Source organism: Callospermophilus lateralis, chromosome 10 (genome assembly GCF_048772815.1).
Source record: "Callospermophilus lateralis isolate mCalLat2 chromosome 10, mCalLat2.hap1, whole genome shotgun sequence".
Classification (NCBI taxonomy): Eukaryota; Metazoa; Chordata; class Mammalia; order Rodentia; family Sciuridae; genus Callospermophilus; species Callospermophilus lateralis.
In genome coordinates this window covers 105,049,708-105,121,796 of record NC_135314.1, presented here as the reverse complement: position 1 = coordinate 105,121,796, position 72,089 = coordinate 105,049,708, and the positions used below count along the sequence as shown (strand labels likewise).

Sequence of the window (72,089 nt, the reverse complement as noted above, 5' to 3'; positions counted from 1 at the left end):
CAGTTATAGTAACAACTGAACATCAACAGTAACAAAACCAGAAAATACCTGAAAATAAATTTAACAGGGACTATAGAGTTTTTATAAGAAGAAAAGTCTAAAATTCTTCTGAGGATCATTAAAAAAACCTTGACTAAGATGGAAGATGTATGCTGATATCTTACGAGAAGACTTAATATTATATAATTGTCTCTTTTCCCTGAATTATTTTATACACCAAATGAAAACTCAATTAAAATCCCAAGATATTTTTGGGAACTTTACAAGATGAATTGAAAGTTTTTCTAAAGGAAAAAAAAAAAAAAAGCAAAGCAACAAGAGAAAGGGGTTCAGGACAATTTTGAAAAAGAAGACAAGTGGGAAGAGAATTCTATTAGCATATGTCAACTATGTTTAAGAAAATGGTAGTTACAATAATGTGATACTGAATCAGGAGTTTTTTGTAGATCAATGGGAAAAACAGGTAGTTTAGAAAAAATTAGAGTTTCAAATTAGAAAGGAAAATTCCATACATGGTTTGGGGACAATTGGACGACTTTTTAAGGGGATTCCATAATTCATCAAAGTTTCAAGTACAAAAAATGCCCTAAAAGTGCTATGAGAAAGTATGGAAGTAATTATTTTTGCAATTTTGAATTGGAGAAGTTGTATTTTTAAATTAACATGAAACCCAGATGCCACAAAGTAAGCTGCACAAAAATTTTAAACATAAATTTTAACATATAAAGGACAAACCAAAAGACAACAAAAACCTAGAAAATGTTTTATGCTGCAAGTATCAAATAATAACATGGCAAAATTGTTATCAATAAAAGGGGAAAATTTTAAGAAAAGGCTGGAAGAAAATGAAGAATATTTAAATATAGGAAACCAGTAATAGTGTCCAAACATTAAAAAAAATCCAATCTCACTAATAATTAAAATACAATTGTGAACTAATACTTTGTGAATTAAAATAGTAATGTTAAAATCATTTTCTCTCCTTTCACATTCATGAAGAGATCTGTAATAGCCATGATTGGTGATGAAGTGAGGAAATGGAAACTTCTTTCAGATGAATGCACGGGTTAATTTGTCAGATCTTCCAGGGTACAAATGGTCTATATATTTGTAAATTTCTAAATATGCATACACTTTGATCCAAAAATTCTACTTCTGGGTATTTGCAGAAGGAAAAAAAAAAAAAGAAGTCCAAGAAATAATTTTTCAGTCAAGAAAGGCGTATTGCATAATAATATATTTGATATAATAAATTTCTAAAAATACAAAAGAACAATACTTACAAACAAATACATGAAGAGCTTAATAAGATTATGCACCAAACTGTTTAGCAGTGGATATAGCTGCTAATAGGGTCATGGGAGATATCCACTTCTTAAGTTCTATTTTCTGCACTGTTAATTTTTATAAGAATAATCATACTTTTTATTTTATAATTAAAAAAACAAAGCACAGTGAAGTTTATTTTTGAAAAGCCCCAAATCTCTAGACCCTGGAGCACCAGAGAATTTCTCACTGTGTTCCTTCTCTTGAATTCAAAATAGCAGGACAGCATGGAGGGAGGGTGACTCAGTGGCTTCCTAAGTGTGTTTCGAAATTTATTTCCCTTAGAAATGAGGCCATAAATCATGTTGAGGTCTCAAAGCTGACCCAGCTCTACTGGGGGTGACGTGGGGCCTTCTAAACCCTGTCATGTAAACCCGGCTACCAACTTTAATATTGGTGATCACAGGACGCACGTGTCCTGATGTCCAGATGGCTGGCTTTTGGGAAGCACTTCACGATCAGCAGGGAACTGCCTTGCAGAGTAAATCAGACGAGCAAGTCTTGAGTGTGAAGAGGGCAGTTTGATGTTTTTTATTCTCTTTCGCTGTATAAAGTGGTATGATTTCTCCTTGGCTTTTGGTGTGGACGACAACGGCAATTATGTATTTGTTTCAGGGTTGTGAGAGACAATCATGAAAACAGAATGTTTAACTCTTTCAACCTATAGTGTTTTCTTCATTTTGAACAGATAGATTTTTCAGGATCTGAAGGAAATGTGTAGTGCATTCTGGATTAGAGTATTTTTCATATGGAGTATTTTTCATATCATGGAGTGAATATTTATGGGCTATTAGAATCCCCTGAAAATGGAAATTGTCCTGTTCTTGTATAAGTGCAATACTTATTATGTGTGGCAGGAAACACTAAATTTAAACCAACCTTTAAAAACGAGTTGAGAGGAGCTTAGTTTAGTACTAATTCATAATAAGTACTCTGAGGGAATATTTGGATCCCTGTTATTTACTGAGATTGTAGAAAATGTGTATGATGACCATGCTGATTCTATCTCTGCGTTACTTTTTGTGGCTAAAAACTGAACTGCCTCTGAAGCTCTTGAAATGCCTCAAGTGGAAGCATCCAGGCTCTATGTCAGCTTGGCTGTGAGGTGGATGTAGTGTGTGTGTCTGTGCTCACGTAACCAATCCTTAAAATTACTTGGAATATTAGCAAATGATCTTCTTCACATTCCATGTTGGATGTAGTCATGGTGTAGTCATGCTGGACGGGGACAGGGTGGCTGTGAGACCCTCCAAGCAACTTGCCAGACAGTGGTTGCCTCCAGATACCAGTGTTGGAGGCCCTATCAGCCAGCCCACATTCAGACAGTGAGCTAGTGACAGGCTCTGGAGAGAACAGAGCACGTCTCTGTCCACAGAATTCCAGGCGCTGGGATGAACACATATGCCCTGTATACTGAGCATTTTTATATGACTCGGTATAAATGTATACATTCAGAGCATCATGAGTGCATGTCTGTAGAGGGTCTGAATAGCTTCATGCATTTTTCTCACTACAAGTGAGTTCCCTAGAACGTTTACTAAATCCTCTACTATTCCTGGATAGGAAGTACTAAATTTCTGAGGTTTTAACAAATATCATGTTTCTCTTAATAGCGTGGAAGCTGCCTCAGCCTTTGTACATGAATAGTTTTACGTTTTTGATTTAACATCTATTATTTTTAAATAACATGTGTAATACATATTTATAATGGAAACATACAAAATACAGGTAAATAAAAAGAATATCATACCTAATCTTACTACCTGGAGATGCAGCAGCCATGATAAACCCAAGGTACCTCCCTTAGACTGAGCTGGGGGTAGAAAGAGGGGTGGATTATAGCCCAGAGACAGGAACCCAGGGGTTGAGTGAGAGGCTGGGTATCTCCACACTGCCACTGAGAATTCTAAGTTCAATTCTATAGTCCAAATGATTTTGGAGCTACATTTTTAAGGTAAAAAGAACATATTTTATTTGATAACTTTCTTTGATCATTTAAAATTATTTTAGCATCTTGTTGAGAGCCACAGCCGAGTTGGAATGGCGCCTGGCATATTACCAGAAGGAGTGGTTGAGAGGTGACCAGGGAGCCATTAAGATGATGATAATTAAGTTAAGCTGTGTATAATTGCTGTGACTGAATGATGCTAGATTGAAACAGGCTGTCTATTCAGTTGTATATAGACCCCTGCTGTCGGGCAATAGGGCGGCTCCTGCTGCCTCTGGCGCCGGCCTGTTGAGTTCCTGTTGAGTTCTTGCAGTTCCAGTTGGTTGGTGAAGTTCCAGGAGAGGGAGTTCTGGTTGGTGTGTGGTGTTCCTGGAAGGGCCGTGTGGGTGGCGTTCACGGGGGGGGGGGGGGGGGGGGGGGGGGGGGGGGGGGGGAGTTCTGGCAATAAAGGAGTTCCTGTTTGAACCTACAAGTGCCTCCTGGCGGCTCAGTTATTTTGTGCCCACCCAGACTGCAGCAGCATCTGATAGGTGTGTATTTATTTATTTTATTTTTGTGTGTGGTGCTGAGGTTTGAACCCAGGGCCCTGTGCATGCCAGGCAAGTGCTCTACCACCAAACCATATCCCCAGCCTTGTTTCCCCACATGCACTCCAGGTGGGTCCCCAAAATTTCAAGAGCAGTTATGAATATCCACATTAAATGCCTTTCTGTGTGGCTGCAAAGAAGCAATGCATATGAGCATTCATGGCTGACTGGCCGAGAGTCAGAGAATACTGATTGAAGCTGTGCCATACTCCACATTGCCCTGGGTACAGGACAGGCAAAACAGCCCACAGGGTAATTAAGATGTGCATCAGGACAAGAATAGGGTGCAGAGGCTCCGAGGACCGGGACTGAACAATCCGCAGGTCAGGATCATGGGATCAATTAATTTAACTGGTCAACTACAACCTTACAGAAATCTTTAAAACTCTCTTCAGCTCATCCGTTTGGAAATGAATTGTCAGAAACCCTCTAAATAGTGGAACATCTGTACGTTTTGGATGAGTTTAGTATTTATTTGACAAATTGACCCTTCAGGACTTCACTTTCAGCAGCTGGCTTTTATCTGGCCGGTTTCCCCAAGGGCTGGTCTCACAGACATTCACAGAAACTGAGTCGGGACTTAAAAATGCTTAGGGGCTTGAGTGGGAGGGGCAGGGGGACGTGGTGAGGTGAGGAAGGGAGATGACAGCTGGAGATGTGAGGGGCACTCTGAGGACAGCAGGGGGCTACACCGCTGGGGAGAATAACATGAGGGGCAAGCGGGTGGAGACCAATCGAGAAGGAGGCCCTGGACCCCTGTGGGAATGGAATCCACTCAAGGATGGGAAGCAGGGAAGTGAGGACACTGGGTTGACATTTTGGACAGATCACTCCAGCCAAGGCCCGAGGACAGACCGAGGGAGTGGTGTAGAGGGCGGGGTCCATGCCGAGAGCAGGATCTACAGGGTTAGGAGGAGGGACAAGCTCTGGACGCAGGGTGCTGGGATCCAACAGGGATTTAGCAGCTGTGTGCCTGGGCAAGTCCCCTCGCCTGACCTGGTTTCCTCAGCTGTAAATGCAGATAATAATAGCTGTGAGAATGAGAACAAATAGCGCACATAAAATGTTCAAGCCTGAGCGAGCCCCGGGGACAGCTCTCCGTCGTGCTAGCTGCGATGGCTGTGGTATTCCAGAAGGCCAAGAGAAGTTGAGGACGGTCCAAACTCAGGTGGCCCAAGTGGCAGACACTGTGCAGAGGGCCTGGGGATGGGAAAGAGAGAAGGGATCTGACAGTGTCTTAGGGGATTAGATTCAGGAGCGAGGAAGATTTCTAGCTTGGATGATTAAGTGGGTATTGTTGGTTCCAGAAAAGTCTGGGAAATCAGAAGCAGGACGGGTTAACTGACGGAAGAGAATGGATTCTGTCTGGGACATGATGAGCTTCAGTTACTTGGAGATGGTCAGCAGGCAGATCAGCACACAGGCCTGCAGCTCAGGAAAGAGAGGTGAAGGCCACACATGCTGAATGCCAGGGCGAGACACTGACCAGAAATAACTGCTGTACCTGTATTGACATGGGAAAGTCACCTCATCCATGTGGCCCTGATGAACACCTTCCATCAGTGTTCTGCAGGAGGGGACCTTAATGGTTGGCTGAGGTGCCATCTCCACCATCAAACTTCCACTCATCAACCCAACCAAGCGGGGTCTCTGGGCCCTGAGGCCCTTTGTTATGGGTCGAGTGATGTTTGTCTCTCCTCTGAATTCACGTGGTGAGGACTAAGCCAGCTGGGGCCTTGGGAGGGTGATTAGGGTTAAGTGAGGTCTGGAGGGTAGGGCTCTGGTCTGGTGGGATCACTGCCCTTGTAAGAAGAGACACTGCCCTCTATACAGGTACATACAAGAAAGGCCACCTGAGCACACAGGGAGAAGGTGGGCGGCCACAAGCCAGCAAGAGAGCCTTTACTAGAAACTGACCCTGCAGGAGCTGGATCCTCAGGACTGTGAGAAAACTGATTTCTGTTGACAAGCCATCTGGTCTGCAGTATTTTGTTACAGCAGCCTGAGCTGACTAATACACATCCATATAAAGGATTCTGTTTCTCCTGGGGTGGGGCTCCCTCTTTCACTCTCTGTGTTAGGGTGTGTTTCCTACCATCCCCTCCAAACACAGGCCCTGGCACTCAGTTGGCACCTCCTGCAGCGCCCTGCACTGAGCTCCACCCAAGGAGCCTAACAAACACCAGAGGCACTGAGGCCAGCTGGGAGTGACTCAATATCCTGCAGCAACTTGTGGAGAAGTCATCGATAGTGAACTTAGAGCAGGGCACCAGGCAGGACCCATGGACAAGCTCATGGCTGTGGTTCTGGTGGAAACAAATGGGTTGTTTTCAATGTGACATTTGGAGAGCAGCAAGAAAGACTGAGGTTCTCAATGATCAGTAGGAAGAGTGAAGCCAACTCATCTCTAGTAGAAAGGATTCTTTCCTGAGCGTTCGTACCCTGCGGCTATCACAGAAGGCTGCGGGTGGCCTGGCTCTTGCAAATTGACTTTAAACCTTGGGGGTTTTGAATTAGGATCTATCTAAAGTGAAAGTTGTGTGAAGTTAAAATCAACAATGGTTCTTGTCCCTAATAATTTGAGGCAATTGTCAGCATGTGCCCATGCACATAAACACACGTAACCAACCAATAAACAAAGAAAAAATCACACAAACAACAATTAGCAACAGCAAAGCCACGAAAACACAACCAACCAACAAGAAAACAATAAAAAAAAACACATAAAAACTCAACAATGGCAGTTGTGCCCTCAAAACAAACTGAAACAGAACAACAAACACTATTCTGCTACAAATAGCAAGGACTTCCTAGTCATCCCCTCTTTGGCCCCACAGCATGGAGGATGGCAATATTGTACACTTGACTCTGCCTGCCTGTCTTCCCAAGAGCAGGCAGAGACACTTAGATTGATGGGCGGTACTTGCGGCTTTCCAATGAGTGCTTGAGATTTGGCTGATCCAAGTGGAAATGTTCACTGGATTTCAAAGAGCTTAAACTGTAAAATATTCACACTAGCTTATTAATTAGCCAAGGTAACTTTTTTTTGAATATATTAGGATAATTCAACTGTTATTAAGATTAAATCTATATGTTCTCTTACTTCTATTTTAAATATCTTCTTTTAGTAGATGGACATGATACCTCTGTTTTTATTTCTTTATTTTTATGTGGTGTGGGGAGGATCCAACCCAGTGCTTCACATGTGCCAGGCGAGTGCTCTACCACTGAGCCCCAGCCCCAGCCCAGTTCTCTTACCCTTTGAACCTGGCAACTTAAAAGTTTAAAATTCCAGACGTGGGTTGAATTATATTTCTGTGGGAGCAGTCTAAGATTGCTACATCAGAAGGTAGATGCACTTCCTAGTCTTGGCAGGATGCACAGTTTACAGGAATCTGTCCCTTCCCACGTGACTCATGCCCAGCTGTGTACAAATCAGTTTTATTGTTTGTGTAATAGCACTCTTGCACATTCAGAGAGTCTTTCATTAGAACACCTCAAACATTCATTAATCCTCACTGGCTAGCTGAGGAAGACTGGTGTTCTCAGCTCTGTTTTGCAGGTGAGAAAGCTGTGGCATGGGAGATTTCAGCTTTGGCCTAGGGCTATCCGGAGCAGGATGACGAGGCTCAGAATAGAAACTGAGTCACCACAGTCAATCACACACCTAGCGGCAGATAAAACATATATCTTCTGATCAGACAAACCCTTTCCAGGTAGGAACCATGCTACTTCCAGCCAGTAAAATGTTGAGTGTGCAGAGACCAGGACAAAACAGTGATGGTCATTGTTCTCAGATCTAATCCCTTCTGGTGTTGACTCTTAGGTAAAGTGCAAAAATGGCAAGTGGTCTTTTTAATTGTACACAATTTTCAAATGGCTTCTGGGAGAGCAATAGCTGTCTCTTAGTTTGGAGCAGATAAGCACAATCCACTTTTGATGAGTTCACTTGCTTTTAAAATTCAGTTTCTCAGTTTTGAAGCGAAGATACTGCACGCCAAGCCAGAGTGTGTTGGTCTAGACTGGATTCCAGTCTGGCACAAGAGCAAGGCCGCTTTGGAGCTCTGTGGTGGCCCTGCGGACATTCTTCTGCCTTCTCTGACTCGGATAGCGATCACCTTTCATAAGCACAAACACCAGAGCTTTGGTGAGTGAGTGTTCCCAAAACGAGTCCAACTTCATCCACCTTACAAGGGAGGGAAGGTCATCAGCACAGACATCAGACTCTGGGCAAAAGCTACTCAAAGCAGGTTTGTTTTTTTCCTTCCTGTTTTTTAATTATTTTTTTTCTTGCACCGAGTTAATAAAAAAATAAAAAGGCAGAATAGAATCTATTACAGCCTTGAGATGACATTCCCTTTGACACTGATGGTCAATGCTACTCTAAAATATGGGGCCAACTGGTGCACAAGAGTGGGGAACAGAGGTTATGGAGATCATTTATTCATTCATTGGCTCGGCAGGCAGTGAGAATACGCTGTACTATACATAGCCACTGAGAGTCCGAGAGCCCATGGTCTCTACATTTCCCTAGCTCCCTTTCTTTTAAATACAATGTGAGTGATTGTGATATCTCCCAGGGATGGTTGCAGGGTGCTTGTTTCCACCTGTATATGTCCCACAGGTGGGCAGTGCTCACACGGCACCCTCTGCTCTCCCCCATAGGGCTCCCCACCAGTTCTCATTGTGTGCTCTGGTCCGGTGGCAGGAAGTGTGGTGAGTGTTGTCGGAAGGTTCTTCACTGAGCCCTGGATGCCTCAGAGCGTGAGAGCCTGCTTGTGGGCACACGTCTTGGAGTAGCGGCCCCGCCTGCCTTCTGTGTGTCAGACACATTCCTTCGCTTCCTTCACCTTTTGCTTGAACCAGAAAAGTGGCTCAGAGACATTCATGCGTGGTTCCCAGTCATCCCCACCCAGCAACGTGAGGCTGGAGGGGTGGGCCTGAGCAGAACCCCAGCACCCGGGGTGCCTTTGACACTCCAGGCTCAGAATGGAAGGGAGGCCAGGCAAGCATGAGAGTGAGGGTCACAGGCTAGAAAATCCTCCGAGAGGATCCTTATTCCTTCAAAACTGGTGAGCTCTGCTCTGTGGGGGGCAAGAGCAGGTACTGAGAGGGGAGGAAGGCTGAGGTAGGGGAGGTGCTGTGGGCCTGTTGAGACCTTTGGAAACTCTTGTGTCTGCAGCTCTCGTTGGTGGCCACTTCCTGCTGCTGTTTGCTCATGTGCCTTCATTTCGTTCAACGTTGCAGTGCCGTGGTTGGTTTCGTGGGCCTTTGTAGCAGTCTCTGAAGTTCACATCATTTACACAAGCAAATCTGGTTGTTCCAAATTTATGGCATTGAAAAGCATGGAGAGACGGGCTTCCCACGCCTGGGTGGATGCCTGGGAGCCTCGGCGTCAAAGCAGGTCTATAAGAACACATCCTCAGTCTCTCAGCAGCGGGGGCCACATCTAGAGCAGCAAGATCTCCAGGGAGTATTTTCTGAATGGCAATTGAACAGACAGTGGGGATAATCACTTCCAACTTAGATCTTTACTTAAGAGTGACTTAGACAAAGCATAAATTTTTAGGTGATGAAAAATTGAAGTAATGAGAATATAATCATACTTGCACAGAATTAATGAATTGAAGCCACTTGACAGCAGGAGAAGCAGGGGAGGTAGGGGAGAAATAATACACTAATGGAATTTGAGAGTGTTAAGAATTTAGAAAACAAATATTTTCCCCTTCTGATGGACCCTCTCAGGCCCATTCTTGGAATGGGGCCCACAAGTTCTGCACAACCACAGGCCTCTCCACTCCTCAGCAGCAGCAAGGCCTCGCCAGGGCAGGAGCTTGGCGCCTTCTGCCCAGGCTCCAATTCATGCCTGCAGAATAGCAATCTGCTCTCAGTGCACCAAGCACAATGCAGGCCCTCTGAGCTGCCACTCACTCGGGGCCTGTGAACACTCCGGGCCCTTGTTTCTGATTCTTGGCATTGTTTGGGGCAGGAGTGCGGGGAGAGTCACACACTTCCATGCTGGGAAAGGCAGGGCCCCTGGAGGCCCATCAAGTCATCAGATGGCCGGGCTGCGGCAGCAGCCAGGCGAGTAGCAGGCAGCTTACACCTTTGGCAAGGTTGCCAGACATTTAGGAGTGTTTGGGGACCGCGGTTCTAAAAAGTCCAATTTCTTTCCCCTTCATCTCCCGACTCCAACCACCATGACAATGATAAGAAACCATCTCTCTTCCTTAGACAGGAGAGACTACTGAAAGCCTGATTGTACTGCTGATGTCTTTTTAACATACTGCCAAATGTCAGGGCTAACAAGTCCCCAGAAGCACTGGGGCAGTCACCAAGGTATGTAAGCCTGAGCTGGATGGACAAACAGTGCTGCCATGAGGGGTGAGGGCAGAAGATAGCACAGGCAGGCGGGGGACCTGGAGTCCTGGGCATTGCAAGCTCATTGCTGATCTTGACACTTAGGAAAAAGCAGTAACACATCAAGAATGACGACTCTGTCAGGTATTCATCACAGGAGGGAACACAGCAGCCTGAAGCTCACGGCGTAGCTGTCCATCGGAGGCGAGGCCTGAAGCTGGCTTCCCATAGAGACTGGTACTGATTCTTTGCCAGCTTGAAGGGTGGAGGGGCCCCTGATACTACCTTATAATAAAAATAATAGTGGCTTCTTTTTGAGTCCTGTGTTCCAGGGGTCTTTAAAAAAATTCGCGTAATCTTCTCCTTTGATATAATTTTTAAAATTTAAATTTATTTTAATTGATACACAAAAACGTAGAAGTATGTACACTTTGTGTGATGTTTAAATCAGGCTAAACATGTCTATCTCCCGAAACAGCTATCATTTCTTGATGATAACAACATTCAAAATCTGTTCTTGTAGCTTTCTGAAACACACAGTACAGAATGGCTCCCCGGAGTCACCCTCCCAGTGCGATTGCACACTGGCCCGTCGCCCTCCTGTCTAACTGTCATTGAATGTTTATGGGTGCTCCTCTCAATCCCTCCTTCCACCAGGGAGTTTGAGTATATTTTTTAATTTACACCTAACAGGAGCCTTCAGTTCCCTGGGTATGTACAACTGTGGATTCCGGAGTTCAGAGCGGCAGAAGGTTCTGCCCTGACCCTGCGCCAGGCTCTTAGCTTAGCTGAACTGAACTGCCTCTCTGCAGATGGACGTGAAATCAATGGATTGTTTTCCCCTAAAGAGTGACCACTTTCCTTGATCTTGGATAGCACTTTATCTTAAAGAGATAACCATGATTGCTCTTTGAAGACAAGATACGAAATTTAACCCTGAGAAACAGTGAGCATTTCCATTTCTTGTGAATGAATTGAAACTGGACCAATGGAGTTTAGCCAGTGTGACGATTCTTTGTCTCCACCTTGACCAAGAATGCCTGGACACAGTGAGTCAGAAAGTCAGTGCCCTCTTGACCTGGCACACAACCTGACACACCTCATTGGAAGAATTTGAAACCAGAATTGGACAGAGCTGCTACTCTCTTTATTTTGTTTATTGTTTATGTGTTTAGTAGTACTGAGGATTGAACCCAGAGGTTTGCTGGTCCCAGCCCTTTCTTACTTTGAGACGGCGTCTCCCTAAGTTGCCCAGCTGCCTCAGCTTCCTGACTGGGGACCACAGGTGTGTGCTACCACACCAGAAGCCCCTGCTCTTGAGTCAGTATAGCTAAAGGGGTTTGGGCTTCAACTCTTGTGCTTCTGAATATGGCTCTTCCACCTGCTCATTTAAATACAAAATGGTGGGTAAAAGTTCAATTAGTAAAAATTACCAAACAGTGAAGCCCAACTTAGTCTCTTCAGTCCCTTAGCTTCACTGATAGCCCTTTCTTGGGGGATCCTTCTAGAACTATTCTAGGCATACATGCCCCTTTCCTTTGGTCTTCACAAATGTTCTGTGAATCTCTGCAATAGTCTGGGCATTGGTTTATATGAGGTTAGGACCAACTCTCTGCCCCCGAGGAGGTGAGAGACATAGGGACGTATGACTGATAATGCCCTCATGGAGTTACTTGTAGGAGTGGTGTTGGTCTGAGTGGATCAGTGTGACTGCCGACTGTTACTAATAACTGATACTAATAGTAAAGAACTGGTGTTTGCAAATCATTTTTTAAAATAAGACTAAATCTTTTCCTGTAATAATTTGCATCCTAACTTGCTTTGGCGGAGAAAAAAAAGTGTGGCAGTCAAGTGATCCTGTGTACACCCTGATGTGCCCTCTGGTGATTTTGACCTGGTGGACATTATGGGGAGATGAAAATTTCAGACATTTCAGGGTACAAGGGGGCACAATTCCTTATTTGGGCTGGACCCATTGGAAAGCTTTCCCTAAGATCTAGATGCTTCCCACTCAGTTGGGATGTTGGTCTCCTGGTTACCCCATTGCAAAATCCACACTTATAACGGAAGCCGAGTGGGAAAGTGGTAGAGCCACCCATCTGGATTGAATACAGCTTGGGACAGTAGTTTGTGCATGGTCAGGTAGATAATGCTTTCCAGATTTCAGAGACAGCTGAATCTGTGCACTGGATGCAAGCTACTGGTAGAAGGCTTGCGGCAAATCCTCTCAATGCTGGTCGGATTTGTGGGATCTTCTCCGGAGCCTGCAGGCTTTGAAGAGTGGTATTCTGCTGTGATTTGGTTCACAAAGAGTTTATGCTTATTTCGGTTCACCTGGATTCTCACCCCAGATTGAGTTCTAGTTCCAGTATACTTGAAAACCAACTCCTGACTTGGATGCAATTTCTGTTCCACATCTGATTGGGAGTTAACAAGAGAAAAAAAAAAAAACAGCATAAATAAGTTTCACATGATTTTCAATCCAAGGTATGAGCTGGCCTGGCTCCCTCCATCAGCCAGGGGCAGAGAAAGTTCTGCAAACTCCAATGACCCTTGCAGGAAGCCTGGTCTACATCCTGTCTTCAGGAGAAAACCCAGAATGAGTTCGATGTGCCCTGTTTCCGTTTCTGTGGCAGCTTGCCTTGCAGCCGCCCTGGGAGAGAATGTGGCTCAAGTACATTCTCAGCTTAATCTTCCCAATGTGCCCTCCGAGGGCAAGGTCTGCTGGTTATTATGACACACAAGGCAAACATGCATGTGGGAAGGAGGCGCAGCTGGGTTGCGAGCGCCGTGCTGTAAAGCACAGTCTGTCCAAGGAGCTCCTTCCTCGGCCTCCAACGGCGGCCCGGCCTGACAGCAGGGGCTCTCTGCTGACCTGTTTTTATATCATGTCAGAAAAATATGGGTATCATTCTCTCACTAAATGAGCCTCGATCCAGATTTGTACAGGTAAATTTCAAATTTCAGTTGGAAAAAATACTGAAATATGTACTACCATTTAGAGAATCAACTGTAAATGGTCTGATACAGGAAACGGAGTTTGGAGAGCCTTTCTGCTTTTCTTAAGAGGAAAGTAATATGAAGCAGAACTAGATCTGAGGGAGACAGTGCTTTTTCACCTAGTCCCCCCACAGCCCCAGCTGAGTTAAATAAAGCACAGAGTGTGTTTCCAAGCACCTAACAGGATCCCATTCATTGGTTTCTTCCTTTTGCTTTGAAAATGACTCCCAAAGAGATAAAATTACTTGCATCAATTCCTACAGAAAAGCAGCCAAGGTTTTATTAAAAACATTGTCCTCCGAACTCTTACATATTTTCTCCCTGCCTCCAGTGGGGAGGATCTCAAGTGTAAAATCAGAGGAACACGCACTGCTGCCCTTTCAGCTTTGCTCCATTTCTAGAATCTTCCAATCTTCCAATCTAGAAGATTTTTTTAATTTTAATTTTAATTTTATTTTTATTTTTCTTCATTACCCTCTGAAGCCAGGAAAATGGAAGAGTGCATTTGAACTTCCAGGGGCTGTAGGAACTGCACTATCTCTGATTCTCATGAGCCCATTTTGCCTTGTATTGGGCATGCAAGACATTCTTACCTCCGGGAACAGACTCGAACTCCTGGTTTCCTATAAAGTTCAGAATGCTAGAAGTTCACATTCCTTGATGTGACTAGATTCTTTAATATTTAAGAAAAAAAGATGAAAGTGTCATTGACATCTGGTTGAAAAGCAGCTTGAGAAAAGTCTGGAATTTCCTCTCAAATGCATACAGTATATTCTGGAGTTACAGCAATACTTTCAAGTGATATGAAAAATAACTTGATGATAAAAAATAATTTAATAAAAAATGTGTGTTGACCTGAATTTCTTTTCTCTTTGAAGTAATTCTCCTCCTAATGCTGCTCACTGAAACCTGTCCTGCCCAAACACAACAGCTCTCTGAAAATTGCATTTCTAAACCAGACTTTGAAGCAAAACAGTGACAAAATGCTTGTTAGAAGTTCAACGAAAAAAATTCAAAAAAAATTTTTTTGTTGCAGTTGGACACAATACCTTTATTTTTATTTATTTATTTTTATGTGGTGCTGAGGATCAAACCCAGCACCTCGCACATGTGAGGCGAGCACTCTACCGCTGAGCCACAACCCCAACCCCCCCAAATTTTTTGTTTTTAGAAAGAGACTAAAAGGAAGCATGCCAAAGGAATAGCCTGGAATTATTTGTTATATTTTCTTTTTTCATTCTTCCTATAATTTGGGAGAATTTTTTTTCAAACAACAATAACAAAAAGACAAACTGTAGTTTTGTATTTTTAATGGGTTTGATTTATCCTGGATCACCCTGTGCTTGGAGATACAGACCTCTGACTTGTAAAAAAAATATGTGCTTTAAACTCGCAATAGCTTATCAGAAACTATCATTGCTTCTGATAATATCTTTGCCCTAAAAGAAAAATCTTGGAGCAGCACAGTACGTGCTGAGATAGACATCCTGAGAGCAGTGAACAGCGAGATCATTAATTAAATGATGAGCACACCTGAATTTTTGGTAAGTATGACCCACAGCATATGGTGAAATCCTGCGTCCCTAGAGAGTGTCTCATCCTTACTAAACTTACTGGAATGAGCATTTAGTCCATATAAAGCAAGGTGCCATCAATCAGGGGAAAGCTGCCAATCCCGTCAGGCCTGCCTGCATTCCTTTTCCTCCAAGATTCCTTAGTTGAAGAGGGTTCATCCTTGGGGAATGTTTTAACACCCTTTGGAATCAGTGCCAAAAGCCAAGGCTTTGACAGCTTGATAAAACCTTATTTTATCCTGAGATGTAGAAAAATCTGCCTCTGAGAGGGGCTCAGTTATCAAAGGCAATGCTACGTAGCAGCCATAAGTTAACTGGCAGGTCTTGGGGATGAGAGCCCCGTTGAACTTGCTGGGAAGTTTAAGAGCAAGAGTGCAGATTTCTGGGGGAGGCCTGTACCTTCTGAAGCAGGTAGCTTCCCAGCTGGACCAAGGGCAGGAGACAGGAATTCACACTTAGTTTTTGCCTGGGAAGGGAGAAAATGCGAGATGTTGATGAGATAGTGCAACAGATGCTGCAAATGAGAAGCTGGGCAGGTTACTTTTCTGGTCTGTGTCACAGACCAGAATTCGGCACATCAGTGTGGAGAGGGGAGGAACTGGAACGAGCAGCCAGGGAGTCTGGGGATGTACTGAGGCCACCGCCATTCTCTTCCTGGGGACTCTCTCTGAAGTCAGGGGATGCTGGGAGCATGTGTGTTAGGAGTGATGGCTGGGATAGGACTCAGGGTGAGCTGGCCCTGTGATGGTGCCATTTCCCCAGACATCCATGGCTCCTCTCCCCGCTCAGTCAGCAGGTGCTCCATGACCTCTCTCTGCCTGGTGGTCTGCTGGCCACAGGACAACGCCACTCTCAGACTACAGAGGTAAAGTCAAATATTGATTGACTTCCATTCCTATTGTTAGTAGGACGATCAGCTCTGAAGAAGTAATGCATGGTCTCATGTTTCTGTAATCTTTGTCTGTAATGTAAAGACATTTCTCATTTCACACAGTTTTACCCTTTTTAATAAAGGCAATTCATTAAGTGTCTAAAAGTGCATTGAATTCTGATGTTATTTATAAGTTTTTTTTTTAACCTGAATTCATTCATTAGGAAAGAAAATTCCAGGTGGAAAGACCTTCTGTTTTGACTGATGTTTTTAAAAAAATACGGTTTCTATATCACTTGCATGACCCTTCTTTTCCATGGGCTGGAATCCATGGATAGTATTAGAAAGCTATTTGACCTGTTGAGAGAGATGGAGGATTTTTACTTTGATCAACTAGACATCTAGTTAGTACAAAGAAAACAACCACAAAAATGTTTTGTTTATTTTTGCCTATAAAGGCATCACTGGCGGTTGTTGAACCAAATTATAAGTGTTTTAAAAAATAAAATCTCTGTTTTACTACTTAATCCTCTCTGAAGGAAGGGGGGAAAATCTATTAGTTTCCCAAGACATGAAAACCAATTAACCAATTAAAAACTCACGTTATCTACTGGGGAATGATATTGGCCAAATTACATTCTTATAGCATGTGCATATACAAGTATGTGACAATGAATCCCATCGTCATGTCTAATTATAATGCACAACAGAAACTTCGGAAAAAGTCACTCTCCACTTATAATCTGTAATAGGTTCAGTTTCACAAAAGCCACTTCTGATCAAAAAGAATATGAAAGAGGATTCAAATATCTATTTCCTCCAAAGATGAAAACTCTTTTGAGTAATAATCACACATTTCTTGCTTTATGGAAAAATTTGTTCTCATGAGCCCATGGGGACTGGACACGATTTTTAGGGGCCTCCAATGAATGAGCCCTACCCCTGGATATTTTATGCCTGTACCATTGGGACAGCCACACCATCTCAGGATGAGTCCAAGTGACCAAAGTGCAGGGCAGACGTGGTGGTGTCTTTTCTAGGCTGGATCATGAAAGGCATTGAAGCTTTCTCCCTCCCTCCTGCCCCCTCATACACACACACACACACACAGGCTTCTTCCCTCCTGGGAAGCCAGCTGCTGAGCTGGGAGGACACTCAGGGATGCATGGAGAGGCCCCATGGCCAGGTTCCGAGGGCCCTGCCCACAGCATTGTGAATGCCCCTTAAAGCACCTCTTCAGCCCACACCAGCCATCAGATGATGAGCCCAGGGCTCAACCCCTAACCTGAGTCCCTCAGCTAAGGCCCGCCAGCCAGCCTCCCAGCCCACAGAAATTGTGTGAAGTAATAACGGTATGTTGTGTGAAGCTTCTCAGTTTCGGGGTGACTTGTGATGTGACAATAGACAACTAATAGAAGGGACTTTCAAAACTCGGACTCATGGATTCTGTCATCACGTGTAATGTTCTTTCTGGAGGCTTGGGAAGCTGAAATCTCCCTAGGTCCTCGCACAGGGCATGCGTTCATTGATGTGAGTCTCATGTATACCAATAGACACAAAATTAGTGAGTACTTTCCTAAATGCTTTTGGAATTTCAGTTTCCATTTTAAAGGCCACAAATATGTAATTAAGGGAAGATTCAAAAACACCTATGATTCTACAACCCGAAGTACTTCCCTTTATTTCTTTCAGGGTGTTTGTCAAGTGGCTGTGACCACGCACTGTCCACCTTGTGTTCATCCAACCAAATCCAGCTTTTAAAAAATAACAAAGCCACTAACGTACCCTGCTTGTCCTGGCCACTGGGCTCTGCCCAGAGTGACAGTCCTCAGAGAAGTCAGAGGCAACTGTGTCCTGAGTCTGCAGAGGTCTGAGGAGTACCTGGGGTTGAAGCCAAGCCCTGGCAGGGAGTGACCAGTACCTGGGGAGCCAGACACATGAACAGTGATTTATTCCAACCAGCAGTTGCCTTCTGTGCATCTTCTTTTCATCTTCCATTCCAGCGTGTGGTGAAGGGCCCTCCCTCACCCCTTCAACAACTCAGGTTTCTATCTACAATTCCTGACCATGCATGTATTCCTTTTCTTAACAGTGCCTAAAAAATTATGTAAGTTTCAGGATCTAAAACCTGGAGATACTTCCTGGTCTCCAAATTGTAAAAAATTGCAACTTCCTCAGCTCTATACAATGAACATTATTTGTTATTTGCTAGTCTCATTCATCAAGTTAGTGGGAATTTCAGAGCCTTAAAAGTACAGAATTAGAGGATTCGAAGTTGCTCAGTGTGTTCCAGCTGGTTGTATGTAACTATCTGGGCTGCTTCATCAGGATCCAGAGGAGAGACCACCTCTTGTGCTCCCAGAACCTCGTCCATACACTGTAGGACACTTTTAGAAGAAAATGGCTGTTCCTCCAGTTGTCCTCTGCAATTCCTCAATTAAGAAAGACCCAAATAAATTTAACTTAATGAACTTAAAACCTCTGAACAAAAAAGGAATGAAAAATACCTACGGTACGAAGCAGGGGGTAACCAGCCGACTCTGAAAGATGGCGCTGCACTCTGAAGGTGTGCTCATTTCACCCGTCAATCAGAGGAGTCTGTTCTTTTTAAATGCTTTTTGAAATCTTGGGTGACATCACTTCCTGCTCAGCTGTTGGGATGCACTGTGTGGATGTCCCTTGGAGTGCCCCTCTGTGGGTGTGCTGCAGAGTGACAGTCCCAGCTGGGCATGTGCTCTGGACCCTCATGCTGTCCATGCTGAGCCTTGTGCCTCCAGGGTGCTCCGGGCCAGCGACTGAACACCAGGAGGAGGCCAGGCCCAGCCCGCCAGGCTGGACGCCCTGCTGGGCAGCCTCCCTGGGGACACTCCCTCTGGTCACACAGCCTTTGCAGGGCTGCTCTGGGTTCTGAGGGTCTTCCTAGTGGCACTTTCCTGTCCTCCCTCTGGACACAGGTGGAAGAGCTGACCCACAAGACCCCTGCCCTCCAGGCTCCGGCTTCCTCCGTCTTCACTTTTCCCGGGCTTGGCCCCAGCAGTGCCTGGCCTCGTAGTTCCCCTGTCAGCAGCTGCTTCTCTGGGCATCTGAGTGGACCTGCGCCCACTGCTCACAGTGAACCTCCAAGAAGCTTTGTTAAGAAGCCCCCGTCCCAGCCCCGCCTGGATGCCCCCTCTCCAGTTCTCTCATGGACATCCACGTCCCCAAAACCATGTGTTGATGCCCGTTGTTTATATTTTTATTATTCAAATTGTTAGTTGTCATTATCCTTCATCACATGCATTCATATGTAAGTACAAGAAACATCTTGGTCATTTGCTGCCACATGTTTATGTCATATCTTTCCTCTTTAGCCATGGAGAGACAACTGACATAGAATAGACTGCAAACAGCATGACGAGCTCTGACATTATATGCCCTGTGAAACTGTCACCATAATCACGATGGCATACCCACCCCCTTGTTTCCTCACACCCCTTTATCATGCCCCTTCCCACCTCCACACGCTCCCTGATCTGTTTTCTGTCACCACAGATTAGCTTTCACTTCCCTAGGCTTTCACATAAGTCTACTAATATAGATGTTACTATGTAACAACAAACATGCTAATACCCCAGTAACCCATCAGGATATACTAGTAACACACATAATACTTGTGATACGTATCTTATCAATATGTTAGTTGGATAAGTATATGTATAAAGTGCCTACTATTTTTCTGACTTCTTTCACTTGGGGTAGTTGGTTTGCGATTCGTCCACAGTTTTGTGGCTCTATAGAGCCCTTTCTCTTTTGCTGCTAGGTCGTGCATTCCACTGCAGAAGAGTTAGCACAATTTGCTGATCAATTCGCCTTTTCCTGTCTGATTTTCAGGTCTTATTTGGCTTTCCTTGTGATTCTAGCACCAGGCAGCACCCTGGAGCAGGGGTGGTTGTGAATGCCCCGAGCCACTCACCTTTTGATGGACATTAGGGCTATTTCCAGCAGGGACTATTACAAATGAAATCGCCGTGGATGTTTGGATAAAAGTGTTTCTGTGGATCTGTATTTCTTTCTCTTCCCTCTCCCAGTGATTATCGTCCTCTACTGCCCATGTGCAGAGTCGTGGGTGCTTTTGTTTCGTATCTACCTGGGGTTTCAGCTGTGTCAGGCAGGCTGGTAAATCCCACCCGACCCTGTTTGATGGAGTATGGAAGTGCTGCAGGCCCCTTGAACTTACCACACTTTCCTGCCACTCCGTGTGGAGTGTGAGACTCTCCAGCACACCTCCGTTTTTCCCCTGCCTTTGCTTTTACCTGATTTAAATCCCTCAGTACATTATTTTCTTATTTCTCTATTTAATAATTTTAGACATTATCTGCTGATTTCTCAGATGTTGGATATGGATTTAGCTCACTTATTTTCATCTTCCAACCCTGGTCTTCCTTTCCTCCATGTCCCCATAACATTTTGGGACTATTTCCAGATCCCTTCTGTAACTTACATTGTAAGTCTATACAACACACTCATATCCTTATGCACAATTCCCCCAATCCTGGCAGTGCCTCTTGATCCTCCTGTTTGTGAGAGAAAGTATGAATGTCCTAACCCCTTTCTCTATTTTCCTTATCCTTATCAAATGATTAATTTTAACATATGTTGTCAAGAAAGAACACCTTGTTCTGCCACCAGACCCACGTTTTTACTTTCGCCTGGTCTGATGGTGGTGCCAAGACCTGAAAGGTGACCTGCTGTTGGGTAAAGATGGTCACATTGTGAAGATGTGATTACAGTCTCTTTTTCACAGTCTTGTTTTTTTCTTAGAATTTTTGATTGTCTCCCCATCTCCATCCCACTTCTTTTATTGGTGCTTTTTTTTTTTTTTTTTGCATCTTGCTAATCCAACTTCTTAATATCAAATGTGTAGACTCTTTTTTATGCATGTTTGTTCTCTTCCCAGACACCTGTCTTTGAAGCTTTTATTCTACTGACTCCAGACTGAACTGTGTTCTTTAGACCTGGTGAGAAGTTATCTGAATAGGTCATTATTCCATGGTTTCTCCTGATGAGCTTAATTTTTTTTTCTTGAACTCCACATGTTTCTCTTTTTTGTTTTACTCTCCTGTTGTGCTGAAACACATCCTTGAATCACTTCATACAGAGCATATAAGTGGGAAATTTACTGAGTATTTCCCTGATTATGAGTAATTATTGTACTCTTTAATTTCATCGATAATTTGAGTGTTGAATTTTTCATTTAAACTTTCTCCCTAGGAAATTTGAAGCTAGTGTTCCATTGTCTTCTAGCACAAACTATGCATGAAGAGAATTTGGGTACCAATATGATTTTTTAAAGATAATTTTTTTTTCTCCATTTGAACCCTTTCTGGATTTAAAGAAAACCTTTGATATTCTGAAATTTCACCATTTCGTGATGTACTTTATGGTGACTCATAAATAATCTTCATATTTAAAAAAGATTCCCTCTGAGAATGCTGATGTTAAAATGTCATTTTCTAGTTAGCATTTTAAAAATGTGTAAGTTTTTGTTTATTTTTCATAGAGAACAACTGTGGACATGTCCATGGACATATATTTCTCAAGTGCTGGTAGTTTTAAAATCTACAAGAGACATTCTTTTTCTTCTTGGTAGAGTGCAACTATTTTCTATATGAGCTGAGTTTTCAAAATATGGAGTCCATGTGTGCAAAATATGCAGTTCTTCACTGATCAGCTGCCGCACTGAATTAGCTCTAGTGAAAATTTTTTTCCTCTCCTTTCAAAAATTTGGTAGGGCCTTTCTTTTATTGCATATTTATGTTCTGTGAGTTAGTTGATAATCTGAGGCCAAATGACCTGTACTAAGATAATGTGTGACTAGAGCCCAAATGGGCCCACTGAGCAGGCAGGTCAGAAGCCCTGCAAGTGTTTAGAAACCGTTAGGCTCTCAGAGAGAGCCTGGCTGTGGGCTGTGGGCGGTGGGTGGGGAGGAAGAAGAGCCCCACTAACTGGTGGCCTGCTCTCAGCATCTGCATTTCTCCAGATGACTAGTTATGCCGACTGGGAACCTGCACCGAGATGCTACCCGTGCTTGTTTCTGGCTTCTGGATATGAAGTGTTCTCTTTCCTTTTATTAAAAAGTACCTATCTTGGGGCTGGGGTTATAGCTCAGTGGCAGAGTGCTTGCCTCGCATGTGTGAGGCACTGGGTTCTTCAATCCTCAGCACAACATAAAAGTAAATAAATAAAATAAAGATATTTTAAGAAACACATATCTTCATTTCTAAACATTTTTATAGTGAACATGATTACTTACGCAGTAATGATTTATTGTTAAAGGGTATCTATAAAGCTTTTTTTCTGAATCTTCATTTACTATATTGAAAGTAGCAAAAATCACAAGTAAAATAACTTAAAACAAGAATTTCAAATAGAGAGCACCAAATACATCACTTAAGAGGAACAGAGACCACCCTGAGGTTTAGAGCACCAGGTGAGCGATGGGAAGGGAGGGGGTGGGCGGGAGGAGGCAGGGAGGCCAGGAGTGGGACGGGCCTCTGCCCCCTTCTCCTGCCTTCTCAGCTCGGCAGCCATGCGGGGCTCTGGAGGGCATCGGGGTCACATGCCCTCATGGCCCGCGTTACTCAGAGCCGGTCACAGGTGGGGGTCACGGGCCTCCCCCATGGCCAGCAGTCCTCAGGCCCCCTGAGGGCCTCTGCTGGGAGCAGCCTTTGGGAGGAGCCGCCTCCCCTCGAGAGCACACACCATCTGCAGGCCTGCACGTGCAGGACCCTCCGAAATCTTCATTCAGAGGTCAGAGGTCAGAGGTCAAGCTCTGCTGGACGAAAGCAGCGCACAGAGCACAGCAGCCAGCCTCCTGCAGGACCCGCGAGGGACTTGGACTCCCGAACGTGCAACGCGAAGGCTGGACTTGTAGCGCCCAAGGGGCAGACCTCGGTGAGGTCCCGGTTACAGTCGGGTGTGGAGTGGCCTTTTGTCCCCAATGCAGCCACGTTCAGAGGCAGGACCTAGGGGTGCTTGGATCACCAGGGCTCTGGCCTCACCAGCGGAATAATCCATGCGGGTCGGGGGTCCTCACCTGAATGGGGAGGGGGAGGCCAGGGACAAAAGGAGGCGCACCAGCAGAGGAAGTAGGCCAGTGGGAGGGTTCCCTGGAAGGGTGTGTCTTGTCCCCAGTCCCTCCACCTCCTGGTGCAGGAGAGCAGAGGCTCTGCTCCACCCTTACTCCCATGGCCGGATGCCCACCTCACCAAAGGCCCAAAGCCATGAGGCCAAGTGGCTCCGGACTGAAACCCGGAAACCATGAGCAGAACAAACCTTTCCTTCCTTAAGTTGGTTTTTTGTCACAGCAATGAAGAATTAGCACACCCATGATTCAGGGATTTGCATCCATGGGCGTTTTTGGGAAACAGGTATCCTTATAAATATCCAGTGGCTTATTGGGCTTTATTTTAGACCGTTTGAGTCACACAATGATCAACTGGCCTTAGAAACTTATTTTAACTTTTTAAGTCTGGAGTACAAAAGAAGACTTTAAAACTAATCCCTAACTTTAAGAGAGGTAAAGAATCTGAGAATTGCAAAGTTCAAACCACAATCTTTTATTGTACATTTTATTTAGTGATTGTTGCTAAAAATGAATTAATAACACCTAGTCACAAATCAAAGGACAAATGCTAACTCCAGTGTGCCTCTCAATATATGACATACCACTCAAACAGAGTCATTTTTAAGCTTGAGATTGGTACGGTGCTTTGCCACCACTTATCCCACCTTCTTTTATATTATTGGCCATATTAAAGTAGAAAAGCATATGATAATCTCAATAAATGTAAGAAAAGCATTGAAAAATATCAATTTTTTAAAAGAATCTGCTCATTAAAATACTTACCTTGATAATGTACATCTCCTTAAAGATTTCAACCATCTTGAATCTCTAATAAAATTATATAGATTCACTCCAAACTTTTTAAAAAATGTACCTTTTCCTTTCTTTCTAGTCTCAGCTATAACTGTAAATAAATATTATAAAAATGAAAAGAAAAAAAAGAAAAGAACTGAAACTTCTCTAATTTGCTGTATTAGGAGATTAGGACCTGCAACCCCCCACTCTTCCCAGCCCTCTCTCTAAACATCTCCACCAACAGCATACTTTCTACTGACTAGTTTTTAAGGGTGTCACCTTACCATCTTGGAATAACAGGTTTTGGAGAGCATCCTAATGCCACCTGTGTTTGAGTGCTCACAGTGTGTCGGGCACTGTGCAAACACTTCACATGTATGAACTCATTTCCTCCTTACGACAGCCTGTGGTCAAGTCCAGTAGGTGTTGTGGGTAGAAGTGTGCCCCCCCCAATAGGTATGTTGGAATCCTAACCCCCAGAACCTCAGAATGTCACCTTGTCTGCAGAGACAGCCTCTCTAGGGGTAATCAAGTTACAATAAGGTCATCAAGGTGGCCCTAATAGCTAGTGTCCTTAGAAAGAGAGGAAATCTGGACACAGAAACAGACTTACTCAGGGAGAAGATACCACCTACAAGCCCGGGAGAGAGACCTGGGCAGCTGCTTCCTCACAGCCCCCAGGAGGGACTACCTTGCCTGCACCTCCACTCAGACTTCAGCCTCCAGACAGTAGGTTTCTGGGGCGTAAGTCACAACACTCTTGCACACTTATTTAATAATATTAATTTATGGTTTCTCCCATTAACCCGTGAGGAACTTGAGGTCTGGGAGGCTTAAATGCAAACGAACCTGAGCAGTTTGGCTCCAGTGTCTGCTCTCCTACCTGGCCAAGGTGTCTGACCTCCCTCAGGTCCACTGCTATAGACACTGCTGGGCTCGCACCTTCCCGTCAGGTGGTGCAAGGTCAAGGTATGATGGACCATTGACTGAGGTGTATAGAACAGAACAATAAAGTGAGAACTGGACCCCGATTGACTGGCTGAGCCTCTTGGTGGGCATTTGGGAGCAGGGCCTCACACCCAGCATGGGTCCTGTGAGAAGGACACTACTCTGATCTCTGAGAGTCCATGCCTGAGAAGGGGAACGTGCTCTCCATGCCCCTTCAGTGAGAAGAGAGCCCCTGGGGTGAGCGAGGAAGAGGCACAGACCTCTGTGGAAAAGACCTCGTGGAGGAGGCAGCCTTTGCGTTGGGGTTTGATAAGTGGAAACATTAGTGGGTGAGAACACAGAGCTTTAGGAGGGGTTTGCTTTGGTGGATGCAGACACATGTGGACGTTAGCAGCTCTGATGTGAGAACACAGGGTGGAGGTGCTTGGTGATGCTGCTTCCATCCAATGACGGACAGCCATGGACGGCAGGTGCTCCTCACCCCTTGGCGCTGTCCAGAGGCCTTGGGCTTGAGCTAGACAAGCCGCATGGCCCACTGGAAAATCTAGGGAGCCTTAATCACTTCCAAGGGTAACTGAATCCGCTTGGTTGGCTCTGGGACCTGTGGGGGAGACTGGTGGAAGTCTCAGGGCCAGGGTCACACAGAAGGTGAGGTGGCATACTGTCTTTCCTGGGACAGGTCTGGATCAAAAGATCAATTGTTTGATCTCCACAGTATTGACAGGTGCTGAAAACCAACAGTTTTCTTATAATATTCAGAATTTCTGTCTCATCTTAAAAAAAAGAAAGAAAAAGAAAGAAAGAAAGAAGAAAAGAAAGAAAGAAAGAAAGCCAAAAGACTTGGTACTACTGGGCAGCGTTCCTACAGAGTCAGCCACGTTGCTTCTTACCAGGACCCAAACCCACAGTCCATATGATTTAGCCATCTCTTTTCCAGGTGGTGACCCAAGGACCCTGACTTCTCTTCCGACTCTGCTATTAATTCCATGGCTCCTAAATTCTCCCTGGTGTCTTCTGTACTTCAGTTGGTGGCTTCTAAGTTCTTCCTAGTGTCTTCTGTACTTCAGTTGGTGAAATGGGAGGGTGCAACTGGGTGAGGACCTCAGGAACCAGGCCTGGATAGCGTTCCTCCCTGCACACACCTTTCTCTGTCAGATGGACTGGGCCCACAGCCCTGCCCGTTGGAAGGAAAGCTGGGAACTGTGGTCTGGAAGGAAGGAAAGGAAACCGTTGTTACTCAGATCTGGAGTGAGGCCTACTTAAAAAGGGTGGGCCATGGTAGTGCTTAAGATAACAGAACCTTAAAAGATATTCTACTGCCCGTGTAACTAAGAAGAACAACTGAAAAACAGACAAACAAAAAGAACTTTAAAAGAGATCAAAATACAGTGGCTTAAATGAAGAAAGAGTTTATTTTTCTCTTCCATAAAAGTCCAAGTGGAGGGGGATCCTAGAATGCAGGGCAGTTCTAATGCTGAGGCCACTCAGGAACCTAGGCTGCTGGCCCTGGTCCCTGGGACTGAAGATGATGGGTCACCATCGCCACCGTGGGAAGAAGGAGGGAGGAACTGGGGGGCGTGACCTCATAGTTGATCCCACCCCTTCCTTCTACTCCCACTCCATTAGCCGGAATACAGCCCTTCAGCCCACAAAGCCCCGGGGAAGCCTGAGAACAGCGCCCTTTCTCTGGGCAGCCATGTGTCCAGCTGTAACTTGGAAGGTCAGTCACTGGGAGGACGGTAGGAGGGACAGTTATCAGCAGCCCACAGCCACTTACTATTTGTGTAGCTCTGGAAAAGTACGACTGCCTCTGTGCCCTGGTGTGTCTACTGCCTTCCTGTGTGTGTTAGGGTGTTAGTGTACAGTGACAGAAAGCCTACCCAAGGCAGATTAGGATAAAGAAAGAAATAGGAGCTCAGTTTCCTGGGGTAGCAAGAGTTCTGTGGGTAGGTTCCCACCAGCCTGGTGAACTTCAGTTGACTGTGGTTCTGGCTCTTCCCTCGTGGTCCTGTTAACTGGAACCATCACGTCCAAATTCAGGAAAGAAGGGCTGGGGGTGTGGCTCAGTGGTCGAGTGCTCGCCTAGCACACGCAAGGCCCTGGGCTCAGTCCCCAGCACCAGGAACAATAACAACAAACCCAAATGCAGGAAGAGAGGAAGGAGGAAGAGGAACGGTGTGTATCTTTCACCTTATCAGGAAGAGCAAACACCTGCCCAAGCCCCCAGGCTTTCAATGATGAAGACCTGTTATCCCAAGAGTTGTGTGGTCATCTGACCTCAGATTCCCTGCCTGTCGTTGGGATCTGTTCCGTGGGGGTTGTGAGGATCCTTAGCATGCCTGGGACACCACCTGACCCGACACTCGCCCCACAAAGGGCAGGGATTCTTATTCAAGGCAGGAGAGGTTGGACCGGTGTGTGTTGGAATCTGGGCTCCAAAGCTATGTGGCTTCGGTTGCTTTCCCTCTTTGAGCTTGTTTCCTCATCTTTTGAGACATAACCTCTTTACAGGGCTGTTGTGAGGAGCAGGTGGACCTATGCGCACCAAGCACCTGGCTCAGGAAGCTGTTCTTTCAGAGTTTGAGCAGGAGCCACCCTGAACTTACTTGGGGAGAGATGTGGAGATGCTGGGTCCATGTTGCTGAGCCGGTGTTTCTGAGCTCGGCCGTGAGGGCTGGGGCTATGATCTGTGAGGCGTAGGGAAAACAGCCATCCGCAGGCGGGTAGGAAGGCCAAGCCTGGTAAGGCCGGCAAAGGGAGCTTCCCCTAGGAGCAGCTCACCTTCTTAATCAGCTCTGGACAGAAACAGCTGCCAGAGTTTGAACAGCTGCCCCCGGGGGAGGGAAGGGTGGACAGAGATGTTTCTCAGCTGCACAGCAGTGCTGAGTCTGATGGCCTGGAGGTGTCAGCAGACTCTGACACCCCGTCAGCGCTGCCCTAACCGCCAGTTCTCAGGGCAGTGGAGGACCCAGGTGGGCTGCGTGGCTGTGGTGGGGTACGAGACGTGTCCGGTGGCATCGGGTTGCCTGTAAAGTGTTTATTTCCTGGGAGCAACTATAGGAACCCTAACTCCCACAGTTCCTGGGGGCTTATTGGGGAAGGAGAGGCGGAGGAGGTAAAAGATCAAGAAGCTCAGTGTTCACTGCACGCAGTCTGCTTCCTGTCTCTCTCTCTCTCCTTTCCTTCTCTCCTTCCTCTCTTTCCTTCTTGGGCAATAGCTTTATTGAGATAGGTGCTGCAGTCTGGCTGGGCACAATTCAGGAGCCACTTGTCAAAAGAAACTAACTTTATTTTTAGAACCACACACGCCAAACAAAACAGCTCCTCAGGAAAAACCCTCAGAGCCCAACTGCCACCACTGGCTTCCCACAAGCAGTCTGAAAGTTTGCTGGGGCCCCTTCGGCTGTGGCTCTCAACAGATAGGATTTATGGACTATAAAATTTACACCTAGAAGTGCACAGTTCAGTAGTATTCTCAGAGTTGTGACCATCACACCATCTAATTCCAGAACATTTTCATCACCCCCAAAGAAAGCCTGGATCCATTACCAGCTCCCCACATTCTGCCTTCCTGCAGCCTCTGGAAGCCACTAATCTATTTTCTGTCTCTCTGGATTGGCCTGTTCTGACAGGTCCTACTGATGAAATCCTGTAGAACAGGGTCTTTTATGACTGGCTTCTTTCACTTAGCGGTTTTTCAAGGTCTGCCATTCCACAACATAGCAATACTCATGATTTTTTTATGGAATAACATAATTTCCCCTGGCATGGGTATACCATGCCGTATTTATTGGCTCCCCAGTGGCTGGACACTTGGGCTCTGCCTGGCGGTTTTGATGAATGACACTGCTGGGAACACTGGGGTCTCAGCCGCCGTGGGCAGGTTTTCCTTCTGTTGCGTACTTGCTGAGCAGTACAGTCATTCTGTTTTGCCGTTGACAAACTGGCACATGGTTTTCCACAGTGGCCCTGCTGTTCTGCCCGTCCTCTCCAGTCCCCTTCTTATTGCCTTTTTGTCCTGGGTGGTGTGCGGGGACCTTGCCTTATGTGTTTTGCTTTGCATTTCCTAATGACTAATGATGCTGAGCACCCCAACTTTTCTTCAGAGCTAGCCGAGGGGCTCTTTTCATTGGAAACACTGTGAAGATCACAAACTTTGTGGGGATATGAGGGGGAAAGTGCCCTGCCACGTCCCAGATGGCTGTGGGGGAGAGACAGAGCTTGTGTTTGTTGTTTAGAGAAGGACTGAGAAGAGTTGGGAAGGGGTTTCCGAAGCCTCTGACCAAGCTGGTCTTCCAGTCGGTGTTGCAGAGACTTTTCCACCTCTCCCTGGGGGTAGGGGGGTGGGGGGGATTCCCGCTGTCATCAAGGCTGTGCAGCAAGGTGGTCTGTTAATGTGGCCAGCGCTCCATGTGTTAAGCTGCTCTACAGCACTGTCCAGCAAAGGTCTGTGAAGGTCAGAGGTCTATCAGGTGCCATCGCACGCCTTGGGCACTGGGACCTGCCTGCAGAGCTCTGGTTCCAGCCACCTGCTCGGTGCCCCCTCTCTCTGCTCGGGGATGTCATTAAAAACCCCATATTGCTGAAACTAAGTGAGCCCAGAGTTTCATGCCTTCTCCATGGAACTGGATGGAACTGCTTCATTCTCCTTGTACCTGGACACCAAGGTCATAAAGAGGCTGCCCCAAGCCCCAGGGAATGGGAGGAAACGAGCTATTCACCTTGTGTGCACTGCTTTTTTTTTTTTTTTTTTAAAGCACCAAATTCGCCTCCATCTCCTCCCTAACAATTCCCACGTGTTCTCCCCACAACCACAAATCAAGGTAGTGGATCTGGGACCTGATGAAATCTTGCCTCAAGTGCTTGTGACAAGGAATCTTCTCCAGGCTGCTTTAGGGAACCAGGGAGGGAGAAAACCTCCCGCTCTGCTGTGCAGCAAAGATGGGAAAGTGGGAATGCCTCCCGGGCTCCCCAGCTTCCAGGGGGAGGAGGCCCAGGAAGAAGCCACTCTGAAGAACGTCCTTTGAAGTGGGAGGCCTGTGTTCCCTGGAAGGGACTGCTTTAAGCAGCCTTCTTAGGACTCCTGGTGCTGGTCAGCGGAGCGGGTGGGAGGGTGGAGGTTGGTTTGCAAGAGGAACGCCAATTGTCTGGTGCTCAGAGGAGCAGGTCACCCTTCGAAATTCCTGGAAATTTACTTCCTCAGAGAAAATTGCTAAGTGGGATCTGGTTTTCAGGTATTCTGAAAATTCCAGATTCTGGACAACTTTCCTAGGTTGTGTGGACACCACTGATGTACTTATCAAAAGTAATGACGGGTAACATGTGCGTGTCACATGCAGTGTCTGATTTGAATGAGTTTCCAGCCAGGAAAAACAGGCATTGTGCTCTGTGGGGAAGGGGTGACTCTTTCTCCTGCTTACTGGGTGGAGGACAAGGAGGAAAGTTGGAAGGGGATTTGGTGGGAGGAGATTCTTAAATGTCACAGATGGACAGGGATCTGTGCACACGCTGCAATTCACAGTCCAGGGATTCCCCAGTGTACCCTGGTGTGATCTGAGATCACATTCACTTGTGGTGAAGAAAAGAGGACAGAAAAAGTGTTCCTTCCAGAGGGTTCTTGGGTGGATGGGAGGTCAGGTAGAGAAAGAAAGGACAGTAGTATCGCAAGAACATATCTGTGTTCTTAATTTATTTTTCTCTTCTGTGGTGTTGGGGCTTGAACCCAGGGCCTCATGCATGGTAGGCAAGGGCTCCACCACGAGCCACATCCTCAGCCCATATCTGTGTTCTGATGACTGGTATTCTGATACAGAAATGGACCTCAAACCAGCACCAATGCCTTAAATTTTTCTAGAATCAAGTATTCATTTTCCATCTAAAATTTTTTAAAATCTTATTTTTTCCAAACGTGTATCCCAAACACCAACAGTTGACTACTAACTTTTCTCCCAAGGGGCAAACAGATGGAAGGGGTGGTATAAGAGGCAGCTGAGGAAATTGGAACCAGTTTGCAATGAGTCCCAAGATCAGAGTTCTTGATTACCACTCTATATAACTAGACCTTTTGGATTTTTAGAAACATGTGGATAATTTAGCATACAAAGGTTTTTAATTCATCAAACTCCCCTTGTTCACTTGCTGGAGGGACTCCATAGTCTCACTAAAGTTAATGAGATCTTAGACTGAAAATTGCAGTGTGTTTAACATATTTGTAGCACTTAGCAGAACCCTGTGGGAGGTTAGAATGCTGTGACTATACTGATTATTGAAAAGCAAAGCTATTTACATGCCAAAGTAGATATGAAAGCATTCCTCTTCATGAATAAGAAAATAAATACACAATATTCTCAAAGAGGTTGTATAATCACGTGGTAAAGGATTGTTTTGGTAAGTGTGGAGACATTAATGACCATGTTATTATCTTCTATTGAAATCCAAACCATTTTATTTTGCAAGTGAGATTTGGATTGTTACACAAATTTATGTAATTGCCAATATATACTTAAACATCAAAAAAGTTCTGTGAAATTGCTTGTATGTGTCCATCGGAAATATAGTCAGTGATCATAGCTTCAAAACCCAAATAAGGATGTGCCACCCACCAAAGTCTGCCATTCACAGTGCATGAACTGCTGGAGTGACTACTGTGGGCTGAGTACTCTCTGGGTATATGGTGATCTGCTAGAGAATCACACCAAGAGATCATACAGAATATCTAAAATGTCAGCTGCCTCAGAAAATCTGGATTGAAAGCTGCAATCATAAGCCACAATCAGTTGGATACTACTGTTTCTGAATTTAATAGGGAATTTTCTTCATATGCTAATAATGTCAGTATTTGCACACAGGCTTCTACACAGGGCATAGAAGGCACAGGGCACAGGGCACAGGTCACAGGTTGTGGTTTATGGGCCTTCGTCATGTTAAGTCCCCGAAGCCTGCAATTTAGAAGTGGCTTACATTCCAGGAGTTTGTTTACAAGTTACTTGTTAAGTGGTTGGTTTCCAAAGCCAATCAGCAAAAAGTCTACTTAGCCTATAAAGAGGCTGAAACAAAGCACTGGTCTTATAATTAAAACTAAACACAGGTTACGTGACATTGGTGAGGTTGAGGGCATTCAGCGTCCCCCTGGGGGTCACAGGAGCACATCCTCCTAGCAGCAGTGTGGATTTGTGAGTGGGGACATTTCCCTAATTCCAAGGGAATTCCAAGGGGGGTGCCCTTGTGGAGGCAGGAGCAGGTCCAGGCGTTGCGTGGCCTGAAGAGCACATTGCTCAGGGCCTCTTTAAGAGGAAGAAGTCACAGTCTGGATATGGAGTTTGGACACGGGACCTTGGAAGGGGCCTGTGCAGAGTGGGACGCCTAAACCTGAAGCTTTGTTAGCATTCCATGAAATCCCTCTCTGCAGCCATGACAGGGTCAGGCCAGGGGCCATGACTGATGACCAGGAGCTTCCACAGAGGAAAGGAAGACACGCAGGGGGCAGCTGAAGGACTGGGGCGGGGCAGACAGTGGGACAGAGACAGAGCCAATGGGATGTTCCACAGTTGGGTGCTGTTTCTGTGTCACCCTGTCCCTTAACAGTTGAGGTAAGGGCATGTTGCTGCGGGGAGAGGGCTTTTGGGTTGGAAGGCAGGGCATATCTAGGAAAGCATTAGGATCAGGAGAGGATGGGTGGGACTGGTCCAAAGTGAAGGGTCAGGCTGGGGACAGATTCTACTGCTGACGTGGGTGAACTGCAGGGTTCCATCTTGTGGCAAGGAGGGGGTGAAGGACGAAGCCTGCGGCAGGAAAGAGGCCACGGAAGAAGGGAGGCTGGTTCTCACCTGCTGCAGATGGGGAAAGACGTCCTGGTGCAGGAGCGGCAAGAAGGGGCGGGTCCTGTGGGGTCCAAAAGGGCAGTAGAATAGGGGCCACGCCTCAGTCCGAAGCCACAAGTGAGACACAGCCTGTAATTATGAAGAATGATAACACTTGAGCCAGGCCAGAGCATGACCTGGATACATATCAACTGAGAAAACCCAATAATTTCCAACGAATTAAAACAATCTGTAGGCAGACCCACAGGAACCTATCATTGGGGTGGTTAAACTTCAGTGAGCACCCTGTGGTGACAAGAGGTAGACCGAGATCATGAAATAAAGGTCACTAGCTCTGTGCGGCGTAATTGTCCTTAGGAACAAGAGAAAGGGCTCTGGATTTCTTAACATGTGAGCAGCTTGAAACAAAGCCAGCAGCTGGAGTGGCGAGTCTGCGCTCGAAACCCCACATTCCCCCCTGAGGTGCAGACCCTTCACCACTGTTCCTGTCGAAGAGGGAGTCAGGGGGTAAACCTCCTCCAACAGCCCACCTGTGGCCTCACGTGGGCCCAGGCCAGCATCTCCAGGAGTCGGCCAGAGGGATTTCCACGTAATGCTCTGTGCGTTCTGTTCTGAAGGCAGTGCAATGCTGTGAGGCCAAGCCTTTGCAAAACACAGTGTCCTTTAAAAAGCCGTCTATAGCACTGGGAGATGCCGAAAATAGTGCTCCTGGAATACAGGGCTGGATACAAGACACGATCCTACAGCTGTGTGTCCACTGCTCCATGGTCTGGACCTAAGACAGTGTTATACGGAGGAGCTCTGAGAGTCTAATCCCGGGCTAGGGTGTTCCAAATCAGGACCCAGAGTGTGGGGTGTATCCATCTGACGCTCAGGTCAGAAAAACAGAACACAGTCCAGGATTTTCTGATGGAGGTGATTGGTGTGGAGACGACTTGCTTACCTATGAAATGGAGGAGCTGAGAAGCCAAACAGAGGTTAGAGAGGAATTCCAGAGCCAGGCACCAACAGGAGCATCTGCCAAAGTGGACAGGAGGACCAACAAGGGGCATGTGGCTCAGAATCATGGCCATCCAGTGGGAACGAAGCCCTAGCACAGACTTCCCAGTGGGAGCGAGGAGACCACAGGGGGGACCTAACAGGTGCTGGGAAAAACAAGGGGCACAGACAGAACCACACCCTCCTTTCCTCTTCCCACCCCTCACTCCAGTGCCCTGCCTCCCCTTGGCCACACCTAGCAGGAGACCAGAGGCCACAGCATCCTAGAAAACATGGTTCTCTAGCAGAATACTGGCTGCCTGGGAGGGTTCACTGCAGGGGACTGTGCATGACCAAAAGTTTGAACTTTGTAAAATGCAAAATGTCACCCAATCACCTTGGAACCGACAGCCCCTATGTGATCAACCTGTATTATTTCTATAAGCTGATTAGAAAGTATTACTGCATCATCACTGAAATTCCTGAACTTCACTTTCATGATTTTTTGGATAAAAACGTTTGGTGAGGTCTGAGGTTGTGGCTCAGCAATAGAGCGCTCGCCTAGCACGTGCGAGGCCCTGGCTGGGTTCAATCCTCAGCACCACATAAAAATAAAATGAAGATGTTAAAAAAAAAAAGTGTGGTGAATAGGTGACACTGGCACACAAAACAGAGTCCGGAGGTTATGAGAGGGTAGTGTTAGCCTCTGCTCACCTCCCCACCTGACCACTCGACATATCTCGGTATTCGTGTCTATTTCCTCATCTTAGTGATATTAACCCTTTTCTCTCTTCTCAGAAGTCACACGATTCCCTATCACAGATGGTAGCACTATACGCTCTTCCTTTGACCTCAACTTAGAACCAATTGGGACTGGCCAGTGTAATGCCAGAGAGAGCTCCTCTGTGGAAATAAAATGGGTGTGCCCACTGGGTCAGACGTGGGCCCAGGTGAGAAGGGCTGTAAATCATAGGCTTGGAGACACCCAGCGATCAGCCAGTCATGCAAAGAATTCTCCAGGGCAGTAACTCAGCGGGAAACTTGTCAGCTCTGCTGGAATGATTCAGGGGTTGGGAATGACTCACTGGGACTGGGGTTAAGTAATCTTGGCTTAATCATATCACTTGGAGCAAAGGTAAGTTGAAGGTTTAATTCCTGACTGCTCAGTATCTCGTCTGGACCTGGGCAGAGTAATTATCAGTCTAATCATAGTGTCCAGGCCAGAAAAGCTGCCCAGATGCAGTGTATGGAGCACCAAGATAATGTCCCCGGGATTAAAGAGCTTGTGTATACACACGTGTCCCTGTACACGCACATGCACAAATACATACATGTATTCATACACATGTACCCATATATCCACATGTTCATACAGGGAAGAATAACATAACAGTTTCTCAAATCTCTGGAGCAAACTTTATAAACTTAGAAATGATAGCAGAAATTATGAAAATAGAAGTGAACTGATTATAAGAACATATTCTGCACATAATAACACAAGATCACAAGAAATACAACACACTGGGAAAATGCTTTTAATGAGGACAGGTTAACAGAGCAATGTGCTGTGGCTTGGGCCTGTGATTCCAGTGATCTGGGAGGCCGAGGCAGGAGGGTCACAAGTTCTGAGCTGGGTGGTGGGGGTGTCAGCACCAGAGTGCTTGCCTAGAACGTGCAAGGCCCTATGTTCAGTCCCCAGAGCTGCAACAACAGCAGAAGAACAGATGAACTTTTGACAAATATTACAGCTGAAGGGATGACGCCTTGATCGTTCAGCAGTCTCAGGAGTCCACCGAGTGTGCTGAGCCTACAAGCTCATGGATTCCATGCTGTGAACGTGTCTGGGCCGCGGCTTCTTCATCTGTAAGGTGGTGATGGTCAGAATACTTTCTTCATCTGTAAGGTGGTGATGGTCAGAATTTTCCGAGGTTAGTGTGATATGAATGTCACACACGAGTAATGCTCAGCACTTGGTACACTGAGGGTGAACGATGGGATCACACACTAATGTCATTATTGTTTAAAAATCGTGAGATTAAATAAATGGAAAAGCACCTGAACAACTCACTGCAATTAACAAGTTAACATGAGGGAAATATTCACATTTATAATTTATACATATTGTTCTACTTCTGCCCAAATAGTTGAAGAAATCAGAACTCAGTGCTAATCAGGATGGAGTAGAACTGACGCACTCCTTGTGGCAATAAGATCAGAGCTATCCTTTTGGAAAGAAAATCTGCACTGGGTTTTAAAAGCCACGAAATGTTTAGATTCTTATTTGATAATTTTCCTATTTAAACTTTTACTTAAAGAGACAACATCTAATGATATGATACGTTATGCAGTAATTTTTTCTACGCTATTTGTGAAAACTGTATAAAATCCAAAGCAGCCACATTAGTATAAAATAGTTGATTACATTTTGGAGAAAAAAGGAATGTATTTACATCAACACCATTTGACAATTACTAGCAGCAAAATGGCAACTCATATACTATGGTTATGAGTCCACATTACACTATAAACCATATAGCAACATTCTTGTTATATAATTTTGTATGTTTTCTCTATATTTAGACCCTTATTAAAGGTCTGGAAGGTAATACATAAAAATGAAAATACTTTTGTTTGGTGAATTACAAACAAAATTACAAATTCAATTACAAATAATGATTAATTTTTTTTTAGTTCTTGAAAATTCTTTTTAATTGTTCTCAACATACAAAAGTCATGTATGCTTATTGTTGGATTTTTTCCCCCCAGAGATTGAACCCAGGGGCACTTAATTACTGAACCACATCCCCAGCCTTTTAAAAATTTTGAATTTATAGACAGGGTCTCGCTGAGTTGCTTAGGGCCTTGCTAAGTTGCTGAGGCTGGCTTTGAACTTGTGATCCTCCTGCCCCAGCCTCCCAGGCTGCTGGTTTACAGGTGTGAGTCACTGTGCCTGGCTTGCTTTTTTTTTTTTTTTTTTTAAGTAGACATTGCAAAGTCACCTAGAGCAGAAAGTAAAAGCCCTCAGTCATTCCTTGGCTCTATTTTCTACCCTCCCTCTCTATTCCTACCAAACTGTTCCCTCTGGGAAGCGATGCCTCAGGAATATGTCTTCCTGATGCCACCCAGGCATCCTGTGCTGTCTGCACAGGTACACTTGCGCAGGTTGCATGCTCGCACAGGTCGCACGCCCGCGCAGGTTGCACATGCACGTTTTTCTTGCATCACTGGGATTTCTGCTATTCTGCAGCTTGTTCTTTTTGCTTTTATTGATGTATTGTCTTTTATTTATTTATTATTATTAGTTGTTCAAGACAATACAATGATCTTGACATATCATACATTTGATTCAAATAGGGTATGAATTGTCATTTTTCCACGGGTACAGATTGCAGGATCACATTGGTTATACATCCATGTGTATACATACAGCAATCCTAGTGTCAGTTGTATTCTGCTGCCCTCCCTATCCCCCCCTCCCCTCCCCTCCCATCTCTATTGTCCACCCATACTACTGTGACACTTATCTCTCTCTCTTTTTTTTCCCTTCCCTTCCCCCTCACACCATTGTATATGTAGAATCATCTTACTATTTTTAACAAGCAGCTTCGAGGTATCACGTAATACAGGCATAACTACGTCCACCCTATCTGGGGACGTTTTTTTGCATGGCTTCCGATCCTTCTGAGGTTGGAAGTGTGTTGCACTCCTGCATTCTTCATGAGCATGTGTGAGGGTCTCCTTAGGACAGAGTTCTAAAATGGAACTGCTGGGTCAAAGATTTACACATTTAAATTTCTGATAGTTACTTTCACATCATATCCTAAAAAGATTTAACGATTTTTATCTGCATGAAAATTATTTTAAAGAGAGTAGTCAAAAGCAAGACTTGTGAGACTGACAGCCATAAGCGGAGGTGCCACCCCAAGTGATTTCCTCCCAGAGGGGGGGCATTTAACTCTGTGTCACTCTTCCACACACCCTCCTGACTCCATCCCCCTCTCCTCTCTAAATTCAACACTACTTGGGATGATCATCTGTCAGAATACCATTTCTGGGCATGCAGGCTGGTTTGAGCATACTAAAGGTCAGTAACTTCCTGAATTGTTGCATCTTGCCTTCTGTTCCTGGGCAGCTGGGCTGGCTGCTGGGGATGCCCACTAAGGGGGCTCGTGTGCCCTGACATTTGTTCTGTGCACTCCCCAGCCCTGTGCTTGGACGCTGGCACCTGGAGAGAACAGCTCTTTCTCGAAGCTCTATAGAGATGCCAGTGGGTCTCAGCTGAGCCTTCATAATGAAAAACTGTGATCATGCATAATTGAAAATTTTCTATTAAACAGATTGTTCAGCCCTCAATGGGGCTTGTCATAGTAAGAGAATGATGAAATTCTATATTTACAATCAGCCCCAAGAGGTAAAGTTTAAGTACAGTTCAACCATTGTTAGGCATTTGGTTTAGTGAAATAAGTCTGGTGAGCCAAGGAACCCAATTATCCACTAGATAAAGAATATAACTGAAAACATAGGACAACTTGATAATTTGCTTATTATTTATAGATTTTGGAGTTAATACGTATGTATTTATTGCCAAATATTGAAATAAAACAGAGCTGGGATTCATCTAGGTATAATTATTACATGAATGGATATGGTTCTATTATAAGTATTTTTGCCAAGTCCTAATTGAGATATTTTCAAGCACATATAGTTATTGCTGTATAATAAATATTAAACAAGACATTTCATCTCATCTGTAATAGGGCACACTTAATAACAATTTCAACTGTGAGTCATCCAAGTTGTGGGTTATCTTCTAATTTAAGGAGACATTTCCAGTACATCTCATAGTGTCTAAACAAGAATCTACACGGTGTGCCAAAAAGAGCAGTCAACAGTGAACAATTAGTATAGAAATTCTGGAGCATCGAGTTGAGGCCTGGTGTGCATACACTGGGCAGGGATCTCACAACACGCTTGACATGGTTTAGTCTCTCGGACCTAAGTAACAATGAGAGATATTTAGATTAGAGCTAAAGGAAAGGAAGAAGCAAGGAAGGAAGGAAGGAAGGATGGAAGGGAGGGAGGAAAGAAGGAAGGAGGGGGAAGAGCATCCGTGCTAAAAGAAGGCATTACCTCGGGGTTCTAGGAGAATGGGAACATCTTTTTGGGGATATCTTTATGAACAAGACTCCTGAATTCATGAAAGCAGGCATTGTTTTTTATTTTTGTTGATGGCAAAGAAGTAAGTTTTGGAGGAGAGAGGGAGACCCAGTCTTTATTAGGGATTCTAAAATTTCACTAAATAATTCTTAATGCTAACAGTTGGCAGGCTTATTCTTGGTGGGCTTTAGTAAAGATAGCTGTCAGCATTTGTTTTTCCTAGTGCTCTGGATTGAGTCCAGGGCCTCGTGGGTGGAAGTACTTGCTCTACCACTAGGTTACACCCCCCAGCCCAAGGACAGAATCAGTATTTAAAAGGGAGAAATTTTTTTTTATGATTTTAAAATGTGTTCTTTTTAGTTATAGAAGACAATAGAATCTGTTTAATATATTTATTCAGACATGGAATATATCTTATTCTAACTAGGATAAGGAGAATTATTTTTAATTTGCTTCTTTGTGTGTTTGGTCCACTAAGCGGGATGGTAAGGGTGGGATGAGCATGGACCACAGCCCTCAGGGTCCCAAGGCAGCTCTGATAGCGTCAGGTCTGTGAGGATCCTGTCCTAGGCTTGCGGGGAGTCTGGATCTTGTTTTAGGTGGCTTTTCCGTTGCTGCTATCAAAAGAACTGACAAGAGCAATTAGAGGAGGCAAAGTTAATTTGGGGCTCATGGTTTCTGAGGTCTCAGTCCAGCTGGTTCCATTCCTCAGGGCTCCAGGTGAGGCCGAATATCATGGTAGAAGGATGTGGAGGAGAGCACTGGGAACATGGCACAGGGAGGCAGAGAGATACTCCTTTTGCCAGATACAAAATATACATCTCAGATGTGCGCCCCCAGGGACCCACCTCCTCCAGCCACACACTTGCCTTCAATTACCACTCAGTTAAACCCCAACGGGATTAATTCACTGATTGGGTGAAGACTCCCATAACCCCATCATTTCTCCTCTGAGCCTTCTTGCCTTGTTTCACACGTGAGCTTTTGTGGGACATCTTACATCCAAACCGTAACAGTCCTACTAAGACAAAGACACCAAGTCACAGTGGCCCTGAATCCAGCTGGCCCAGCCGTTGAGCTCAGGAAGGTCTCAGGCTCAGTGACCGAGGGCAGCCTGGCAGGGCAGAGCCTCGGGTGGGTGCCAGCCTGTGGAGTCAGTGGCACTGACTTCTGCCCAACTCCGAGGTTGGTGCAGCTTTGGGTGAGCTCTTCTGGGCGACTGCGTTGACAAGGGATGAGGCTGGTGAAGTCACCACGGGTGGTTCTTCAGCTTCGTTTGGTCTGGGAATCTTCATCTTCCTTAGCCAACTACGAAACTGGGTCTGTTTACAAGTAACATTGGATGGATCTCAATGACCCATCAGTGCTTCCCGTTTTAGGCAAGAGGACTACATAAGGCAGGAAGTAGTCTCTGTCTCTGACCTCATTTCCTAACAATGAGTGTCGGTAACAACCACATCTGCGGAACGATTCTCTCTGGTTTACTGAGTGTCATCTGTGTTTTTATCTATAAGACAGACACCTGAAGGTCAAATCACAGAGTGTGGTAAGAACCTATAATGTGCTGTCATACAAGACAAGAAGCTCCTCTTAATGACAGTGACTGGTTACATTCAGGGGGTACTCAGGGGCACTGAGCACCATGTTCAGTGCTCAGGGCATGGCAGTGTGCACTTGGACACATCTTGTCTGGACTGGCGTAGACACCTGTGCATCATCTTTATGATGTAGTTAAGGAACCTGAGCAATGAAGTAAGAAATTTCCCACAGCTGGTAAACGGCCATCACCCAAACACTGACTTCCATAAGGAATCACTATCTCACATTCCCAAACCTCAGGAAATCCTAACCCTTAATACACTCAGGAGCAGTCTGGGCCAGTTTACCTATGTTATTTCCTTTTGGCATTTTATCTATGCATATAAAAATAAGCTACTTCTGAAAGCCACCCCGGAGGAGTTGCACGCATGGTACACATTGAGCTGCATGCCTAGTAACAGCAGAACATGGAAGCGGCCAGCAGCCTGCTTGGCACACCATGGGCCTGGGTCTCCTTCAGGACCCAGAGCAGATTCAGGGCTCCCAGGAAGAACTGTTCTTCCTCCACTGCTGCATTCAGTTGAAGCTGAGTGTGTAACCCATGTCACATGGTGAGGAAGGACACCAGTGTTTATCTATGGGGCTCAGCCCCATAGATAAGGGACTCAAGAGTAGGGCTTCTTCTTTCTCTTTCCTTGTGGTTGTCAGAAGTCCAATCAAGCTGCCATCAACTCCTCCCATTGCCAGGAGCTTAAAGGAACTTGTGGGGCTTAAAAAAAAGAAAGCTAGGTCACCCAACAGGTAGAGCATGACAGGTGAGAGGCTACACCCGCCTGCGAGGTCCTGTATTCAGAGCCTGACTTCTGCTCTCCTGGGCTGAGACTGTGGATTTTCTTCTGTCAGCTTTATATTTTTGGGGAGGGGTAGAAAGCTGTTAATGCAGTATAGAGCCAGTTCTGTAGAGAGGAGCCTAACCCAGGATTCTCTGTCCTCATCCCCCGAGGCTGGGATGCCTGGGACCAGCATTCAAGATGCAGCTAGACCTGACCCAGCTGACCCAGGGAGGACCTTGCCATAGCTAGTGACCTGGAAAATGTTGCCAAGCAAACCCAGCAGCTGTAAGACAGCAGAACACTCGAAATTGGCCCAGAAAAAGACTAGAGGATAGAAACCACAAAACTAACATGGATACCCTCGATGGTGGGAAGATGCAGGATTTCTCCTTCCTTCTATTCTTCATTTGAACGCTATTTATTGAGTGGCTACTATGGTTGAGGCATAAAAAGTTCTCAATAAGCATTTTGTTTTATGTGTGCAAATACACGGATACACTTAACACAAACCTAGATGGTATAAGTCTGTCACCAGGTGTGGCCTCCTGATGCCACCAAGTGCTACAGTAAACGAGAGATGCATGAAGCTGCTGCTGGTGTCCTGTGGCACAGTTTATGGTAAGTTTTTGTTTTAATGAATTGAAGGACTATATTCTAAAAGATCAGTAAAAAGCATAGTGTAGTGGATGCATAACCCAGGAACACAGTTGTTTATCATCATGAACAAACATTCACACGTGTAATGAAATGTACCACGCTCAGGACTGGTGGCACAGTAGGCTTGTACGAGGATGCATACCACAGCGTGTGACTGGCGGCTTGCTTTCTGGATTTCTGGGGGCTATGAGGTCATTGAGCACCTCTGAGCTCCATGAGAATTTTAGGCCACTGGTGTATGCACAGTCGCTGTTGACAGCAGCGCATGCCTGTGTGCATGCCCCATCCCTCTATAGGGGGCAGGCTGGGGGCTGCAGCAGGAGGGCCTGCAGAAAGTCTGGGTGTACACAGGAGACTTCTTGTGGATGGAAAGCAGTCCTGGCCTGAGTGCATTGGAGGGACCTAGGATTTCAAGAGGCAGTGAGGGGTAGTGGATACTGGTGGATGGTAAGAGCTGGCAGCAGGACATGCTCCCACCTGGGTGGAGTGTAGGGTGGACACAGGATCATAGACCCCCACTGCCTGGGCAGGCCAAGTGTCATCTGCAGAACTAACAAAGATGGCTTGTTTTAACAATGGAAAGAGACACTGTCCCACGGCCTCTCTCTCTCTCTCTCTCTCTCTCTCTCTCTCTCTCTCTCTATATATATATATATATATATATATATATATATATATATATATATATATATAAATTTATAAACTTATTTTCTCAAAGTATACAATCATCACCACGATCTAATTCTAAAACATTTTTATCATTCTCCAAAGCAACTCCATGCTCATTAGCAGTTCTCTTCTCTACCCAACTCCTCACAAGGAATAGTTTATTTTCTGTCTCTATGGTCTTGTCCATTTTAGATTTTTAAAAATAAATGTGATCACACAGTGTATAGCTCTTTGTGTCTGGCTTCTTTTGCTTAGACAATGTTCGCAAGCTTCAGCCATGTTGGGGCATATATCAGAACTTCTTTCCTTTTATGGCTGAATAATATTCCACTGTATGGATATACCACATTTTGTTGGTGTCCTCATTGGACATTGGGTTATCGCCATCTTTTTACTATTATGAGCAAAGCTGTTAAGAACATTGGTTTATAGGCACCTGGAGCACGGGAGCATCCGCTGGAGTCACTGAAGTTCAGATGTTTTCTTTGAGGTCTTCCTAGGGCTTGCCTCGGGCTCAGCCCTCAAGCACCCACAGAGGTTTTCTCTGCAGGCTCTGGGTGGATCCATTTCTGGGCTCCCTCTTGGTAGCTTTTTGACCTCAGAACAGGGGCTCCCTCCTCATTTCATGTAGTAACAAGACCCAGCCTGACACCTGTCGGCACCCAGCTGGATGTCATTTCACATGAGGCTCCTCGTTCTCACGGGCATACAGTCCTATCTTGACAGGGACAGAATTTCCACTGCCACAGTCAGAAGGCGAAAAACTCAAAACCCTGGGCCTTCTAAACCACCGTCAATGACCAAAAAGTCACCTAAACTCTTAAAGGTTTGTTGTTTAAAACCGCTGCGTATGATGTGTATTCCCTGTCATCTCGATTTATTTCTGGTTTTTGGTTTGTCCTAGTGTCCCATTTGGTTGGATGTCCCCTTAGTGTGGATCCTCCCTTTGCTGGTTTTCACTTTTTTTTTCCACCCCATCCTCATGGAGTATTTTGTTGAGAATGCTCTGTAGTTTAGGCTTCCTAATTGTGAATTCTTTTAATGTTTGTTTATCATAAAAGGTTTTAATTTCATCTTCAAATATAAAACTTAATTTTGCTGGATATAAAATTCTTGGTTGGCATCTGATTTATTTCAGAGCGTGAAATATATTATTCCAGGACCTCCCAGCTTTGAGGGTCTGGGTTGAGAAATCAGTTGAGATCTAAATTGGTTTCCCCCTATATGTAATTTAATTTTTTTCTTTCACACCTTTAAGATTTTATCTTTATTCTCTGTTAGTCATTCTCATTATAACATGTCTGATTGTGGATCTGCTGTAATTTTGTATATTGGGGTCCTGTAAGCCTCTTATATTTGATTTTTCATTACATTCTTTAAGTTTGAGAAATTTTCTGCTATGATATTATTGAAAAGATTGTGCATTCCTTTATTCCTTTAGTTTATATCTCTGCTCCTTCATATTCTGAAAACTGTTAAATTTGGTCTTTTCACGTTATCCCATAATTCCTGAATGTTTTGTTCATGGTTTCTTACCATCTTATCTGCATGCTCAACTCTACTTTCAGGATTATGTATTTTGTCTTTATTGTCTGAGGTTCTGTCTTCCAAGTGGTCTAGTCTGTTGGTGATGCTTCCTATTGAATTTATAATTTGGTTTACTTATTCTTTCATTTCGAGGATTTCTCATTTTTTTTCACAATCTCTAACTGTATTGAAGTGATCTTTCACTTCCTGTATTTTTTATTTCACTCCTTCTACTATCTTTTACTTCACATCAATTTAACTATATATAATCTAAACTCCTTCTTGGAGATTTATTCTACTGTGTTATCAGTGGCTTCTGCTGTTGAAGAAGCATCTTGGTTTGTTTGGGGCATTTTATTCCCTTGTTTTTTCATGTTGTTAATGTGTTTTTCTATCTAAAAGTATGGATCTAAGGCAGGACACTACAGTGTCCCTGAAGGTTTCCAGCTCTTCACCTTTACTGGTGAGATCAGTATCAACAGCACCCAGTGTACACAATATATAGCCTTAAACCTAATAGTTCCCACTAAGGCATCTACTGCTTTCTACATTAAACCAAAATGATGAGTTCAATAACTATCTATAGTACAAACAGAATATTTGTTAAAATGGTTTACAATTTCAAATGGTGGATGAGAGAACAGAAGTAGTGTAGTATGCAATATTCATGAGGAAGAGAGAAGCTAAAAGTAAAAATTCACAGGAAGAGGAGCTGACAGAGATGGGCTGTTGATTGGAGAAAAGTAAACAAGAGAGAGGAAGAATATGAACACAGAGAAAAAATTAAAGACATAAGAACACAATAAGAATGCAAAATACATTCATATATCATTGTCCTCCACACACTGATGCATTAAAAACATTCTGTTCCAAATATGGTAGAGAGATTAGTAAATCAAAAAATAAAATAAAATAAGCCTTGCTGGAAAGTCGAACTGTCTCTGTCAGTGTTCAACAGATTCTCAGCCCTGTCTCTGCCATCTCTCGGGATCACCAAACCCAGATCAGCCCTCGCAAACCCAGTCTCCATCTCATTGATCTGGGCTCCAATATCTCAGGCTTAGCCATGCTGCAGTCCCAAGATCTCAGTGCTGCTCCCACTTGCAGACAGGGATAGACTTCTGCAAAGGGGCAACCTGAGATGCAGCAGCAAGATAAGGGCCACCAGCACTCTCAGCAGAAAGACTCCAGGCTTCTCCAAACCCACAGGCACCCCGACACTGGACCTGCAGGTCCCAGGTGGAATCCCCAGACAGAGGCTCTTGTAGTGGTCAACCTGCTGATATACGGGCCCAGGCCCTGGGTGCAGCCACATGCAGCCAAACCTGGAGTCTGCCTGCAGCAGTCCCCCAGGAAGTGGTAGCAGCGGTGATGGTGGCACCAGGCAGCGGGTCAGCAGCAGCGGGTAGTGAAACAGTGTCAGTGGTGGCTGCAACTGGCTGTGGGGACAACGTCACCAGGCGATCTCTGGGGGCAGCAGTGGTGTTGACATCAGTTGTGTGGGAGGCAGCAGTGACTTTGGTGGCAGCAGCACCCAGAAAGAAGACCTCGAGGTGACCTCAGGATGGCAGCGGCGTCAGAGGCAGCAGCAATGGCGGTAGTGGTGCAGGCAGGTATTGACTGGACAGGAGACCCCGTGTGTCAGTGGCAGCAACCACAGAGGTAGCATCAGAGGTAGCCAAGGCCGTGCCCGGTGAAAAGACCTCCAATAATAACCCTGAATGTTAACGGCCTAAATACGTCAATCAAGAGACACAGACCAGCAGATTGGGTTAAAAAGCAAGACCCAACAATATGCTGTCTTCAAGAGACTCACCTCATGGGCAAGGACATCCACAGGCTGAAGGTGAAAGAATGGGAAAATCTTATCACTCTTCTGGATTGCATAAACAAGCAGGGGTTTCCATTCTCATCTCAGATAATGTAGATTTCCAGCCAAAGTTAATCAGAAGAGACAAAGAAGGACATTTCATACTTCTCAATGGAAGTACATATAAGCATGACATAACAATTATAAATATTTATGCCCCAAACAATGGAGAATCTATGAACATCAAACAAACTCTTCTCAATTTCAAGAGTCAAATAGACCACAAAACAATAATACTGGGTGACTTTAACACACCTCTCTCACTACTAGACAGATTTTCCAAACAAAAACTAAATAACGAAACTACAGAACTAAATAATTTAGACTTAACAGACATATATAGAATATTTCATCCATCAATGAGAAAATATACTTTCTTCTAAGAAGCACATGGCTCCTTCTTTAAAATGGACCATATATTATGCCACAAAGCAACTCAGTAAATTAAAAAAAAACAGAGTTAATACCCTGCATTCTATCAGACCACAATGGAATGCAATTAGAAATCAATGATAAAATAAAAAATAGAAGTTACTGTAACAAATGGAGACTAAATAATACACAATTGAATGATGAATGGATAGTAGAACAAATCAGGATGAAATAAAAAATTCTTAGAGATAAATGAGAACACTGATACAACATGTCAAAATCTCTGAGACACTATGAAGGCAGTGCTAAGAGGAAAGTTTATCGAATTGAGCACAGTGACTAAAAGAATATAAAGTCAGCAAATAAATGACCTAACACTACATCTCAAAACCTTAGAAAAAGAAGAACAAATCAACACCAACAGCAGTAGAAGGCAGGAAATAATTAAAACCAGAGCTAAAATCAATGAAATTGAAACAATTTTAAAAATTGACAAAACAAAAAGTTGGTTCTTTGAAAAAATAAATAAAATAGGTAAACCTCTGGCCATGCTAATGAAAGGAAAGAAAACTCAAATTACTAAAATACAGGATGAAGAAGGAAATATCATATCAGACATGTCTGAAATACAGAAGATATTTAGAAACTATTTTAAAAATTCATATTTCAACAAAATAGAAAATATCAAAGACGTCAACAAATTTCTGGAGACATGTGACCTACCCAAACTGAATGAGGAGGTCATACATGATTTAAACAGATCAATTTCAAGTAATGAAATAGAAAACACCACCAAAAGCCCAGGACCAGATGGATTCTCAACTGTGTTCTATAAGACTTTCAAAGAAGAATTAACACCAATACTCCTCAAAGTATTCCATGAAATAGAAAAGGAGGGAACCTTCCAAACTCATTCTATGAGGCTAATATCACCCTGATTCCAAAACCAGACAAAGACACATCAAGGAAAGAAAACTTCAGACCAATATCCCTGATGAACATAGATGCAAAAATTCTCAATAAAATTCTGGCAAATCACATACAAAACCATTAAAAATATAGTACACCATGATCAGTTGGGTTCATCCTAAAGATACAGGGTTGGTTCAACATACAGAAATCAATAAATGTAATTCATCATATTAATAGACTTAAAACCAAGAATCATATGATCATCTCAATAAATGCAGAAAAAGCATTTGACAAATGTTCAAAACACCAGACAAAAATAGGGGTAGTAGGAACATACCTCAACATTGTAAAAGCTATCTATGCTAAACCCAAGGCCAGAATCATTCTAAATGGAGAAAAATTGAAAGTATTCCCTCTGAAAACTGGAACAAGACAAGGATATCTTCTTTCACCACTTCTATTCAACATCATCCTTGAAACTCTAGCCAGAGCAATTAGACAAAAGAAAGAAATTAAAGGGATACAAATAGGTAAAGAAGAACTCAAACTATCACTATTTGTGGATGACATGATTCTATATCTAGAAGATCTAAAAAAAATTCCACCAGAAAACTTCTGGAATACAATAACTAAAAAATGAATTCAGCAAAGTTGCAGGATATAAAATCAACACCCATAAATCAAACGCATTCCTATACATCAATGATGAATCCACTGAAAGAGAAATTAGGAAAAACTACCCCATTCACAGTAGCCTCAAAAAATAAAATAAGATACCTGGGAATCAATCTAACAAAAGAGGTGAATGACCTCTACAATGAAAACTACAGAACGCTAATAAAAGAAATTGAAGAAAACCTCAGAAGATCTCCCATGCTCCTGGATAGGCAGATAGTATTCTCAAAATGGCCATACTACCAAGCATTATGCAGATTTAATGCAATTCCTATTCAAATCCCAATGACATTCTTCATAGAAATAGAAAAAGCAATCAAAAAATTTATTTGGAAACATAAGAGACCTAGAATAGCTATGCAATCCTTAGCAAGAAAAGTAAAGCAGGAGGCATCACAATACTAGACTTTAAACTATACTACAGAACTATAGTAACAAAAAAAGGCATTTTATTGGCACCAAAATAGACTTGTAGACCAATGATACAGAATAGAGGACACAGAGGCAAAACCACATAAATATGATTATCTCATACTAGACAAGGGTGCCAAAAAACATTCAATAGAGAAAAGATAGTCTATTCAACAAATGGTGCTGGCAAACATGGAAATCCATATTTAGCAAAAATTAAATTAAACCTCTATCTCTCATCCTGCACAAAATTCAACTCAAAGGGGACCAAAGACTCAGGCACTAGAACAGAGATCTTGTGCCTAATAGAAGAAAAAAGTCTTCACCATGTTGGCCTAGGATCTGACTTCCTTAACAAGACTCCTAAAGCTCAAGAATCAATGAATGGGATGGATTCAAATTTAAAAGCTTCTTCTCAGCAAAGGAGAGAGCCTACAGATTGGGAGAAAATCTTTACCACATGCACCTCTGATAAAGCATTAATCTCTAGAGTATATAAAGAACTCGAAAAACTTAACACCCAAACAACAAATAACCCAATCAATAAGTGGGCTAAGGAACTAAATAGACACTTCACAGAAGAAGAATTACAATTGATCAACAAACATATGAAAACTGTCCACCATCTCTAGCAATTAGAGAAATGCAAATCAAACTACACTAAGATTTCATCTCACTCCTATCAGAGTGGCAATCATCAAGAATATAGTCAACAATAAATGTTGGTGAGGTACACTCATACGTTGCTAGTGGAACTGCAAATTGGCACAACCACTCTGGAAAGCAGTATGGACATTCCTCAAAAAACTTGGAATGGAACCACTATTTGACCCAGCTATCCCACTCCTCAGTTTATACCCAAAGGACTTAAAATCAGCATACTACAGTAATGTAGGCATGTCAATGTTTATAGCAGCTAAATTCACAATAGCTAAACTATGGAGCCAACCTAGGTGTCCCTCAATAAATGAATGGATAAAGAAAATGTGGTATATATATTTAATGGAATATTTCTCAGCTTCAAAAAAGAATGAAATTATGGCATTTGCCAGTAAATGAATGAAGCTGGAGAATATCATGTTCACTAAAACAGCCGATCCTGAAAAACCAAAGGCCGAAAGTTTTCTCTAATATGTGGATGCTAATTCACAATAAGGCAAGGTGGGGGGCACTAGAGAAGAACGTCATTACCATAGATTAGGAAGAGGGAAGTGAAGGGAGGGGCGGGGAGGGGATAGGAAAGACAGTAGAATGAAACAGACATTATCATTGTATGTATATATGTGACTGCATGACCAATATAATTCTGCAACATGTGCACTCAGAAAACTGAGAATTACATCCCATCTATGTATGATATATCAAAGTGCATAAATGCATTCTACTGTCATATATAACTAATTAAAACAAAAAATATTTTTAAAAAACACTGCATAATATTCAAAACTGTACCTTTGTTCTTTTAAGTATGTTTTAAAAATGTGTCTTTCTGATCTGTGACCTGGAGTCTAAGACAAAGACATCTTAGCCCAGATCCTCAGGCTACTTCCTAAACCCCTCTTCTTTCTCCTAGCTTTTCTTTTAACTTGCTCCCAAACCACTAACATCTTCCCCTATTACCTCCTGGTAACTATAAACCTCCCTTTCAAAAACCCCAAATCACAGCTTCTCTTCTTAAAACTCTCATCCCAGATGCAGCCCCAGGGTTTTCTCCAACCTCCAACCTTCTTTTCAAAACTCTATAAACTCACTTCCAGCAAATTTCCTCCCACATGTCACTTCCCTGAGCTAAGTCTCCTCCTGGGAACCATGCGTGCCCTGTCATTCCCACTGGGCGGGGACTGCTGCAGGGGCAGGCAGGGAAGACAGCAGTGAACTGGCAAGCGTGTGGAGGCAGGTGGGGAGGACAGAACTCTGAGGACTGCAACTGCAGGCGCCTGGATAAGCCACGGGCTACTGACAGCTACCTTTACGTGCCCGGAAGTTGATTTTCTTATCCGGACTGTACAAAGTCCCTGGCTCACAGGTGGTGCTCAGGAAAAATATCTGTGGACTTGATAAAGTGGACTGAAGAGTGACCTCGAAGCTCTTCTTAGCTCTAAGTAAAACTCTGAATCTATAAGATCAAGATGTAGAGGACTGGAGAACTTTGTAAATTTAAATTATGCAAAAAACTGCTTCCATTTTTGTTCTTCATTTTGTTCAGATTAAATATATGTGTATATATATATATATATACACATGTCAAAAAGGAAAAAAAATGGAATTTTACTGAGAAAAGATATAAGACAGTTATCCCCCGCCCTCTTTTGGACTCTACACGCCTTGATTACATTCTGCTAATGAAAATTACTGTAGGGCTGGGGTTCGGATTCAGTGGTGGAGCACTTGCCTGGCATGTGTGAGGCACTGGGTTCGATCCTCAGCACCACATATAAGTAAATGACATAAAAGTCTTGTGTCCATCTACAATTAAAAAATATTTTAAAAATTGAGTGTTTTTTTGATTTTTTTAGAAAATAACTGCAGATCCATGGAAATAACTAAAGACAGTGAGATTAGGAACAAGAGCTGGGAACACAGGGTATCCAACCAGGGTTGTTCTCAACTGCTCAGAGGCAGTAATGAATGTGAAATGCGTCATCAATACTGTTGATTGATTAAGAGCATGAATCATCTGATAGAACTAACGGCTAAGCTCATCTATCAGGACCAAAGGTAAATGGCCATGCTGGTTTCAATGAACAAGTAACATCGTCTAAAAATTCTTTCAAAAGTTTTAAGACAAAATGGGATATGGATCAATATATAAAAAATAAAACTATATTTGTTTATTTATTTACTTTTGTGGTACAAGGATTGAATCCAGGGATCCTCTATCACTGAGATACATGCCCAGCTTTTTATATTTTTTATTTTGAGACAGAGTCTCACTAAGTTGCTCACACTGTCCTTGAACTTGTGATCCTCCTGCCTCAGCCTCCTGAGTTGATGGAATTATAGGCATGTACCACTGTATCTGTCCTCTACAGAGTTTAGAAGAAAACAGAAGATAAAATCTTCATGACTTTGGGCTAGACAAGGAGTTCTTAAATAAAACACCAAAAGCATGATCCACAAAATAATACTTGATATATTTGTCTTTAAGAACATTAAAATTTTGCTTTGAAAATGATGCTCTTAAAAACAAGTTATAGACTTGGATACATCTTTCAGAAATCATACATCTAAAAAGAACTTATACCCAGAAAATAAATGTAAATCACCTGTAAAATTTAGCAAAAGAAAACAACCTAATAAAATGAAGCAAAACATTTGAACAGATACCATATGTATCATATTATTATATATATCATATATAATAGCAAAGTAGTTCATGAAAAATGCTCATGTGTGCATTAGTCATTGGGGAATGAAATTCCAACCACAATTAAATATTACCACACACTCATTAGAATGACGAGAAACAAAAGCAACACTGAAGTTTTCAAGGGCTGACTGTGGTGGGGAGCAACTGGACTCCATTCTTTTTTGGTAGGAATGCAAAATGCTATAGCCACTCTGGAAAATCTGGCAGTTTATTTCGCAATTAAATCCACACATATCATGTGACTCAGTGATCCCTCTCTTAGGTATTTATTCCAGAGAAATAAAAATTCAAATTTACATAAAAACCTGTACCCAAATATTTATAGTTATTCATAATAGCCAACAACTGGACTCTACCTACCAACATGCCCTTTTCTGGGTGGATGGATAAACAAACCATGGCCCTTAAAAATGGAATAGTACTCACATATATCAAGAAGGGACTACTGACCCTTACAGCAACACTAATGGTCTTCCAATGCTTTCCGCTAAACGAAAGAAGTCAGACTCAAAGGCTTTGTCACCTAGAATTCAGTTTAAGTGGCATTCTGGAAAAGCCCCAGGATGGAATTGCAAGTGGCTGGACGAGGGTGGCGGGTTTGACTCTAGAGGAGGAAACATCAGGGGCGTGGGAGGAGAACGTCACCATGGACTCCGATGGCGGTGGTGGTTACAAATGGACTTCACCCATTTGTTAAATCTTACAGAACTGTAAGTGAAATAAAAGTAACGTGTGACATGTAAGCTGGAAAAAATGTTCTGCAAATAATGGAAGTTGAGAAACAAATCAAGTCACCTGAGAACTGCCATAGTCGGTCCTGAGGGTTTAATTTTTACTGAGAATAATCCTGCTTTTCATGCTTTACCAGTAGCACAAAGAGTACACAAGGACGTTTTCCTGATAGTGTATTTACACAGCTGCGAGGTGACCCTTAAAGAAGTTCTCAAACACAGGGTGGCGGGATCCCCTGGCCTTTTCCAACAAGCTGCCCATGAAGATCCCATGACGTCAGGAGAATTATGACTGCCTGGACCGACCGCCCGTCAAACAAAGCTCTGATAACACCACGCCAGCCCTTCCCACCTGAGTAAATGTCCCCAAAGCCTTGGGAGGGTCAGCCACTGCAGTGCCTGTGCCTTCTGCTTCCTGGATCCACCGGAGGCTGCCCCCACCTCACTCTGAGAGCTTCCCTGGAGAAAGGCCAGACCCAGTCTGGGTGCTGCCTGGGGCCAGGCTTCCCTTTGGCAAGCTGGGTCAGCGCTCCATCCTGTCTTTAACCATCTGTGGTTTAGGAGTTAGAGGTTGCCTTGAGTGTCCCTGGTGTCCTCGCCAACCCTGTGCCAGGCTCTCACCACTGCAGTGCCTCTGCCTGCCCAAGGCTTCCTTCAGTGACTCTAGGGAAGAGGAAGAGGACCCAAGGCTTACAGCGCACATATGGCCTCTTCCTTTAGGTCCTTAAATTTCCACCCACCTACAAATCCCTGAATACAGGAACACCACGGAGACCCTCTTGCGCAGGAGACCCTGTGGTTAGAGGTCTTCCCAAGTTCATTGCATGGAGTGTTAGTGATTCACTGGAGTTTGTCCCATGTCTGGATAATGAGTAAGTTTCAAAACATTACTACCAGAAGTTCCAGGTGCCCGTCCCAGACCAGTGGGCTGCCCTCTCCCCCTCCTGCTCCCACCATGGCCGTGGCCTGTGAATCCAATGTGCCAAACTTGCTTTCCTGCAGAAATTACCTTGGAAATGCAGCTGGGATTCCAGGGGTCCTGGTCTTGAAGAGAATCTAATCCAAAAAGACAAGCGGAACCCACAGGCTAGGAAGACTCGGAGTTGGAAGAAGAATTCACAACTAATCAGGAAGATAAACAGAAAAGTAGTGCAGCCAAAAATGAGTCCATTTCCCACGTGCTCCAGCAGAGGGAGGGAGCTGCCTTTTCCCTCCTAGCCTCCTCTAGGCTTAGCACTTAACAGCCCAACCCATCCCCCCAGAGGGCTGTTGCCACTCCCTGGATTGACCTGGCTTACTCCATTCAGCCTGGCATCGAACGGCACCACTTTGCGTGACTTCATCTTGGTCCCTCCTTGTTCCCTTTTATTAGTCCTGTGTCCTGAAACCTCACTGAGCCCCCTTTGTGCCCGCTAAACCAGAACCCAAACGAACCTGGTCTCAGGAGGAAGGCGTGACTAGCATGTGTTTTTTTCTACGGAGTTTCCAACCCTTGCTCTTCAAAGGAAATGTAATTTTTGCGTTTCTGCATCACTTACATTCAATTTAAGAGGTCCTCTTTCAAAAGGGCAGTGCGGTATCCAAATAGCCTTCCTGACATGCATGCATCTCATAAGCCTCCAGAATTCTGCCTCTGAAGTCAGTCAATGTTTTCTATGACTATGTTGAAAGTATGAATGAACCAGGAGCAGTGGTGCACACCTGCCATCCCAGCAACTTGGGAGGCTGAGGCAAGAGGATCGCAAGTTCTAGGCCAGCCTCAGCAATTTAGCGAGGCCCTGTCTAAAGAAAAAAAATGAGACTGGGGATACAGTTAGTGGCAGAGCACCACTGGGTTCAATACCTATTACTGCAGGAGAGAGAGAGAGAGAGAGGGAGGGAGGAAGGAAGGAAGTCAGTCCAGTTGGACATGGCCATTTAGGTGGACAGAGCTGCCTTGAGTGCTCTGCTGACACTGCTCTCAGCAGTATCTAAGAACATCCTGAGGGGAGCATCCACCGCGGCGTCTGTGGTGTGCACTCACAAGGCATTTTTCTAGCATCAGCAAGCTCTGACCCTGCGGCAGCATCACCAGGAAGCCACACCACGGGTTCTGCAGTCACTCAGGTGCCTGCAGCAGTGCCAGCCACACAGGTTTGCAGTAGTTCCCTGCGTGTGCATTCTCCCGCCTCCTTGTCAGTTGGCCATAACAGCACCCACGTCAATGCTCAGGGCAACAGCTGCTGCCAGCAGGGCTTCGCACACCGCCCTTGGAACATGTGGGGACCAGTAGGAGAAATCACTGTCACAAGAAGATACTTGGCCATCATTGTCCAGCACTTGTACAGATACTGCTTATTTTGCCTTTCAGTTTCACTTACAGAAAGCACACTTCCCTAAATTCCCGTTCCATTGCTTCAGCTAGAAAAACAGCTGTTTCTCCTGATGTAAGACTTCCTTAAATTTAAATATAGTAAGTGCAGATGAATGATTCGCTTTTAATTCTTATTTTATTCTTTGCTTTGGCTGGCAGGAAGTCAGGGTTTTTGTTTAGCTGCAGTAGCAATCCTGAGTTTAATGGTAATAGCTAAATAATGACTCTTTATCCTCTGTCCTCCAAAAAAGAAGGCTGATGTTAAAGAGCATTTTTAAGTGTTATTGTCTGGTGTTTGTATTCTCTCCAAAACGAAAACCGAAGGAGGACTATGACTGCTTGCAAACGTACCTGAAATAAACAGGGTCTCTTTGGGTCACTTTGTTCCTGCCTTGACTTTGACCTGCATTGCATCCTTCTGACATAAACTGCATGAAGTGTGGTCTGATGGTACAGATTTCAGCAGCTGTTACAATTACACAGCAACTGTCGAGTTACACCGTGGTGAATTTGCCTCTAGTGCACAAGGAGGACAAGCAGCCCCCAGACCCTGATGGGTCAGATACACACGCACAGAGCGCTTGCTCCTACCTCCCTTCTCTTGCCTGACACTCCAGTGTCTAAAGCACCCAGCAAGGCCTTCTAGGAAAGCTCCTGCTCCCATACTTTCTGCTGAGAACACGTGAGTGTAACACACACAGTGGCCAGGTTTGCAGCTGCACCCCAGCAGATAGCACCCCGGGGACCCCAGGCCAGAGAGCATCCACAGAGGCCAAGCCAGGCCTCTGTGCTCAGAGGGGCGACTGGTGGAGGTGGAGAGCATCGTGTAAGCTGGATGTGTTGGAAAACAAAAGGGGACAGTCAATACCTTTCTGGGACCATGAGTGTAGACATGTCGATCCCATACCCAGCAGGATCATATCAGTCTGAACCTACTATTGTGGCTCTGGAGCACTGGGAAGGACTTCGAAACAAACTATTTCTACACCTCTCTTTCCTCATTCTTGACTTAAATTTCACCATTACTGATTTATTTCTTTGGAAGTTCTCAAACGAGGCTATTTTTAATGCCAGGGGACATTTGCCAGTGTTTGCTGATATTGTTCATGTTCACACGTGGGCTGTGAGCTGTGTTAGTGGATCGAGAAGAGGGATTCACCATAGAAGATCTAGAGACGGCAGATACACACATAAAAAGATGCTCCACATTGTATGTCATTAGGGAATCGCAAATTAAAAACAACATGCCTCTACACACCGATTCAAAGGTCCAATATCCTAAACATTGACAGCACCAAATTCTGGTAAGGGTGTGGAGCAAGAAACTCTCCTTTATTGTTTCTGGGAATGCTAAATGACACAGCTACTTTGAAAGACAATTTGGCAGTTTCTTACAAAACCAGAGATGCTGGGGATGTAGCTCAGTTGGTAGAGTGCTTGCCTCACATGCACAAGGCCCTGAGTTCAATCCCCCTACACACAGACACACACAAAAAAACACCCTACAAAACCGAACAGACTCTGCCCATATGATCCAGCAATTGACCTACTTGGTATTTATCCAAGAAATTCAGGTCTGTCTGTGAACCTGCACCCAAAAAGCACTTTATGGCCACATAGATCATGAGCATTCACAGAGTTTTTATTCACAATTGCCAGAAGCTTGAAGCAACCAGCAAGATGACTTCCTGCAGGCGAGTGGGTGAATGAACTGGGGTAGCAAACAGTGAGCAGGCACCCGATGCTCCCAGGAGAGGAGAGAGCACGGTGCCTGCTGCAGGGAGAGCGCGGCCACCCGAATGCTCCAGAGGGAAGCCTCTGACTGCCCAAGGTGCCAGGAAGGGCAGAGCTTGGAGGTGGGCAGCACCAGCGAGGCCAGAGTTTGGAGGGGGAGGGGCGGCAAGCAGAGGACAGGGTTTCGGGCAGTGGAATGCCGTATGGCATGGGGACGCTGCCACACACCCTTGCCCAAACCCCCGGCATGTTGGACACCAAGGAACCCCAAGGAAACCTCTGACTCCTGGTGCCATCCGTGTGTCAACACAGGCTCCTCGATGTCCACTGACTACTGCTCTGCCAGGACTTTGATGGCAGGGGACGGAACACACAAGGGCAGTCAGCCCCTGGAACTTCCACTGGACACTGCTATGAGCTGGAGCTGCCCTCATAGGACAATGCTGCCTTCAAGGGACGCGCCCACGGCCCCTGCCCTGCAGATGCTTTCCTCAAATAGTGAGAGACAGCGATGGGTAAAGGGGCGCTGATGTCAAAGGCCACCGTCTTTAGGCTGTGGCCTTCGTGGATCCTGCCCCAGTGGCTGGAATGTCAGGAGAGCGGGTGACGGCCTCCCTCTGGGGTTGGGTGCATCTCACTCATCATTCCATGGCTTATGCAGTCCTGAGCCCAGTCGGCCCCACGTCCCCATCCTGAAGTTGGGGTAGGGGAAGGGCAGGCTTTGGCCTGGGGTCCCTGCAGGCCACCTCCTGGTTCTACACTCTGCTGTCCTCACCTAAGCTCCACAGAGCCTGGCTTTTCCCAGAGTCTGTCCTGTTGCCACAGACTTCAGACCTCAGACACACCACCCAAGCAGCACCAGCGACCCCAGCCTCATTACCCCAGCGACACCAGGTCCCCAAACAGATGACCCAGAGTGGCCCTTGTCACAGGACGGACGGAGTGGACGGAGGGTTGACGTGTGCTGGGCCTGGCTGGGGACCTCACTCTGCCACATTCCAGGCAGCCAGGAATAGCTTGTCTTACCCTGAAAGCAGAGACTCCTGGGCTTCCTGATTCAGACGCAGACACCACCAGAGCCTCACCCCAAGACGGGCTGGAGGTAGAGCTTTTCTGTGGGATTTCAGTGAAGGAGAGGAGCAGCTCCCTGAGGGTCCTGACACCTGAAGGTGCAGCTCCGAGACGTCCCCTGCAGTCACTCTTCTAGGCCATGGGCTATTTCTTCTCCTTTTTCTTCATGGTTTTGGGGGGAGTGAAATTGAGGATTATCTTAGGCACTATGTGAAGCTCCCCTTTAGTTTTCTTTCTAATTCTCTCCAGCCGTCTCTCCTCCCATCTTCTAAGTCCCTGCATTTCCAAGCTGCAGACCTTCTCCTCATGTCTGCCTGTTTCTATGTAGATTTTACGATCCCACTTCCCTGCTTTTCTCTGTGTTGCCCCGATGCCTTTCGCAATTCATCACACCTCATTTTCCACGTTCACTTTTGGGCCTATTTCGGTGGGCCTTCTGCTTGCAGTTTTAGTGCTCATCACCTTTATCTGGCTGTGTGTGTGTGTGTGTGTGAGGATATTCTCCATATCTGTTTCTCTCTTTTAAGAAACGAGAGCACATGCGCATGTGGACACGTCCCGCCTGTGGCATCTTTTTGGATCCTCCAGTCTAGGACCTCTCTGTTCTTGCCACAGATCTTATCCTGCTAGGAGTCTGACAATCCACCATGGGGTTGAAGCCTAATCTGAATAATAAGAGGATAGAAAAAAAAAAAAAAAAGAATAGAGAATAAGGGATGGGCTGGGCCTAGACACTGTTACTTGGTTTCCCAGGGCTTGCTCTTCCTTGGGCTGGGGGGCTGGCAGAGCTCCCCTGCCTGGATCCTCTGCAAGTGGCTTTTCTGCCCTGGTGACAGGGTGTCTGTCTGGAATAGGCGTTTCAGGGCCTCACTGGTGTCTGATGAAAATCTGCTCATGCTGCCAAACTGTTAGAGAACAACTGACAGCACGGCCACGGGGCAAAGGAGGGGGCGCCACGGGGAGGACTAGGGAATCCAGACCCAGAGAAGACCCAGAGCGTCCCCGGGCTTCCGTATGCAAGCCGTCTGTGTCTCGAGTCCCCTTGGAGCTGCGCTGGGGTCCAGCGTCCGGCACCTCAATGAGCTGCTGTTCACTGTCAATTAGCGCCTTTACACTGCCCGCATGGGTCCTGTGTCCTCTTCAGAAACCTGGCTCTCTTCTGAATACCTAGTGTATTGAGGAAGAGCACTGGAACTCTACCTTGTGCCCAAGCTTAACAATTTAAATCTTCCCTGTGGAACTCTGTAGAGTTACATTGCTTTAAAAAAAAAAAATCACAAAGAAATTAAACTGTTTCAACTATTTCTTGAAGTAGGTAGGCCACTTCTTGGGGTGGAATTGTTCCTTTTTATATTATTTATTTGAAAGAGGACTTGCCTGCACTAACAGGACTGCACACTGGCACATGGGGTAAGCACCTTGGCACACGGGGTGAGCTTGTCGAGGGTTAGGGGTCTGTCTTTTACAACCTGACCTGCAGAGAACCAGGTGCAGAGCTGCTTACTGCTGGCCTCTGAGTGTTTGTGGAATCAATGCACAAGGGACCCCGAGTGGCGGTCAGGTGCCTCTCCATGCACAGGAAGGTTCCTTCTTCCTGGATTTGCTTTTCATGTTGGATCAATAGGGCCAGTTTTCTATCCTGGGGGATTCATAGGGACTTGCACTTACAAGACACAACTGCTCTTGACACAGGGATTGTTGGAGAATTTGCAGCATTGCCCGTAAAACAGGGTCCACTTCTCCTTCTGGCACTATGGCCCATGAATGGTAACCGGTCAGTGACTAAGCAAACACAGGGTACAGGTAAGAAAGTGACGCTTGTTTCTTATCAATAGTGATCACTGTGTCTGTTTAATAGTAATTAATGGGCTGCGTGTTGGTGCAAATCTAACTCAAGTGCTTCTGCATCCTAGACCTTGGGATTATTTTAGCACATTCGCTGCCTGTGAGAAAGGCTTTGGCTCTCTTCTTTGCCCAAATATTTACCGGGAAATACCAGGCAGTCAGCAAAGGTGCCAGAGACAGAGACATCAACGATGTAGCGGCTGTCCTGCCAAGCTGGAGCTTCATGATGCCAGAGCTGCTGGAAGGCTGAGAAACCCAGGCCTTGGGGGCTGAAAGGGTAGCTCACTTTGTATTGGTTGAGTTAATTTGTTGAGAGCCACAGCCGAAGGGGCTCCAGCAAACTTCCAGCTGCCAGCAAACTTCCAGCTGCCAGCTGATGATTGGCTCACTGTGGCCCCAGCAAACTTCTAGCTGCCAACTGATTGGCTCCTCTGCGGTGATGCTCATTGGGCTGTTTCCCCGCCCTTTCAGACCACGGAGCTGCTCATTGGGGGACTTTTTTTGGCTCCGCCCATGCGACCCAGCCAATCAGCCTCAAGAGCAGGAGGAGTGGGGGAGGTTGAGAGGCTTGTGGGAAGCCAGTGGTGGCAGTTGGGCTCTGAGGATTTTTCCTGAGGAGCTGTGTGCTGAGGTGTGTGTTCTAAAAATAAAGTTCGTTTCTTTTGACAAGTGGCTCCTGAATTGTGCCCAGCCAGACTGCGGCATTAATTGATTTCCTGCTGCTGGCAACCCCCCATCCCAGTACTGCCTCTTTGAATCCACCTCCTGGATCCAATTCAATGACATCATAGTCTTCGTTATGATGATATTTTTAAAAAAGACCCTGAAATGAAGTAAACCACAAGACTCAAGTTTGCTAGAATTTTATATGTTGGAAACCATAATTTTGTGAGCATTTTTTTTAAAAAAATTTTTTTGATTAATGAAATATAACAATACCTAATATCTTTATAATATGTTCATAATATCTTCCCATTGTACCTCATATAAAAAATTATACCGAATCTTTAGCATAGCCTGCCTTGGCTGTTTGGAGATATGAAGTTCTGAGATTGGGCACTGATTTATGTAGCAAGTACCATCAAATGAAATCAATTATGTTCTTTTTATTCAGTATCTCTTTATTATTGGCTTATCCCGGTTTTGGTTATGCTTTAAAATAATTGTCTTCTATTTTAGAACTAATATGTATAGCAGAAAACTTGGAAAACAAAGAAAAAGTCAAAGGAAACAGGTCAGTAAGTCCTTTTAAATCCTGCCACACCGAGGCAGCTTCCATTATGCTTGGCAAGAACTTGTGATGCTTTTTCTGTATATATTTATCTTACATTGCTTGGTAAAAATTATTTCACATCATCCTTACAGTCTTGTGCCTGCTTTTCTCACTTAACAGCATGTTAAGGTCATTTTCTCATGTCCACAAACATTGTTTAATGGCTGAGGAGCATCAAAGTGTGTAATTCTGAAACTCCTGCAAGCTGCCTCTGGTGGCCTTGGGGAAACGCGGCCCCTCCAGCAGCGGAGCTGTGGTTTTATTCAGGCCAAGAAGCTTCCATTCTTCGCATTCTCCACAGAGGGTCCTCCCCGTAGGAATGCGGAGCTGATGAGGCCGAGAGGGTCCTTGACCTTCTGGGCAGGATGGAGAGCGCTTCTAACTTCTCAGGCTGCTGCCTGATAAGGGTGATCAAACAGCAAGATTCAAGATTTATTACTGGGGAATCTAGTTTATTTGCAGTTGTTTGGAGATTTTATTTGGGTCTTGATCCTTTTATCCATGTGCTGCCTTATTTTAGAAACTCACCAGTTGAAACCAATATCCGTCAGCAAAACCCAAAGGTATTGGGTTGCTCCCTATTTACAATTCTGAATCAGCTTCTATTATTTTTGTTATGCAAATGCCACTGTCTAATATTTTATATTTGTCTAGCACTTTATCTCTGCAAATTGTACCTAAAATGTTTATTAGTAGTTAAAAATGTAAATCAGATGGAAAATTTCCAAATTTGATTGCACTGTATATAAAACTGGATGTATATTTTTATGTTGGTTATTTTATTACATGTGATTTCAAATAATTTTTAGTAAAACCCCAGTGAAAACTACAAACAAAGAATTATTTCCAACCCGTGACATAAAATCCCATGATCACAGTCATCACTAAGCTGAGCATGCACACCACGACTCCTCCACTGAGGCACTCTTCATGTTTCATTTTATTAACTTCTCAGAACAATGCTGAAATGTAGGTGCCCTTAGGAGCCTCATTCCTGCACCTGAGGAAACAGGTCAGAGTGTCTAAAAAACCTGTTTTGACAGTTGCACTGGCTTCTCCTCTAGAAAACTCCTGTGAATCTCAGGGCTGTGTGCTCCCCTCTCAAGGGTAGTGAGGACACTACTGTAGCCTCGTCCTTGAGTGCACCTTGAGCAGGGACTTTACAAGCCCCGTTGCTGAGCCTCACAGGGCAGGTCCCAAGCTAGCCATGCAGTGTCTGCCTTCTGCATGCTCCTCCGCATGTGACCCAGTCATCTCCTGCGACGAAGGTTTGCTCTCAACTCGCCAAGCTGGGTGGCCCTTGGACTGCTTTGACAAGAGGGACGCTTGGTCACTTCCATGTTCCAGCCCAAGACTTCAGGTCCTTCCACTCCTGCCTCTAGGGATCCCTCCTGCTGGAGGTGTGGCCACTCCAGGGCCACCAGGCGAAGGCCCAAGAAGCCAGGGCCAGCCTCACAGCAGGGGTCAGCCTGAGAGCCATCTCCTTCTCCGCCCAGTGGAATATCCTTGAGCTAAGGATAGCTTTAAGTGGTTGTGGGCGGGAATTAAAAGACTAATATTCTATGAAATGTGAATTAAATTTCAATTTTGTAAATAAAATTTTATTGAAACAGAATCACGTTTATTTACATATTGTCTGTGGTTGCTTTTATGCTGTGGGACCATAGGTAATAGTCATGAACAGGATCCTCAACACCTGAAGTATTTACTTTGTGGCTCTTTATAGGAGGTTTGTTGTGTGCTTCGTGTGGTGGTGCACACCTGTAGTCCCAGTGACTCGGAGGCTGAGGCAGGAGGATGGCAAGTTCAAGGCCAGCCTCAGCAACTTAGAAAGACCCTGTCTCTAAATAAGGAAATAAATAGGGCTGTGGATGAGGCTCAGTGGTTGAACACCCCTGGGTTCAATCTCCAGTACAAAAACAAAAACAAACCCAACCTTACTCGATAAGGAACGGCAGGCCTAGAGGGTAAGAGGAGAGAACGGGAAGACCAAGCCTCCCCCTATAGATGCTTGAATTTGCTACAGCCAGGACCTCCAGCCCAGCCAGCCCCAGCCATGCCTGTGGGTCAGAGACACCCTGCCCCAGATTCCTCCCCAGATCCCTGTCCCACCGCCAGAAGAGCAAGATGAGCGGCTGTTTTGAGGCACTGAGTCTCAGGTAGTGTGCTATACAGAGGACTAAAATAACTCACAGCCACCCTAACCAGAGAAGGGACTGCTCTCACCTGCTCAGAGAATGCAGGAGTTCAGAAGACTAGCTCAAGTTCACAGAGCAAGCGGGGAGCTGGGAGTCGGCTCAGGACCTTCTGATTCCCAAGCTTTCTTTAAGACAGGATTAACCCCCCAAATAGCTAGCCCTTTCCCCACTGCAGTGTGCTGTGTACCCGCCAGTCTTCGTTAATTCAATAAAAGCTTATTGACGATTCCCACCACCTGGGAGCACTGCCTTGACCTTCGTGGGGAAGCGAGATGAATTCAGGCGGCATCTGAAATTTCTGCATAACTCTACTTAACTAAGAAGACCTGGGTTCTAATAATGTGATGGTACAGGAAACAACAAATTCAAATGACACACTTATTTTAAAAAAATAAGTGGTGTCTTACTTGTTTACTTATGCACCTTACTTACTTATCCACCACTTACTGGTGATCTTTCTAATCCCACTGCAGACAATCAAACTTTCAAAAAGGTTCTGCATTTAATCTTAATGTCACAGTCTGCAGATTTTTTTTTTTAAAAGGACTGTCAGCAGTCTGTGAAGAGAAATCTCCTCCCCTGCCCACAAAGCAGTCATGCACTGGTTAGTGGTGGTTTTCTTCTTTCTTTTTCTTTTCCAGATTAACTGTCCCCTTCCATGTTCCAAACATACTTAACTGTAACTGTACCTAAGTGGAGGTCACGCAGCTGGAACCTATCAGGACTGGATAGCGGTGAAGAGCAGGAAGCATAATCCCAGGGAAGTCACAGGGAGGCCAGGCTGAGAGGTGTGGAGAGAGGTAGAGAAGGCCGCGCTGCGTTTTCTCCAGGCTCCTTCTGAGGTCCTTGGTAGGGACCTACTCAGGGGAGTAGGCGGTCAGCTGGGAGTGCATCTGGGGGAAATGTCAAGGAGAGTGAAGGCAATTGTGGGTTGCAAGGACACATCCTTGTTCCCAAGAACCTCTTGCTAGGTGCGTAGGTGTTGGCTTCTGAGGGCAGAAATAGGTCACCTTTACAGTGTTTAACACAGTTAGTAGCCAAACTATGCCACAATATCTAACACAGGGTCCACGGCGGGAATCCCTCCCTTTACAACACTCCACACAGTCAGAGGTGGCTGGGAACTGGCCTATACCAGTGGCCTGATTGTTAAATTTTTTTGGAATTTTTGTGAGCCAACTTTTGATATCTGCCTTGATAGGAATATTTACATCATAGAAATTGGCAAATATTACAAATTAAGGCTGGTTTTTTTTGTTGTTGTTGTTGTTTTGTTTTTGTTTTAGAGAGCCAGTTTACCAGCACACTATCAAGACAATTAATAGTTAGGCAAAATCCTTTCCATATGGAGCATATAATAGAAGCCAACCATTATTTTTTTTGCAACCATTACAGTTATGCTTTTAAATAATTTTTATTGACACAAGAAAATAAGAAACAAACCAGCTGTGTCTCCAGTAGATTCTCAAGAATGTTGAAATATGAAGCTACATTTTGAAAAAATTAATAGATCCATTTTCTCAGGGGTTGTCTTTTGGTTGTGAATTTATAGGTGATTTTAGTTTTATTAATTAAAATTGTATCTTTCTAGTTTTTTTTTTTTTTTAACAAGAAGTAATTTAAAATGTATTTAAAAGCTGGCACCCCTAGGCGTTAACCTTGCTTATTTGTGAGCAGGGGTGACAGAGGGAAGGGGTGTAGGAAGAGGCGCTTTCTGCTCCTCACCCAGCCCTCCTGTGAAGAGGCCCAGGAATGACCAGGATGAACTCTCCTGGGGTCGGGGAGGGAGTGAGCACAGAGGTGGAAAGACAAATGGACAGAAAGCGGCAGCTGGGGAGGAAGGAACACTAACTTCTCTTCCTAGCAGCAACCTGAGAAGCGCCTCATGTCATTCCACTGTCGGAGCATCACCCTCTTCACTCCACATCAAGCAGGCCCCTCGACAAGATGCACGAGTTTCACTCTAATCTAGATGTTCCTTGTGACTTTCCTCCCTGGGGCGGAGGGGGGACCCCACAGCTCACTCTCAGCTGGCAAGCCCTGCCCTCCACAGGGACTCAGAAGGCTTGCTGGGGGTGCACCTTGACGAGGTGGTGGAGAAGCAGGTCTTTCAGTGACAGCACTAGAAGAAAACCGTCTTAATCAAAAAACTCAAATGCATTGTCAAAGGGATGTGAGGGGACAAGTCCTGGTTTTATTTTATTTTATACATTGATACAGAAAATGTATCTCAGAGACATATTTTTAACTTCTGTCGACAACTTCTGAATGCAGTCTGCAGATAAGGCCCCTGATCATGTGTTATAACGAGAAAACCAACTATCACCCCGCATAGAATGTCAGTATTCTGGAATTCAAGGCATTTCATTTTCTAAGCTCTAAGCACACCTCTTACAGGTCTGAATTCTTTTCCATTTTCACATTACAAAATAAACCTTAAAATTACAAGAGAATTTTCATTCTATCCCAGAGAGTTGTTGACTCTGATCCTCACTTAGTTAGAAAGAGGCAGAACCTAATGGTCCAGTGTGCGGGTTTGGATGTGGTTTCTTGTTATCTGTACAAAGTTGCTGCTGATTTCTACAATCTCATCATCTGGAAGGAAACGAATTCCCTTATATAATAAGGAACAATGATTCCAACTCACATATTTAAGCTTTAAATTTTGATATTTTTACAAAACTTGATTCAAGATATGCCACATGTGTACCTTTTCCTTAAGAAGCTCAGTATTTTTTAAATGACTTGAACTGTCAGCCAGTCTCACCTAGGTAGGCAAAGTGGGAGCTATTGGTTCCCCATCTCTCTCTATTTTAATTTTACTTTTGAGAGTTTGAAAGAAAAACATCAATGTTTCTTTCCACTGAGTCCATCTTCCCAAACAGATCTGGACACATCCCGATTCCCCGAGGCCTCGGCCCTCTGTGCACCGTGGGGCTGGATGCCCAAGACGCGGGCACATCTGTAACCAGGCCAGCGGGCCACAGTGGGAGCCCGAGCCCCTCTCTGGAGCAGGGCCTCTCACCCCTTTGTTCTCAGCATTTCCTGGCAACAAGTCCACTGACACATGCTATTAACAGATGGCGAAGGCATAATTGGGATTTTTACCATAACATACCCTGTGCTTCCATCATGCACCCAAGACACAGAGATGCATGGGCTGCCTGACATTGTCGCAGCAAGATGAATTGGCTACTGCAGGCTCCAAGGGCTGAGGAGGCCCTTGCTGCAGGCTCAGCCACCCCATGGTCTGGGGTTTCAGTCACAAGGGCAGAGCGGGCACTACTGGAGGTGTCCGTGTCAGAGTCCTTCCAAGATAGGTTCTTGGCACAAGGGAAATTGGTCCCCAGAGATGAGCTTATCGGGAAGTTGAGGCACCCCTCTGTGCTGCAGAGCCGAGCTGCGGGGCTGGCAGACAGCCCTGAACTCTGTACAGATAAATGCGCCTCAAAGCCCACGCCAATGGAAAGGTGTCCTTCGTTTAACCCTGTGGCTCTGTGCTGAGCAAGTCAAAAAGGGTAAAGTCTGGAAGAACAGCTTCCTGGATAAGCTCAGGATATTCATTTTGATTTTTTGTTGTTGAATCTAGAGTGTATCTTAGGTCAAAATCAAGATTGTCCAGGTCTGTTTTATAAAATATATCTGTATTGCATATTTTCTTGAAGAATAAATTCCTTCCTGACTTATTTATAGGTCTCCAAAGGAGTCTGTCCACCACGTTCACAAGACTCTCACACATTCACATACTTGCATCATCTGAAGAATTTGAGAGGTTTTATTAAAAGTATCTGCTGGTTGGAAATATTCCACATTACAGATGTGATGAGTAAAATTCCCAGGACTGTCCATTTGGCAAATGCCTGAGCATTGCTGTCAGTGAGATTGGCATTTGGCCATCAGCAGCACCTCTGAAGAAGTACCTTGGAAATTTTGAGATCTAAGATGGCAGTGGTTTAGGTGGTGGTGGAGCTGGGAGTTAGGCCCTTGGTTTAAATCTGACTCTTATACCAGCTCATACCAGCTCATCTTTGATTGAGACACTCAACTCTTTAAGTCTTGATATTCTTATTACAAAATGACATAAACATATTACTTCTCTTAGGGTCATTGTGAATTTTAATGAAATAATGAATGAACAGCAAGACCTTGGCACAATAGCTGGTGCATAGCATATGCTCAATAAACACGGGCTAGTATTATTTGTACACAGTGATAAACAGGACTGGCTGCATACTGTTTAGGCCTTGTGGAAAAGTGAAAATGTGAAATTCTTCATTCAAAAAGCTGTTAAACTAAAATATAAAGCCTTTTTTTTTCTTTCATGCTTTCTCAGCTCAACATGGTGGTATTGTTTTTAATTAATGAACTTTATATATTAAAGCAGATGAGATTTACAGAAAAATCAAGCAAAAGTATGGTCTTCCCCCCGCCCATTTCCCCTCTTCTGACACCTTGTGTTGGTGTAGTGCATTTATTATATCTAGCAAACCAACGTTGAGGCATAAATTATTAACAGAAGTCCATGGTTCACATCAGGGTTCACTCCTAGTGTCACGTGGTTCTCTGGGTTTTGAGAAATGCCTAATGTCATGTGTCCACACTAAAGTACCATGCAGAGTACTTCCTGGCTCAAAAAATCCCCTGTGTCCTGCTTCCTGTTCCCTTCCACACTTTCCCCCAAATCTGGCAACCCCTGATATTTTCATTATCTCTGTGTTGGGCTTTTCTCAAGTGTCACAGAGTTGGAATCATACAGTATACAGTTTTTTTTTTTTTTTTTCCAGATTGGCTTGTTTTAATTAGCAATATGCATTAAAGTTTCCTCCTTGTGATTTTTCGTGGCTTGAGTGCTCGTTTCCTGTGTGTGTGTGTGTGTGTGTGTGTGTGTGTGTGTGTGGTGTGTACATCAATCTCCAACTCCATTTGGATAACTAAGTGTGTTACTGCTGGATTGTACGGCGAGGCTGTAGCTTTGTAAGAACTGTCGAGCTGTCCTTCAAAGGGGCTGAGACATTTTGCATTCCCTTGAGCTGAAGATGAGGGTTCCTGCTGCTGCTTCTTCTGGCCAGCACTCGACCTGGTTAGTGTTTGGGGTTTTCATCATTCTAGTAGATGTGCAGTAGCACTGCATTCTTTTAACTCACGATTTTCCAGTGTTATGTGATGCTGGTGTCTTTTCCAATGTCGTGTGACACTGAGAGTCTTTTCCGTATGTTACTTGCCATCTGTTTGTCTTCTTTGGTGATGTCTGTTTGGATCTTGAGCCCATATTTTACTTGGGTTCTTTACTTTCTTACTGTAGCTTTAAGAATCTCTTGTGTATTTTGGATGACTGTCCTTTCTTGGATACTTCTTTTGCAAATATTTTCGCTCAGTCTGTGGCTTATTTTTTCTTTCTCTTAATGGTGTTTTTCACAAAGCAGAGATTTGTGATTTTAATGAAATCCAACTTGTCAGTTTTACCTTCACGGACTGCGCTTTGGATGTCCTATCTAAGAAGCCATTGTCAAGTTGAAGTCACCTAGATGTCCTCCTGTGTGTTTATTTAGTGGTTTTGTAGCTTTGCATTTTACGCTTAGGCCCTCGATCCACTCAAAGTTAACTTCTGTATAAGGTACAAGGTCACACTGTAATTTTGCCTGGATTTTGCATGTGACCATCTACTGTTCCAGTGCATTTATGAAAAAGACTCTTCCACTATGCCTTGGTCAGTCAAGCCTGCTTATGCGGGGATTTTCTCGATTCTGCTCCATTGTCCCAATGTCTGCCATGTTATCCTGAGACTGGGGCTCTGGACGAGTGCAGCCCTCTGCTGTTCTCCAGAGTTTTGTTGGCCTATTTTCTGCCTCTTCAGAGCACTGCAGAGCCAGTTGTTGGTGATTACATGTAACTGAGTTGGATTGTGACTGGGAAGGCAGTGAATCTGCAGACGGCCTCGGGAAGAGCTGACATCTTAACAATATCGAGTCACACCCACAAACATGAAATATCTCTCTACTTATTTAGATTGACTTTTATGTCTCTCATTACAGTTTTTTAGTTTTCATCATATACACATGAGATCTTAAACACATTTAAAATTTTTTTTTAAAGTTGTAGTTGGACACAATAACTTTGTTTTATTTATTTGTTTTTATGTGGTGCTGAGGATGGAACCCAGAGCCTCACATGTGCTAGGTGAGTGCTCTACCGCTGAGCCACAACCCCAGCCCTTCTTATACACATTTTGATAAGAGTTATATATAAATATTTTATATAATATTCTGAATTTTTTTGTTATTTAGTACTGTTCTGAATAAAAGTAACTTTATAGCATGCAATTCTGGTTTAATTGCAAATATGAGAACATTCAACTCATATATAGATTCACCAAAATGATATAATTTCTGCTTTGCAGCTTATGTGTGCAGTCATATTTTGTTCTTGCCAAGACGAGGAAGAAGCTCTACCAACTTAGTTCAACTGTGTGTTCGTTTATTTTACTTCTTGATACCTGCAGCGTCCGCCTACACCCTACTTTCAGCCTCCTAAGTAAGGAAGGATTGGAAGAAAGAGACGCGAGGCCCTGACTTTTCCTTTTCCTCTGTGCTATCATCTTCAGCTTAGGTGGCTTGCTGACAGAGCGAGTAGCCTGAGCAATGACACATGTTTCTTAGCCCTCTCCCCCTTCTGTGTGTGAAGCAAGTTCTGGTCTGAATAGAAAGCGGGACCTCCCAGAGTGTCCGCACCTCTGTGTGCACAGCCATAGATACACATGTCCTTAGCCTGGCTTTGGGTTCTGCTGAGCTCCCTTGCGTTATGGGTCCATTGAGATCCTTGCCCGTGGCATCCTGAGCGCTATGCAAATGGGTGGCAAGAAGCAGTGGTGGACATACCCTGCACATATCTCTCTGCTCATATGCACAATGCATTTCCCACTGGGCTCCACTTACAAGCACAAGTTCAAACACCAGCTGATGAAGATTTCAAGATGGCAGCAGCACAGCATCAGAGCAGCTTTGTGCACAGGACGTATGTCTGCAAAGGCTTCCTGACGAATGGGAAGTGGGGGAAACACAGGACAGTGCAGCTGGTCACAGGGGAATGTTAGCTACCTGCAGATAAAAGGAGGCTTTGGCTGGAAGGGACACAGACTTTATCTCTGGTTAAGAAACAAGGCCTCTAAATGCAGTGACTGGGTGGGGTCACCTGAGTATGTAGTGACCAGGCAGGCAGCATTGTTGAAATTCATGATGGGAGTGATGGCATTCCAGGTGTCCTATTCACCGGACTTCAGCCCTGCTGATATCCAATAGTTTATTGAGCTTGACATTGTGCTTCTGGAAGCATCCATATTTACACACTGGGAGTTCAGGCTAAAAATCATAGTAGTTTATGACTGTCACAGATGTTGCAATACCTTTGGCCAGAAATGCTTGTTGAAATAGAAATTGACTCAGGACCCAGGATGGTGATGGTTCTAGCATCAGGCATTCATCCTGCTGGGAAGGAGACATGGAGCCATCTTTTTTCATGGGGAGGAAAGTGATCAGCCTTGCATGTTCTTGGCAGTGATGTTGCCATTGGAGCCATGTTCAGAAGTAGAGAGGGCATCAGATTCCAGAAGGGACTTCAGAGACACACTCATCCAGTGGCTTTTAACTGTGTTCTCTGGAAACCAAGGACCCACAGAAGTCATTTACAGGACCACAAATATTTGATTGAATTTGCTATTTTAAAAGCCAAGCTAGCCAGGCGCAGTGGTGCATGCCTGTAATCTCAGCGGCTCAGGAGGCCGAGGAAGAAGGATCATGAGTTCAAAGCCTGCCTCAGCAAAGGTGCTAAGCATCTCAGTGAGACCCTGATCTCTAAATAAAATACAGAATAGGCTGGGGATGTGGCTCAGTGGTCAAGTGGCACTGAGTTCAATCCCCAGTAACAAGAAAATTCTTACTACTCACATGTGTGATAGACTAAAATGTGATGCAGTGGAAATGGGGGTGGGGGGGGGGTTCTTCAATTATCTCCTGAGGAAATGTTATGCATCTCAACTTGAAAAGAGGTCTGCCATTCAATCCGCTCTAGGTACTGGTAGCCCCCTGAGGCTTTGTTTTGTCAAATGGTTCTGTTTCACATAAGTAAAGTTAAACAACAACAACAACAACACAGATCTACTCTCTCGCCTCTGGTAGGTGGCTGCGTTCATTGTAGGTGCTCAGCCAATACTAGCTATGGCTATTTCCTGCAGAGAGAATGCAGACCTAGGTGGACTAAGTCAGTTGTCCAGCATACCCAGGCCTTTAGCAGCCAGGCCAAAGCTCTAGCCTGGTCCTGACTCCAGGCTGGTCTCTTCCCCTAAGGCACAGTGGCCGCCAGACTCCGCAGGAGGCGGTGAGCTCCGACCGCCCTCCCCCAGCTCTGAGCTTCAGGCCGCCCTGCGCTCCAGGACGCGATGCGTGCATTGAAAACAGACCCTGAATCCTCCACACGCCTGTCCTGAAGACGATCCCCTGTGGTCAGCTGAATGCCATCTGCCCTGCCCTGGGCACTCTTGTCCTTAACTCTTTCCAGACTGTGGGTACCTGCAAGTCGGAGGAGCTTGGCTACAGAACTGAATGAGTGAGAAAAATACCAAGGTGCAAACCAGACCGGGAAGTATGACCGCAGTGTTACTTAGCAATCTACATGGCAAACATAGGAGCTCAATAGATCCTTGAGAAAAATGGGTCCGTGTTTCACATATTTTTCTATTTTCTACCTACTTGTTAAATTACTGAAGAGAACACACGCGGAACAACTGGGACTCCGCAAGCGTCGCCCCAGCGAGCAGGGATTTGCCCGGTTTGGCCGCCTCTCACCCGCGCCCCCTTGTGGTCGGCGTGAGGCATTTCAAGGAGGCCGGTCCGGCTTTCCCTCTGCAGTACCAGGTCCTGACCTAGAGAAAGGATCCTCCACAGGGGAAGTGGGGACAGAACTCAAACTCAAATATCTTAATAGTAGGCTACCTCATGGGAATGTGGGGGACCTAGGGAACAGGCTTTTTCCTTCTCTGAGCAGACCAGCCCCTTCCCCTTCCTGGAGACCCACCCCGGGAGGTCCTTCTCAGTTTCCTGCTCCCTGGGCTCTGACCTTCTCAGGTCTCTTACCCGGGTCACCCCTGCTGCACTGGGAACAGCTCTGCTAGGAAAGTAGCTGTCGCCTCGATTGATTCCAAAACATCTTTTATTGCCAGCTACAGAGTAGATTTTCAGTGTGTGTTTATTGAAATAAGCAAATGGTTCTTTCCACTGAAAACTTTGGGCTATTGGCATGGTGCCTCGGACTGAAATTTTGTCATTTATAAACAGGCATTTTGGATTTTAAGCCCCTAGAGGGTCTGTGAATGGGCGTTATTTTTTCATTATAATATGCTGTAGGGTTTGCTTCTCTTTGACTTTCAGGTCATACTTCCCGGTCTGTTTGGGGGCCTCTGAGCACCTCTTGGCTGTATAGGATTACATGTCATGGTCTGTTAATATTGGAGGTGGGCATGGAATATAGCCCCATAATTACCAGCAAAGATGGTACTGAGATCTCTTCATGATACAAGTAATTGTATAAG

At 44.7% G+C, this 72,089-nt stretch overlaps 1 long non-coding RNA gene across 5 annotated transcripts; it reads right to left on the bottom strand.

Annotated features, from left to right (window-relative positions):
• Positions 1 to 23,262: 23,262 nt before the first annotated feature.
• On the bottom strand, positions 23,263 to 63,352 carry LOC143408650 (uncharacterized). Of its 5 annotated transcripts, XR_013092512.2 has the most exons (5): positions 63,199 to 63,352; positions 57,149 to 57,355; positions 53,045 to 53,157; positions 32,341 to 32,463; positions 23,263 to 25,721 (listed from the first exon to the last, which is right to left on the bottom strand). It is a non-coding gene; the product is annotated as an uncharacterized LOC143408650 (long non-coding RNA). The 5 variants fall into 5 exon arrangements; XR_013092510.2 differs by lacking the exon at positions 57,149 to 57,355; XR_013092513.2 differs by lacking the exons at positions 53,045 to 53,157; positions 57,149 to 57,355 and having other exon boundaries at positions 63,188 to 63,352.
• Between the last annotated feature and the right edge of the window lie 8,737 nt (positions 63,353 to 72,089).